Source organism: Lepisma saccharinum, chromosome 28 (assembly GCF_977018435.1).
Source record: "Lepisma saccharinum chromosome 28, izLepSacc3.1, whole genome shotgun sequence".
NCBI lineage: Eukaryota > Metazoa > Arthropoda > Insecta > Zygentoma > Lepismatidae > Lepisma > Lepisma saccharinum.
Window position 1 is genome coordinate 25,157,208 of NC_139256.1, and position 72,089 is coordinate 25,229,296.

Sequence of the window (72,089 nt, forward strand, 5' to 3'; positions counted from 1 at the left end):
TTTACAGACTTGCCACACAATACAACGACCTCCCATCAAGAATCGATATACATGTATTTTCCTCCGAGTTTGCCTTTCGGTCTTCTATTAGAAGAAATGTTTGTAATTAATATCAAATAGTGCCATCTTTTGCTTATTTTTTGTCAATCTGCTATTCTCTTTGTGTTATTTTGTTACTTTTAATTATTATTTATTAATCTTTTTGCTTATTATTATTATTATTATTATTATGTTTTCATTGTTGACAATTTGAGTGTAAAATGACCACCTGTGCTGTATCAGCAAATTTCTCAATAAATAAATAAATTGTTCTATTTTAGAAAATAGACTTAAAGCTAGCACATAGATTGGTTAAATGTAGTAAATTAAATTATGTAAAGATGCATATAAATAGTATAGTGTTTGTGAGTGGGTTTATAAAACTCACAATTTGAGTATTTAAACAAATTGTTACACAATTTAAAATAAAGATAGAAAATTCAACCTTGGCCAACAAAAAACCTCCAGCCGCATGACCGATTCAATTATTGTTTATCGAGACATAGCTAGAAATTCTTAAGCTAAAGGCAATAACATAATACGATTTTTCATTCAAGGAACTCGCCCCCACCCACGTTTTATTGGGGTAAATATATTTTATTAACTCATAATAATTACGTAGATTTTATCTTCAGTGCAAATGTAACTTGTTAAGTACAATTTTCCTGACTAGAAGTTAGAAGTGATGATTCGATATATTTTTGTTCCAAATTATGCACCTGCTTTAAATTAAGTAGCATATTAACACTAAGTCTTATATGTTAAGAAGTGATGTTATCAATGTATGTCGAGAACATCGCTTACGTCTTGTAATGCACCTGTAGTATAAAACTTCACATTTACTTCAGTAATGTGTGAAACACCCATCCACGCATCCACGCAGCCACACATCTACGCAGCACTTCATTGAAAATGTTTACATCCACTTTTTGCAGGCTTACAAGAATATTAATTTATTAAGGTGTCTATACTTTCTTAGGATCTTGCAATCTTTTTCAGCTTCTCTTTTCACACGTTCGCGGTCGAAAATGTGTGGATACCATATCGCTAAATACAGTCTCCAAAATTTAGTGTTGGAATTCTCTCTCCAATACAGAAATCCCTTGGCAGTCTAATATTTAACACTTTATCAAGAGCTTCTTATCTCCCCCTTTAAATTCAATATTCAATCCTTACAAAATTTCCATTCCAATTTTACACTTACTGTTGATATTGAAGAGTGGAAATTGTCTTCCCCAAAGAAATTAATTCTCAGTCTCCACCAGAATTTTCGCAACAGTATAAGACAATAGTAATACACAAGAATTGGATACCCCCTCAATTTAATGGCCAATCCCCCTCTAAATAAAATACCCACCATAAACTAAGACCTAGAGTCAGACCGACCTCCCTTCCGGGAACTTCTGTGCCATCCCTTACCTTTGAAGCAAATACTGTCAGTTTTTATCACATGGATTACAAAGCAGGCCCGTAGCTAGAACTGAGGACCAAAAGTGGTAAACGTTGTAAGTGCCAAAAGCGAAAGTGTTGGGAAGTCGCATCGTTCCGCACATGAGCTCGTAAGAACGTTCACACTACTGACCTCTTTACACGCCCATTGGACTACTTAGAGGGCTAACAGCCACTTTTCACGTTTACCACATTATAAAGGATGGCACATTTCACAGATTAACGTGGAAAATGGTGTTTGAATTATTGTGGCACTTACAGCGTTTAAAAATTTTAGTCTTCAACTGACCTCCAGGGGGGTTCAAGGGTTATCGGGGGAGGCTTCGTAAACCAAGTCCATTATCCAAAATTTAACAGTATTAAAGGAAGATAAATTATGTGCGTGGGGGTGAGGGTCATTAAGATATATAAAATTTAGAAATATCATAGAAATACCATTAAAACATTGCTTGAAGTGTTAATTAACTGCTACTGAAATCATCCCTTACTACTAGACGTCGGATTTTAAGTTTTTCACCTATTTTTTTCCTTTACAGGTATGTAAGAAATAATAAGTTACGTCAGCGTTTCGTTAAAAAACGCAACAACTAATGAAGTTTTATAATGCCTAAAAAAATATATATTGTTTGTTAGAACCTATATTAGGTTTATGCGCCTAAATCAAGCCTTTTTTAGGTTTTTATATATTTTTAAAGGTTTTACAGGATTTTTATGTCACACGGAGGCATTGAAACGTCGATTTCCCTTCCTCCAAGTCCATGGTGATTTTTCAAAGATCTAAACAAAGCAAAATGTATGGTGCCACTGTAACCTGTACTACAATCCAATGTGCAAACTTCTGATCTGTGTGGTGTTGCTCACTTTCGCCTCACTTCGGTGGTTTGTAGCATTCATGCCTTGCAAACTAACATTTCAGCATTGAAGTTTGCAGCACTGACTATGCTTTTGTTGAAAGATTATTTTCAACATATACGATGATCCTCACAGACAATATTGCGGAGTTTGACTGTAGATAACATGAAAGAAGATTGTTGCCTAACTATACGGCGAAGAGTGAATTTTAATAGCAAATTTCCAATGGTAAGTTCTGCCATCGCCATAGGGTTAGGCAACACACATAACGTTATGCAAGATAGTGCGTATTTCAGGACATATCTGTCTCATTTTCATTGCCGGCGAGTATACCTAATCAGCATTTTTTTCAGGAATTATGAACTTCTGGATTTTTCGAGCCTAACTTAAGATTTTTAGGACATATTTTAGGGTTTTGAGAGCCTATTTTAGGAGCCTAAAAGCACACTTTTTAGATCCTAAAAACCCGAGGTCTACTTACTACACACTATATACTACTTTTTATGATACAGATATTTATATCATACAAGAAAAAATACACAATAGTCAATCATAGTGCCTACAGTACATTCCACCTCTGGCCGAAACAATAAAACTCCCCTTCGTTCCCAAAACTGCAGATGCGGAGGGAATTTGCATGATAACGTCAAAGTCAGAGATTTCTATCTAAACGGGAGGTCGCAACAGGGGCAGCGAAGGTACAGATAAAGCAGCTGCCCTGTAAAGGAACTTTCTGAAGTCTAGAGAAGAGAATCTCTTAAATACTTGCCGTTACTTAGACTTCTTCTTATAAATAAGATGAACAAATGTATTAGCTGTTGTTCATGTTCTGTGAATTTATCCTTCACGAAAGTTGTGAGGAAAATAATATCTGCTGTCTAAATTCTCACTCTTCACTTTAAACAAATTATACAAAATAGTTTTATTTTTTTATCTAATGTCAAGGGAGCTGATTGCAGTTCCAGGGGGGCTCAGTCGTCCTGGCCCCTGCCTGGCTACGGGTCTGTTACAAAGACAGAACTCTGCAACTCAACAACGAGATCTTTCATTCTCTTAAATCTCAGAGCACACGGGGTTTGTGCTCCGACGTGGCAACAGCGCGAACTTCTGCCACCCGCCTAATTTCATGGCCGTGCGTTTGAGTATCATTCCATCTCATTGTATTGGTTAATATACTAATGAGTGAGAAAAGCGACGCAACGAAAACAAAACACAAATGAGTACCATTCTCTCTCTGCACTTAATAATGTAACTTCCTTTCTTGATTACAAAATGACATGATAGTGGGATGAAGCGTACTGAAGGTATACGCCCTCCCAAAACATTCGCTTTGTGTAAATGAGAGAAAACACTGAAATGAAAACTCACGCAAGGGGACCAGCTGAGGGATTTGAATCTGTGAACTCAGGATCAGTGGCGCCCTCATATTTTTGGGAGGGACTACAGTACAACCCTTAAAGACTTGATCCGAGTTATGATCCTTTTAACCCATGAAATAATCTGCAGGACGCGAAATACTGCAGTTCAAAGATTAATGCTTTTAGTAGCTAAACACAAACATATCTGCTGGTCATGGGTGTTCTATATGAGAGTTCCTTCATCAATTTCATGTCATAACTCATCACGTTCGCGATTAGCCAAAAGTGGCAGAAAAACGAAGTAAAATAAAACAAATCAAGCAAGCAAACAGATCTCCCCATCCAAATAAACCACAACTACCTTGAACCGATTGCAAATCATTGTTGCATTACTTGATGAGTGCTCTTGGAAAAACTTTATATGGAAGTTAAAACTGTTTTAAACGAGTGCAAAATGATGGTATCACGTCTAGACCTTTATCTGTTCATGAATTGTACATATTTTACGAGCCAGTTTGAGACTATTTGAAGACAGCCATAAGAGTTAACATTTTTTAAAAAGAAATTGGGAATATTGCTTCTTTGGTGGCAAAAACATTGAACTTTGTACCACCCTAAACGAAAAAAAAAACCGTTTCATTATGGTATGTATTGTTGTGTTGATGACATAATTAAACTCAAACAAATTAACCCTTGGGTTTGGAAATTGTCCTCAGGTTTTTCATTCAAGAGTCCGAGATGATCCAAGAATCTTTATTAAGAATGTGCAATGATTTCCATTTTTTGCTTGTATCATCACTGCTTACCATAGCTTTTAAACAATTACTAATAGCTTGTGCCACCATAATTTACAATGTTCGTGATCTGTGCAAAAAGAGGATTTGTTCACTAAATGTACTTTTAAACTGAATGGCAATCTAGTAAATGGGCTATGGTAAAGTCCACGTCACTGTTACGATGATAATATTACTGATAGCGTCAAATTGAGGCATGTGTCCTTCACCTTTCCTGACACAGCAATCACGAGCTCACAGCACCAGAAAATTACCGGAAGAGCTTGTCGCAGTCGCTGCCTCCTCAAGATAAAAAAAAAGAATGATTCTAGTAGAAGCGGGTTGCAAAGATATTGAGCAATTATTGTATAAAGCAACGCTATGTACAGTTCTTAGTTCACTCTGTCAGAAGACTCTAATGTGCTTGGAGGTTGGCTAAAAATGCATACCGGTACTGCACGTTTTGTCACGTTTTTGCTTGTCTTGTGCATGCACTTACAAGATGGCCATCTTAAGAGCAGATGTCCTGACTTACAAGAGCAAAGTGGTGTACAATGGGAGCAGGTATGTCTAAAACAAGCATGTTTTCACAATTTAAATTGCGTTGAAAATGTACCATCATTGTAGTTCTTGTTAATATGCAAAATGGTGTTTTCACTGATCAAAATTGAACTTGTATGTAATAGGACACAACTGTTTCAGCTAATATGTAAATGGAACATGTACAGTGGGATCCATGAGTATTACAGTGCAAATTGTCCATCACCATGTTCGTGCACTTTATTTCACCAAATAAGAGCTTCAAGAATTAAAAGAAAACCCAAAGCAAGCTGTTTACAACTTCTGCACCAGCATATATAAAAATCCATAGCTTAAAAACACACAGGATGTAAGAGAAAAATTAATGAAAATAGTCATGGACAATTTGTACGGTAATACTCATAGATCCCACTGTACTATGCTCTAGCATACTCAATACCGGAATATTGGTTATATCTGGCAAAAATATGTTCTTTAAGCTTTCTGTAAAGAGCTGGACAGGATGTTCATGGGCACAAGTTGTTTACCCATTTCAAAAAAAGTGTGAGTTTATATTGTTGCTGTTATATTAATGTTATATTGTTAGTGTTTAACTGAAACGTTGGGAACACAGGCGCGTATCTGATTTTGTCCCCCCCCTCCCCATGTCATTAACCCAGTCATATTTGCTCTATGAGGACGGTATTATAATACAAAACCGTACTTATAATATTTTTAAAGTTCCTGTTTAGATTATGAAATCAGACTGAAAACTCATATTGCCTGTCTGATGTTTACATAAAGAAGTATGTATTTTGCATCAAACAACTAATAAATGTACATTTAACACATGCCGAACAATTAAGAATCACGAAATAATTAACGATAGTAAATTAAGCAAAATAAAATATTATTTGGTTTAGTGTCAGCAAACTGCCTTACAATATTTTCAACGTTTAGTTTCCCTGCGGTCCTTATTCAAAACGAATATGTTTGTTAATCTTTGCTGGAAAGTTCTATTCCGCAGATAAGTCTTTATTAAGTTAAAATTCCAAAAACGTGCGTTCTGCAGAGGACACAGTCACGGGTAAAGTTAGGAAGCTCAAACAAATATTTATGACAGAAATATTCAATTTTGTGCATTTTGAATTTTATTTCTAAATTATTTTGTTGAAGGCTCCAAAAGCCGCGATTCTATCTTGGGAACTCATACCGAATGTATACGTTTAATAAAAGTCTGGTTAACTCAATAGGCGATAGCCATGACATGAATGAATGCCCTATTGTAACTTTAAGAAATTGTTCTCACATCATACACAACTGTCCAGTGGTTGAAGAACTTACATAATTTCAACAATCAACAAAACCATCCCATATTAAAAAAAAGTCATGCATATTTTTCAACAGGTGGAAGGCAGTTGGATATCACAGTACAACACAAACCCAGAAATGATTTGCTACAAACTAGAGATTAGCAGACACAATGACAGTGCGCTGGTTGTTACAGCCGTTATTCCTGGAAAGAGTGGTGAGTTGGAGAGATATGATTTCCCATGCTACATAAAGGGACCAGGAAAATGTAACACTGCAAACATAGAAGAACCAGACGAAGATTATGGTGAGTAAGTTATATACTTTAAAAAATAAAAAAATAAAATAAAAAATGAAAAGGTGCTGTAAGATTTTTCCCTTATATCACTAAATTTACAAAATTGTTGTCCTTGGACAAAGTTAATTGATTGATTTGGTGTTTTAAGTCCACTTTATGCACAGTAAGGCTAATTGGGATTGGACCTACAGTTTAAAGTGGGATTCGAACCACTGTGTGTCTCCACCAGTGATGTGCCGTAGACTATAAGTTTACGTCTACATGCGTTCTCTACACGTAATCTACGCGTAGATTACATTAGGTTGTAGTTTACATAGACTACGTAGACAATCTAAAGTGCATTAAAATTAATTTTCAAGGCTTTCATGAAAGAAAAGTGACATTTTGTACTATATTGGTTCCTAACAAACTGAAAAGAATCCTATTTACAACAGAGCCTCCCCCATGGCGCAGTGGTAGCGTCATTGCCTTGTAATCAAGGGGTCCCGGGTTCGATACCCGGTGGAGGCACAAGTGGTTCGGATCCCACTTTAAATTGTAGGTCCAGTCCCGATTAGCCTTACTGTGCACAAAGAGGACTTAAAACACCAACTCAAAACCAAAAAACCAAAACCTATTTACAACAAAATTTCTCTTCTCTTCTCTCATCAACTATGGAAGAAGATAAATAGTATGCAAAAAACAACAGATGGCAGTCGTGAGGCAAGAGTGGTCTTTTCCTTATAAAACACTAAACCTCGCGACAGGTTAACCTTGCAGCAACTTTTCGCATATATCGACCCAAAAGTGCGCGCAGAAAATAGTTCCGCTTCAATACTGAGGATTTTCTCACTGTCTGTGATATGAACAGCTTGGCGGTTAAGGAGAGACTGGCACGGGGATGCTGAGTGCAGTTTTAGAGTGGATTGATACATAAAACCTGCTGCAAACTTAACCTGTCGCGGGGTATAGAATATTTCCTATGGTGGCCGCGGTGGCTCGGTCGGTAACGCGTCTGACTACCATGCTAAAGGTCCCGGGTTCGATCCCCGGCCGGTTCAAATCCGGGAACTTTTCTAACGTTGGAAGCGGCCCCGGCACCCACCCAGCGTCGAATAACATGGGTACCTGGGGGAAACCCTGGGGGGTAAAGGCGGTCAGGGGCGTGATGCTGATCACATCACCCCCACTCACGACCGGATCAAGAAAGTGTGGGGCGTTACCCCCACACCCCCTATACGCCTTCATGGCGTGGTGCTATGCACAGGGGAGCACTTTACCTTTTTTTACCTTTAGAATATTTCCTATGTTAGGTATTTTTCCTAGGTGAGAAATTGTTCGAATTTGGAAGGGAGTATGAAAAGTTCTCCTCACACATCAGCAACTGATACGCAGTATAATATTCTTTTAATTCCACGGCGCGCCTTGCTAAGTTATCACCTTTCGCCATATTATTTACATAGATTACGTCATCTACGTGTATAAAATAGTCTACGTATAGAATGTAGACTATCGTTGTTTACGCGTAGACGCACATCACTGGTCTCCACCCAGGTATCGAAGGCGCGACCCTTTGATTACAAGGCGACGACACTACCACTGCGCCATCGGGAAGGCCCTTGACACAGTTAAGATTTTCACAATTGTTAAGGCCTTAAGGGTTCAAATTGACTAGGGGATGTTGGGAGTTACCTCCCCCAGATAAGACCTCAGTATCTCAGGTAAATCATCATACCTGGTAGCATAATCTTTTAACCCTCCAATAAATGTATAGAGGAAAGGAGCCAAATATGGCATACCATTTACATTTTGGTTCATACGTCAGTCAGATTTATTTCCAAGTGTGTGCATAAATAGTTATAGTGTTGAATGTTGTGTAATTATTGATAATAGTAGTCACATCGGACAACACAATTAGTCATGATATACAAAAAATACAAACACTGCACAATTTCAGACATGGCAAGTAGGGTTACTAATATGGCATACCTGTAACGTCTGTGAACAAAACAGTTTTAGAACCTGATAAACATAACCACATTGCGTTACAGAATATTAGAAAACAGTACGGTCTATGTCAGTGTTTTCAAGTTGTGATAGTCTCTGCCATAGACCTAATAGAACTCATTCCTAGTCTATTGACAAAAGTCACACACATAGCATTCTTCTTTGATCCAGCACACTCCACGTGGGCCCACAAACGACACAACATACACATAATCCACTGTTCACCATGAACATCATTTGAAAATTTCCCATCACAGAGCATACAGATGGCATCAGAGTCCTGTGGTTCGTGATCGCCATTACTGCTAAAATTAGAGCTAGATGAATCATCCCTAATGCTCATAACGTCATCTTCCTCCTCGGAATCTGTTGATTGCTGGTCGACGTACTTCATTTTCTTTTTCTTGTTTTTTGCTGCCGCAAGAGGAGTCTGCACAGATTTCTCTACTTCGTTAGGACTAATCATTTGCGCCAATTGAAGTTTCTTCTTTGTTGACTTAGCAGGTTCCTTATTTAGTGAAATTTCCAATGTGTTTTTGTATGGGGAAGATGTAAGAACAGCTGAGGAACCAGCCTTCCTTCCACGACTTCCAGCACTTTTCACAATTTTGGGAAAGGGAGAGATGTTCCATGGTGTTACCCTCGATGTTGAAGGTCCTGCCTCATCCGTTGCTTTCTGGGATGAAGTGTTGATGTCTGTAGTCAAATCTTCAGCAGAAGCCTCCATCTCGGCATTTACGAATTCATCGGCAAAAATGTTGGGGTTGAGAGGATAAATCCCCGTTACCTTAAATCCATTCACAGCAATTGCCCCTGTTTGAACTTTTAAGTATGCATTTCCAAAATAGTTCTGCAATATCAAAGTTGTTTAGGGGGCGTGAATTGATCTCATCCAGAGGCGGATTTCTTCACTGTGTCTTGCTTTCAGTGGACTCATAAAACTCCTATCTAAAGGTTGAAGTTTATGCGACGCATGTGGAGGAAGGCATACAATGCAAACATGATTCTCTCTTGCCAATAGCAACACCTGCCACTTGCCGTTTACCTTTACGGGCCAACACCTGGCGAACTCTCGACTGCACTATGCTTAACCCAGTTTCATCAACGTTAAATATTCTGTCTGGTCCATAGTTTTTCTTTTCCATCTCTTCTCCTGCAATATGCTATTGCTCGACTCATGTTGTCATGGTCCCACTGCTTCCTTTTGGGTGGCATTTCTGAAAGAAGAATACAGACCCTATAGAACCTCCACTAGCATGTTTAGGTAGCTGTTATCGTTCCATTATAGAGGTTAACGTTCTATTATCTTTCATATTCCTTCTTAGGCAGTGTGTGGCGGTTCCCTATTAATGTGGCTGCCTGCATCAATTAGGCCCATGGGTCATCCTCTAGTTTCACTGTAGCATTTTTCTACCTAAGACTGCGCAATACTCTCTCTACTTCTCTTGCGATTGAGCAACGGGCAAAAACGGTTCTTTCATATGCCAACGTTAACCTTCACAGTGGGACGAGTACAACTTGCTTTGTATCTGGTATGGTCTGTTACAGGAAATTATTTATTTATTTCATTTTTAAACAAAGCAAGTAGTTGATATTTATTACCTAGACTAATGGATACATTTATATATTATTATTTTATACTTATTGTCACTTTTCTTAGTGTTTGTCATGAAAATAATTAATGTATTCCTACAAATGAACATGGAATAGTAGAATACAAATATGGCGTGGTGTGGGTACAAATATGGCATACTACTATGCCATATTTGTAGCCTCGCCATCTTTGATTTCCTGATCGAAATTTTACTGAACCCTGGCAGCACACATAAAAAACAACTATGCTCATTTGTGCTTCAAACAATAGCCTTTTAAGTGCACACACGGTTATTGCCACTTTGTTGCAACCAAATAAACTGCCGATGGAAATACAACTTACCTAAAAACTTCTGAAATCTTCGAAAAACAAACAAGGTTCTCCTGTCTCACAATACACGTGCGGTGCTCAACGCGATAACACTCACAATGGAAAGACCTTCCAAGGGTTCGTTCCAGGAAACACCAACAGAGGGTAGTAGTTACCAGCAGAGATAATGCACCATGCCAAATTAGTACCCCTATGCCATATATCTCTCCTTTCCTCTAATAATCATTGTGACACTAATATTTTCCATAATATTATGAAGTATGAACTTGTTCATGAAGCAAGAATCGTTGGCACACTCGAGCGGTCTGAGGTGTCATGCTTTGGGCTCCGGCTACGAATCTCCTGGAGGAAGCGTAACAGCTTTTCTCTGAGATTTCGGCCTGCATATGGGACCGTTGGCTACCCACCATCGTGAGGAGATGGGCCTGGTCAAAACAAACTATTGTAAGTGGTAGCACCCCTGCTGTGTCCCCACGCTTTTGAAGGGCAATTGCTCTCCCATTTAAATACATGGGGAATTTGATGCTGAAGGTGCTGCTATTTCATTAAAAGTTTAATTTCATCTTACCCTCAGAAATTGTGCCTGAACATGATAGTTGAATAATCAGTGCTGTAAAAATAAGATTTTTTGAAAAGATGATCGTCAACAACAGAAAAGATATCTGAACTCAAAAAAGCCTTAAAATTTGCACAGCACTTGTTTACATCACTTGAAATATTCGCAATTTAAGTGCTTTATTGTTGTGAATCCGCTACGGAATAATACATAATAATTCCGCGCGACTACTTTTATTTTTATAGTTTCTTTTAATAACAGACTCATTTTTAGGTGATATCATACTTCTCCGCATGACTAGTAAATATGGTCCTCTGGTTTATATATACACATTTATCGAGAATAATAATTAATACAAAAAAATTGATGTGTTTACCTACATGCGGAAAACATAATATAAGAATGTCTTATCCTGCATGTATAAGCGCCTATGCAGAAAAAATATTAACGATAGGTGGAGATGGAATGCTCATCGTAGTCATCTCCGCATCTGATATTACGTGTACAAGTCGCTAGATGGCACTGGATTTTATACACGTAAAACCGAAAATAACAGAAGGTGTATCTTACTTGGTAGATTGTTTAAATGTCAAAATTAAATTCAGGCTTAATTAAGCTTCATTGTTACCTATTACGATCTTAAATTAAACATTAAATTCCTTAACTTTTATGCATTAAGTTTCGTATAGGAGTACGCAACGGGACATTTCCGATAAAAATTGATTTAATCAGGTCCCGCAATCTGCACATGAATAATGGTGCACAATTGTATACAACATATTACACTTTTATGTTTTTACAAAATATAGTTGTTAAGGGATTCTAGGGTTCAAGGTATACAATGAGATCCTTGACACACTCACAAATGTCAATTTTTAAGTAAGTTCATTCGGTGGTCTGCCAGATAGGCAGCGGACTATTGTGGAGTACAAAGGAGTGAAAGAATCAACGCGGTTCCCGGAAGAAAGATGGATGAGAAACGGAATGTGAGAAGAATGCACGGAGGGAGAAAAGCATTGGTTTCGACGGTTGTGTGAACTATGATGGTCCATAGTGGATTGTCCTACAAATGGGAAGCTATCGTGAATAGTTTAACGGAAGCGTCAGACTTGATTCGCCAGCTGGTTGACCGGTAATACGTTGCACAAGGTATGAAAGTGACAGTACCTAAACTACCCATGTCGACATGGAGGTAAGCTGCATTTTCTCCTCAAGTGTCGCATGAGCTCATGTCCATACACTCGTTCGAAAAAAATAAGTACGTTAAGCATGCTCGCGTGTGCAAGGCGTGTTGCGCGGGATACCGGGAAACGCTCGATTTGATCAATGCGGCTTAGACGAAATGGCGGGCGACGGCATTGCAGAGAAAATCTGATTTGGTATATAAGAAGGATTTGAAATCAATCTAAAATTCTTTGTAGGTTTGACAGATAAGGTATATGTTAATGAACATTGCTCATTTACCAGGTTTAATACGTGGAATAGTGCATTTCGGTGTTCATTCTTAAGTCAAGGTCACGTGCCATATATGGTATGTTCGTACCTGGTAGGGACAATACGTGCTGACGTGTTTCTCTGGTATCGCAGTTACGCTCAAAATAAACTGACTTTTGCTGATTTGATCGAGTTTCAAAACCATCTCGACATATTACAAGCTTATTGGGTTTGTGCAACCTGTCTAATGTTATATTATGGTGGTAATATATGATCAATGTGGTTAACGTTTCCTATTGTTTTGGAAACAAGGACTATAGCATAGGTTGAAACAGGGTGTTGGTACCGAATATTCCTACTGGTGTAAATAAGCATGTTGGTACTTTTAAAGCTCAAAACCAGCTGTTCCTTGTATGGACAGATAGATGTTGTTTATTTTTTTTAGTATTGCCAATGAGTCTACATTGCATAATGATGGCCGAATTGTACCTTGTTTATTAAAATAAATGTAATCCATAATATTTCAGAGTACCATTTGTCCTATGAATATACTCCAAGGCTGCACGTTATATTGTTGCATGCATCTATGTATTAATTACTGTACATTCCTTTCAGGAGGGGAATTTGTGTGTGCTCTGGTCATGCAACCTAACAAGGTATTGTTTTGAAACAAGGTTGTCAGGCAACTTGAGGATACAGGGAAATCGTGAAACATCCTTAATCCCCTTTTGCTCGTTCATTAAGTCAGTACTTGAAACATAATTATGTCCAGATCTGAACTATACACATCATTATGTTTGGATTTGCCAATAAATGTGCATACATGCAGGGCATGTTTCAAATTTAGAATAAGTTGCAAATCAGAAATATTGTGACATATCTAAATATATACGAGGTCGGTTCAGTGTGCAACAGTACCACAGAAGTCATAGCACAAGTCATTAGGGTGGTCATTTACATACTAATAGGGAGATAAATGGGTAATTAGCTCATATAACTGCACTCTTTAAAAGTGAATTGAATTTATTCTCATTTTTTTATTATTTTCATTCCTCTCAGTACATATCATAACATAGTTGCTAATGCTCATCTTAGTAAATTCCTCTTCTGTAACCCTCCAATCAGTGCTTTCATCGCTACGAGGGGATCACTAGAAAGGCCTTTGGGGAAAGTAAAATTTTTTAGTAAGGTGATATTTTGGAAAGTTGGGTGTAAATGCTGGGGCTTTCGTTACGTCATTGTGTAGGGCTCTTCCTCACCTCTGAAGTACCGTGATAATATATATCTCCGATTCCAACTCCCGCCGTTGAATTACACATACACGCAACCAGAAAAAAAAACATATTGCGTAGTGTAAAAAATTTAATTTTTGTATTATCGACCCATGGCAGTTACGGACGACCCAAATAACGTCTAGTTTAGTGCTCGTTGTGCATAAACATTCTATATTATGCCCGTTTGAGCTACCCTGCCTTTGCACTTTCATGTATTAATTCTTAGTTTAAGGAGAATGTAGTTTTCGGAAACTTATGACTTGCTACATAATCTTAAAACTTTACTAAACCCATTTTAATTATCGATTTACACTAGAAAATATTTACCTTCGTTGACAATTTAACCATTCGTCTGAATTCAAACTAAGTATCAGCACAATAGGTAGCTATGGTGCTATATTGAAAAGGAAATTTCAATTTGCATATGCTGATGAATAGTGTTTATGTTCAAACAATAATAAATACCTTTATAATTATTATATTGATAAAAAAACTAGATATAACAAAAGTTACAAGAGCATCAATTATGCATTTGTTTAAAATAACATTTATAACATATAAATGTTATTTATATGAAGAAAACATTTCTATATTATCTCCTTGTGAGGTAGAGTAAGTATTTTTCTTAATATTTTTACATGCATCAGTTCTACATCTGAGTATACTCAATATGTCAATTTCTTCAACCAGATTTACAAGATGGCTTCAATTCGTCAATTTTTAAAACTCCACATATGGTTAATTCACATCCAAAATGCAGAAGATATTTCTCTCACTTTTGTCTTATTTCTCAAAACATTCATTTCAGGTAATGCATTATTCATCTACTAGCTTGATAATGGAGATGCAAGCAGATAATAATTTCCTGCTTCCAATTTCTAAACTTGGCACTTTTCACAAGTTCCAAACCTTTTTTAAAGATTATGCCATTATAGAAGCATTTTCAAGCTTCTGTTATGAACAAAATGTCTCTATATAGTTTAAACAAACTATTAAAGATTAACTTGCAAAGTATAATCTTTCAAAATATCAAGATTTATACAAATATCAATCCTTCACCAATAACTAACTCTCTAGCCTTCTTAAACCCGAAGGTTCATGGCTGCAGCAACACAGGCCTTCCATCTGTCCCTATCTTGAGCAAGATCTATATACTCTTTTCCATCCCTACCGATTTCCTTTAGGTCCATCTCAACGTTGTCCCTGCATCTTCGTCTTGGCCTTCCTACAGGTCTCTTACCATCTGGTTTCCCAACAAGAATCCTGTAAACTCCTCTTTCCTCTCCCATTCGTGCCACATGGCCTGCCCACCTAAGTCTTCTTGATTTAATCATTCTAATAATATCTGGACATGAATACAAATTATGTAGTTCTAAATTATGTAACCTTCTCCACTCACCTGTCTCCTCATCCCTTTTAGGTCCAAAGATTTTCCTAAGGATCTTATTTTCAAATACTCTCAATTTATGTTCCTCTTTCAATGTAAGGGACCAAGTTTCACATCCATATAATACTACAGGCAAAATTACTGTTTTGTATATTTTAACTTTTAGTTTCTTAGATATTAAACGAGAAGACAAAAGTTTATGAAGAGAGAAGTAACATGCATTTCCTGAATTAAGCCTACTTTTTATTTCCTCTTTAATATAATTTTCATTTGTTAATATTACTCCTAAGTATTTGAATTTGGAAACTGGTTCAAACGAGTTGTTATCAATAATTAGATTTTGATTATTACCTAACACTTGGTTTCGGCCTGTAAGCATATATTTAGTTTTCTCTTTGTTAACTTCCAAACCTATCTCTTTAGCAGTTTTGAAAAATATTTTAGCATTATTCTTAATCGTATTTATATCATCCCCCAGTAAGTCTACATCATCTGCATATGCTAACAACTGAGTCACACCATTTAATTTTAGTCCATCTTTAGTTTCTTTTACCTTCCTTACAGCATATTCTAAGGCAAAATTAAAGAGCAATGGAGATAATGCATCTCCTTGTTTTAACCCATCGTGAATTATAAATTTGTCAGACATATTATTACCCACACGAATTTTACTTTCTGTTTCACTGGTGCATATTTTTATCATACTAACAAGCTTCTTAGGTATTCCAAACTCTACTAATATATTATATAATTTATCTCTTTAGACCGAATCATATGCTTTTTTGAAATCAATGAATACCTGATGGACATTTTGATTATATTCCCACTTTTTTTCAAGTGTCTGTCTGATGTGAAAAATTTGATCTGTAGTTGATCTGTTACGTTTAAATCCACATTGATAATCACCTATAATTTCATTAGCATATGGGGTTAGTCTTGTTAAAAGAATGTTAGACAATATTTTGTATGTTGTTGAGAGTAGAGAAATTCCACGGTAATTATTGCAGTTCATTTTATCACCTTTTTTAAACACAGGAACAATTATGGATTCTTTCCACTGTTGAGGGATTTCTTCTTTATTCCATATTAAACAAATTAATTTATGAATTTGACATATTAATGAATTTCCTCCATATTTAATTAACTCAGCTGGTATTAAATCAATGCCAGGTGCTTTGTTATTCTTAAGCCTTTTAATAGCATCTTTAACTTCAGTCAAGTTAGGTTCTGGAACTAAAGGTTCTGCTGTGTGTACTTCATTTACTTCTGATTTATCTCCTACATGGACATTTAAAAGGTCATTAAAGTAGTTCTTCCATCTATTTAGAATATCGCTTGGGTCAGCTAGAAAATCACCGTCTTTATCTTTTATCAAGTTTACTTTAGGTTGCCACCCCTTTCTAAATTCATTTACACCTTTATATAAATCTCTGATATTTTTATTTTTGCTGTTTGTTTCAATTTCGTCAATTTTGCTTTTCAAGTAATCTCTTTTTTTACTTCTAAACGTGCGGTTAACTTCTCGCTTTATTGTATTATAATTGCTTAGATTTGTATCATCCGAGTTATTTAACCCCTAAGTCTAGCCTGATTTCTTATTTCTATTAGATTATGACATTCATTATGAAACCATGGCTTACTTTTTCTCGGTTTATGGTATCCTATAGTTTCTTTAGCTGCTGATTCTATTGCATTACGTATGTGCTCCCAATTCTTATTTACGTCTGTTTCATTTATATTTTCATCATCATTTAAATCCTGCAAAACCTCAAATCTATTTGACAGTTTAATTTGGTAATCTTTCTTAATTCTTTCATCAGCAAACTTTCCTGTATCAAATTTTATAACTTTTAGATTTTGTTGCTTATGATTTATCACTGAGAGTCTTTCTCTTAATTTAGCAATTACTAAATAATGGTCACTGGCACAGTCAGCACTTCTATGTGTACGAACGTCAATTATACTAGTATGCCTTCTCTTATCAATGAGAATATGATCTATCTGATTATGAGTTTTACCATCTGGAGAAGACCAGGTATATTTATGGATATCTTTATGTTTAAAAGTGGTACTTTTCACAATTAAATTCTTTGAGGTTGCAAAAGTAATCAATCTTATACCATTATCATTACTTAATTCATGAAGACTTTCTTTACCAATCGTGGGTTTAAATGTATCTTCTTTGCCAATTTGTGCATTACAGTCACCTAACAGAATTTTCATATCATACTGAGAAAATTTATCAAAGACCTGTTCTAACTCTGTATAAAAATCATCTTTAGTATTATCATCTTTATCTTCCCTTGGTGCATGTATGTTTATTAAAATAATTTTACACCACCTACCCTGTAAAACTGCATATGATATCCTATCATTAATAAATTCTACTGTTTTAAGAGCCGAGATAATTCTATTATTTATGAAAAAGCCTGTTCCAAAATTATGATTTTCAGTACCACCATAGAAAAAAGTATAATTTTTAGTTTTACAATTTCCTTCTCTTGGCCACCTAACTTCCTGGACAGCTACTACATCTAATTTATACTTCACTATCTCATTAACTGTACACTGAAATGCCCCAGGCCGGTAAAGGCTCAGAACATTCCAGGTGTCTAATTTAATATCCTTATTCCTAACGTAGATCTTATCCTTAGTCCAGGGACCTCCCAAAGTAGTCCCCACCCGGAGATCCGAACGGGGGACTATTTTACCTCCGGAATATTTTACCTTGGGAACATCCATGGCCTTATATTTCTGTTTCTTGACATGTCTTTTTACAGTGCAGAGTTGTCAGCTCTACGCCTAACCCCCGATATGAATGGAGGAACTACTACACAAGACAAACACAAACATATTAGACAGCACAATTACTACACCAGACGAACACAAACACATTAGACAGCATAACTACTACACAAGACACACACAAACACATCACAACTACTACACAAGACACACACAAACACATCACAACTATAACACAATATAAACACACACACACGACAACTACTACACAATATAAAAAACAAACAAACAAACAAACAAAACACACACACACACACACACACACACACACACACACACACACACACACACACACACACACACACACACACACACACACACACACACAGCCCCCGTTTGTGAGATGTAGATCCCTTTGGACTGGGTAACCAAACCTGTTTTGAGCTAGCCTAGACAACATTGAATCTCCAATGGCTTGATGAGCCTTAAATGTTAAAGGAATGTTCCAGATAAACAACTTCCCAATAATCTTGTGTCTGAAGGGGAGTGATTTTTGTGTATATATCTTCCTGTTTTGTACCTTATTTCATTTGTACTTGGTACAGAGTCTGAAGAAGACCTTGCTAGAAGGTTGAAACTTAATGTTTAGTTTATGTTTTAAAATAAAATAAATTTCCGCCTTGTTCAGCATATTGAGTCTTTGGTCAATATACAAGTTTGAAACTAATTACTTACCTGTCCAAAAAAAGTTTGAAACTAATTACATACCTGTCCAAAAAATGTTTAATTGACTGGAATTTCTGACACAGCCTAATGGCCATAGCAATATTTACTCCAGGCAAGGACGCTTTTTTGAAGTCAATGAATAGTTGATGGACACTTTGATTATATTCCCACTTATTTTCAAGTGTCTGTCTGATGTGAAAAATTTGATCTGTAGTTGATCTGTTACGTTTAAATCCACATTGATAATCACCTATAATTTCATTAGCATATCGGGTTAGTCTTGTTAAAAGAATGTTAGATAATATTTTATATGTTGTTGAGAGTAGAGAAATTCCACGGTAATTATTGCAGTTCATTTTATCACCTTTTTTAAACACAGGAACAATTATGGATTCTTTCCACTGTTGAGGGATTTCTTCTTTATTTCATATTAAACAAATTAATTTATGAAATTGACATATTAACAAATTTCCACCATATTTAATTAACTCAGCTTGCATTAAATCAATGCCAGGTGCTTTGTTATTCTTTAGCCTTTTCATAGCATCTTTAACTTCAGTAAAGTTAGGTTCTGGAAGTAAAGGTTCTGCTGTGTGAACTTCATTTACTTCTGATTTATCTCCTACATGAACATTTAAGAGGTCATTAAAGTAGTTCTTCCATCTATTTAAAATATCACTTGGATCAGCCAAAAAATCACAGTCTTTATCTTTTATCAAGTTTACTTTACGTTGCCACCCCTTTCTAAATACATTTACACCTTTATATAAATCTATGATATTTTTGTTTTTGCTGTTTGTTTCAATTTCACTAATTTTGCTTTTCAATTAATCTCTTTTTTTACTTCGAAACGTGTGGTTAACTTCTCGCTTTATTCTATAATAATTGCTTAGATTTGTATCATCACAGTTATTTAACCACCTAAAATAACTGTGATGATACAAATCTAAGCAATTATTATAGAATAAAGCGAGAAGTTAACCACACGTTAATCCTTCACCAATAGCCACATTTTTACTTCTTCTCCATCCATCATGAGATTCCTCAAAAGTCACAGACAACTAGTATTAGAGCAACTAGTTCAAGCTAGATTTTTTAGTATGTGTTATCTTCAATTGTTTTTGTTTTATATTTTTGTCCATAAGTGCTTAACAGCTTGAATGTTTGTGTAGTAAATGTACATATTTGCTCTGTTACAGTTATTTTACTATGTATATCACAATATACTTATCTAATGATTACAATTACCATTTTTGGAATGTTGATACAAAATACCAAGTATGACATCATATTATACATTGAACATTTTTAAAGAGTTGACCTTTGTACATAAACCTTGATGCCAATGCAAATGTACACAATTTCAATAAATTTAATTATAAATTTGAATGTATCATATCTTTCTTGTCTGAAAGAACACATATGATTGAAGATATTTGTTTTTCATATTGCCAGTCAAAAATAACTGTTATGAATATGAATTCAAAATATTGCACAATTTGATAATTTTGTCATGATATACAAATTGGCTTTTTTAAACATCATATTTAATAAAATTAGTTTAAATAGCAATTTCAGACACTTAATTGCATTATATGAATAACATTTTGAGCAATCATATGGCTAAATTATTATAAATATTGCACAAATGTGGAACTTTGAACTTAGCCTAACCATTTTCAAATGTTGTTATGACAATGTATTATTTTTATTGTCATAACAATAACGTTTGAATAGACATCCCATCGCGCTCCAATGAAAAGCTTATGGCAACCAAATGACGAACGAAATTATTTAGGGACACAACAGGGGTGGCGCCGCCACCGAAAACGTTTGGCAGACCCATTCGAGAGCTACGAATGAGTAGCGTAACCCGGTCATGGAAAAAATATAACCACAATTGGAGGTTCGTCGTGCAGGCCACACTTTTCCCGGTAACTGGTTGTATGACCGCCCACCTACGGAATGAGGCCGGCAGTCGGTAAGTAGGTCCTCGCACTTAAGAGCAGCTGCACCTTGGGTCATTATCACATGCTTACATTACATAAGCACATCCGTGAAAGTATGTGTTACAAATGCATGTAATAAAAAATAACATGTAATGTTTAGGCGTATAAGGGGTGACCCTTTTCGACGACACCCTAATGTCAACATGGCTTTCACGTAGTACACTCTGCACTGCATTTTGCAGACTAACGAGGCTCTGGCGTCTGGATCCATGGCCAGTATAATCCTCTATGGAACTTTGTTGCGTGCTGTCCATGTGTGTTTGTGATTATCCATCATCTACAGGTATTTCACTTATCATCATTCATCTTCATCTTCGCAATTAGCCAAAGGTATCAGAAACGCGAAGTAAAATAAATCAAATCTTTAATTCATCTTATGTTTAATAAGTATGGTAATAGCAGATACGAATCCACGAAGAGGTTCAGATTACACATTTCCATAGCTATGTTCGTATCCTCTTCATCATACAACATTGTGGCAATGTTAGTATATCATTATTTATTCTTGTATAAGTTTTCTTAGTGCCCTTGAGTTCTTTTATAAAGGGCGCGGCAATTAATTGTATTTGAAGTGTATGTAAATGCTTTGAAAAAAAACAAACGGGAAATGTGTCCGCGTTTGACTTATCTGAGTCGGTGCTTCTTCTAAACCACCTTTCACATTTCTCGATGGATTTCGATCGTAATTCAAAATGATGGCAATTAGCCACCAACTACTAGCCTACTGTCTGGCTGCCTTAGCTGAGACCATGGACGGAAGTGCGCATGCGCCAACTGGACGTGTTCATTGGCAAAATAGGGGTGACTGCACTTTGGTCACGAAGCGGGTTCTGTGAAAATGATCTGCTGTGGAAACAACAATGAAGTTTCAAACGTAGGAACATCACCGCCAAAATACGTAGAGATGTTTACGAATTATGTAAGGGTACAGAATGAAAAAAAATAGCCATCCATATACAATATACGCAAACAGAAAAGTATTTATTACTTCACATTAGTAGATAAACTTACAATTTGTAAACCAGTAACTTTATTTTGGACCATTCAATTAAAATGATCTCCTTAGTAAATCTTATAATTAGCACAAATGTACACAGCAGTAATCAGGATAGTATTCACTAATAATAGTTTTATTATACATAGGATTATAAATATAATAAAGAAAATGTAGTAACTGCATGGTTTGTGGCATTGTATATTATATCGAGGGCGTTTTGTAGAATGTGCAACAGGGACCAAAAGTCACACTTTTCTTTGTTCCACTTTGAAACGGTTTGTTACGAATTATTGTAAGAGACATCACAAACACAATACAGCAAGCAGTAATAAACACAACAAGCGAACACATACAAGCAAAATTCCACAGGGCGGTTAGGTGATGTTCTACCTGCTTCCCCTCTCGCGTTTGGAATCGCACTTTCCAGCTAGTTTCGTTTCCCTTGGCCGGACTGTATATGCTTGGATAAGGGGGAAAGGTATGGATAGAATCAGAAACGCTTGTAAAAGGATGACCTGTTGAAGTGACAGGAACCGAATGGTCTTGGTTAAATCTAGTTAAGTCCATTAGCACAACTTTGCCACCTAGGCAGCAGCCGATACCGGTCAATGCTACAATAAGTACTAGAATCACTAACAATAACAATGGCGAAGTGGTTAACATATCCCTCTACTACGCCAGTGGTCTCGGGTTCGGATTTCGGTCTGGGCATGGGTGTTTGTTGTGTCTGGCCATTGGTAAAGTAGTCGACGTCTCATTCGCTTAGCGGGAGATGGAAAAATTAACACGTCAGAGATCACGCTACTTTCATTGCATTGACAGCAAATAACTTTTTCTCTTCTATTTACACATTTTAATAGATAATTGCATATAAATACACATTTTTTTCTGTTTTCCAGAGCATGTGTGGAGAGTCGTCAAATTGGTTCCACAAAAGTACATTATTGGCACTTTATGCGACGTTTATCCAAATGCAACTGAGTTTCATTTCTTCAGCGAGGCGTTAAGCATGGAAGGTGTATCGCTAACTGACGAAGAAGAAAAGGACATTGAAGAAACACTGAAGAATGGAGGAATTGAAGATTTGCAAAAATTTACCGAGGAGCAATGCTCAGTTTATAAAAACTAAGCTAATCTTTCATAGCACGATACTTAAATTTGCACACAACTATATCATGTGTGCACATGGACATGAAATATAACACTTTTATGTCGTCAGGTGAATTCTAGATATTCACACATGTAATGCAATTATGTACTTAATAATAAATTCATTCAGTCAGATGTGAATGAGATTTCTTTATTTGGTGCATAAGTTGGTAACCACAAATTTGGGTTTTGGATATTTTACTACAATGATAACGTAGGGATTAAAGTTATTTCATTGTGACCCCGGATCCTTGGTTAGAAATCTGGTATATCAGCTTGTTTTGTATGTGTGTTTCCGTCTTTATATACGCGAGTAATCTATTAAAGTAGGGAAAAAACTAAAAGTAATTATAATGCGTTGAATACAAACAATAGGACTTAGAAGAAAATGAGATTTAGTGAGAACCTTTTATTTTTAATGAGAATGCTGCATCTTTTAATGAATGTTTTAAATTCTTACTCCGTTTTCCTCCTTCATTTATTTCTTGTTCTTTACCTTACCGATAGTGCATCACTTACACTTGCTGACTACCTATGAATCTCTTCTCCTTCTAATGTAAAAGTAGGCAGCAAACATGATTTACTCGGAATTTTGTAACACAAATTCGACTTCACAAAACGTTTGGATATGACAGTCGCAGTTTTCACGTGTGTATAAGTATATGACACAAATGCTTGTTACATCCTGTAGGATACGTTTATATTTCACCAATGAATTTATTCTTGGAAATAGCCTACAATGTTACCTTCATTCAGTTTACAATTTGGGACATGAACACTGGTGAATAAAACCATGAAAATTTGCACATAAAATCACAAAAAAGACAAAAAAAAAAAAAAAAATCTGGATTTTAAAAATTAAACGTGCATTTTCCTTAGACAGGACTAATGGCGGCGATTGGGTTCCAAAACTGGTGGAAGGGGCAAAGTACCAAAACTAGGGGGGCAAGGACAGTTTACTTAATCTTAGTAGATAACGTTAAGCATAGCTAGGGGGAAAAGCGGCAAGAAGTGGGGGGACTACCCACTAATAGCCGCCACTGGACAGGACTGTTCCCATTTCGAGCCATATCGCTTGGTGATCGCATCATAATAGTGTACTCGTTCTTAAAAGTTATTTTACAATAAGAATTATTTGTTTTTTAAGGAAACAAAAAAAATTTATGATTCAAGATAATGATAAATATACCCTAATATATATATATATGTGTGTGTGTGTGTGTATATATATATATATACAGGGTGGCTTGTAATTAGATGTATTCACTGAAAGGGGTTAAAGTAAAGACAATTTACAATAAATTTGACCATATGATACCCCGTCCGAAAATTAGTAGTTTTCGAGATAATCGAATTTCTATTGTTTTTCTAAAAAATGACAATTTTCCACATAAAGATGAATTGAGAAAAAACTGCTCATTGTATGGAACTTATTTCAGCGTTTTCTGATAGCTAACAAATAAGTGGTTCGTTGAAAGAATTTTTTTTTCCCAAATAACAATCACATGTAAGTAACGGGTGGGTCTAAATTTACAAGTGATGATAAAAAAATGCACTCTTAGTTTACTTGGCAACGTATTAATAACAAAAATGGTATGACACGAAACGTACTTCAATTACTTGATTGTGTCATTTGCTATCCAACAAGGTACAAATGTTGCTAACATTGACATTTGTGTACAAGAAATAATACTTCATTCAACTTCATGTGAATGAAATCAATGAACAATACAATTAAAGAACATTACACATCTTGCTCAAAGTGGACACCTCCGTTACGAATGCAGGCACGGAGGTTTTTACGGACATTTGTTCTCTTAACTCGTGATGTGATGGTGTCCTTGATGTGTTGACTAGCTGTTAAGATCATCTCCCTGATCTTTTCTTGCGAGTTTACCGGTGCCTTGTCATGTGGCTCCAAATGTAGAAGTCGCAAGGCGTCAAATCGATCGGGGGATCGAGCTGGGCAGTCATCATGTTGATAAATCATGTCACGTCTTGTAGCTAGAGGCACATCGTCCAACAACATTGCCATCCCGTTCCTCAAAAAATGTTCAAAACTGATGACATTTAAGATTTTGGGCAGGAAATATGGCTCGATCAAATGATTGTTGATGACGCCCATCTATACTTCTACCTGGGCGTGCGACAGTGGCTGGATGAAAATTACCCAAAGAAATGGATTGGCCGAGGCGGCCCGATTCCCTGGCCGGCTCGATCCCCCGATTTGACGCCTTGCGACTTCTACATTCGGAGCCACATGAAAGGATTAGTTTACAAGACACCGGTAAACTTGCAAGAAGAGCTCAGGGAGAGGATCTTAACAGTTGGTCAACACATCAAGGACACCATCACATCACGAGTTAAGAGAACAAATGTCCGTAAAAACCTCCGTGCCTGCATTCGTAACGGAGGTGTCCACTTTGAGCAAGATGTGTAATGTTCTTTAATTCTATTGTACATTGATTCCATTCACATGAAGATGAATGAAGTATTATTTCTTGTATTTGTACCTTGTTGGATAGCAGATGACACAAGGAAGTAATTTAAGTAATTTGTACGTTTCGTGTCATACCATTTTTGTAATTAATACGTTGCGAAGTAAAGTAAGAGTGAATTTTTTATCATCACTTGTAAATTTAGACCCACCCGTTACTTACATGTGATTGTTATTTGGGAAAACTTTTCTTTTTCAACGAACCACTTATTTGTTAGCTATCAGAAAACGCTGAAATAAGTTCCATATAATGAGCATTTTTTTTTCAATTCATATTTTTATGTGGAAAATTGTCATTTTATAAAAAAAACAATAGAAATTCGATTATCTCGAAAACTACTAGTTTTCGGACGGGGTATCATATGGTCAAATTTATTGCAAATTGTCTCTACTTTAACCCCTTTCAGGGAATACATTTAATTACAAGTCACCCTGTATATATATATATATATATATATATATATATATATATATATATACTGGGTGTTTCGTAAGTTCGTTTACAACGCTTGGGAGGTGATTGTACGAGTGAAAATAAGGTGGAAAGTTCATGTAACAAAATTCCGGAAACGGCTTTGTTGCCGAGTTATTGACGTTTGAAAACGTGGGAAAATGATTTTCCGAATTGAATAATGGCAAAACGGGTGGAGAGAAGTCGTCGGTGTTGGGCGGTCCACTAAGAAATTGGGTACGCTCTTGTCAAAAAAGCACGCGGCAATGTTGTGCAATGTCGGCGCAAGGGATTCCCCAAAGGACGCGAACGAAGATGTTCAAGGGAGTGGGGTGGGTGTGCGTTCTGTGCGAGCTGGTATCGACGAAAATTGGCATGTGTTGAATGGCACCAAAAAAAAAAGAAAATTTCCTGAGCGAAGGGCACCATGACGTAAAAACGAAAAAAATGAACTGTCATAGGTTGCATACCCTAACAATCTGGTTATGGCATGAATGTTAAGGAAAATAATGCCAAGGAAAATGCTTTCGTCTGAAGCGGGCCTAACCAATCAGAAGCGACCTTTCGGTCAGGTGTGCAGATATAATGGCTGCCGCGTGAGATGTAAACGATGCATCACTTCAAATTTTTAAAAGCCGATAACTATTCAACCGAGAGGAATAACGTTTCCTATAAAAAGGTGGTAGGTATAAAGCAAAGGCACATTCTCAACCTCGGACCTGTTGAGACAGGATGTCTTGCTCGTCTCACTCTTCGACGCCCGAGACCGAGCCAAGGGTGAAACACAGAGAATCACAGTCTTGGAGGGAAGCTCCGCGAGTACGATGTTCGTCAACCCTATATGGTTACCAACGGAAGGAATTCGTTCCGTTCTGCACCGATAAATATATTCGGCCAAATTTTTGTCAACACTAATCAACACGCTGCTATTGCAGAGGTGTTGAAAAAGGAAACAAGCTCACCGCCCACGTTCGTCTGTTCGAGACAACAACTTAAGGTACAGTGCAAGACTGTCTCCGTCTTCAAGAGCGTTTGGCTACGTTTGCAATCTTGGGAAGAGGAAGGACGCCCTGCCGCTATGGCAGTTGGATCAGCAGCAAAGTGCTACCGTAAGGTAGTAATTCGTCACGTTACTCTGGACTACACAGAGGACAAATCTTTCATGCCTTACACGCACTCGGCTTTTTTGTAGACACAGTTCGACGTCTCCCTGAGAGACCAACTTCCAATTTGTCGTCCCCGACTGCTCAGAGTTTTGTGACGGTTTCATTACCACTGGTTGTCGTCACTATACGACGCGCGAGAAGGCATGACCCTCATCGGACATTTACAATCTCGGATTGCACGCCCAGGTGGAAAAATTACGGCCGCAACGACTACTACAATGCCATCGCTGCCAAAATTTTGGCCATGGACAGAGATTTTGCAATTTCACATCTAGGTGTGTCAAATGTGCAAGAGGGCACAGGATTGCTGACTGCCCAAATAAATCACTTGATATCCCGGCCAAAAGTATCAACTGTGCCGGGCCTCATACTGCAAATTACGAACAAGCGTTGTCCCGTGTATTTAAGATTTTTACTGCCTTCTCGTGCTTCAGGCTCCAAGCAGTTCACCAGGGCCCCCAACAAATTTGAGAAGAAGAAACAGCCCACACCTCCAACTTCAACTGCTCCTATTGAACCACCTGCGACTTTGTCGTTAAACGCCATTAAACCACCTTCGAATCTCAGTCGAGCACCATTCAAATACACAAGCCAGTTAGTTACCAGCGAGACACTGGCTGCTCCTTCTCCCCGCCAATCACAGGCCTCATCTCCGAGATCGTCATTGCATAGAGCCGACAACCTAGAGGTCTTACGTCGGCAGTTACATACGTTGCTGGTCCCTGCACTTCTCCAGCCACTACAGCTACTGGTCGAAGGATTACAGGCTCTTCGCCTAACACAGAATGCGGATGCCAGACTGAAGATTCTTCGGGAGCTGTTCTCTGCATCTGCCTGCTCATGTTTTTCATTTGTGTTCGTAGGTGTTTGTCTTGTATTGTACTCAATGTTTGTAATTGTCAACTTTTCTTTATGTACGGGAACAATGTCGATTTCACCTTCCGCGACAGTTGCGGAAGGTCACTGTAATATTTGATGTAAAGAAAATATTTGTACAATGTACCTAAGTAGCGACGCCAGTCAATGTTATTAAATAAACAAGATGCTGGTACGGTAAAGTGCCGACTTAAAAAAATGGCACTGCTTAAATACATACTCGTACTTTACAACGTATACAGTATACGTATAAAAGAATAAATTAGTTCTTTCAATAAACGCATGGCACTGGCTCATCTGTTATGCCTTTCGTGCTGTAGAGGAAAGTGACCGAAGTAGGACCCCCCTTTTGTTTTTGATCCCTGGTGTCATTATGGCATATTATTTCTATTAGAAATTTAATAAAATGTGTTCTTTGATATGTTTGCTAACGTTTTGAGTAACTTAATCCACCTTAAATAGCTTGATGCCAGTAAGCATTTCTGTAAAAAGGGACGAAAAGTAACAACGGAGAAAAAGTGGCCAAAGTCGGACCCCTCCTTCCAAAAATTAGAAAATACGCAAGGAAATGTAAATATATGATATGTAGTAAATGAATTATATTTATTGAGCTTGCATAGAGAATATAGATGTACAAATGTAATATAATATAGACTACCAATATCCTAACTGCGTCAATCGCCCTTTCCATTTGTTGGACATCCCACCTTCTCCCACCTGCATTGCCTTTTCCCTTGAACATCTGAAACAATATGTAAAAGGACTTTACTAACGAGTAACGACCCTTTGCTTCAATTACAATTGTAATGTTAGGCATTCATTGAGGGATTCTACTTAGGGCATTTTACTCGTGGAGTCTTATTGTTTATATAATAAAATCACACGTATCTTCAAACAAACCATTACCATAATTTCAAAGTACAATACTTACTAGTGTCTAAATTGTAACAAGATTGCTACTTATCTCTCTCTTAATTAGCAAAATTCCCACTGTTGTGCACCGATGTACAAACTTTCATTCACACAAAAACAAGTCATGGCGGGCTACAGCACCTGATACTTGCACGTTACTGCTGATACCTTTCCTACACAATCTTTTCGTTATTCTTGACGTGTTTCGCCCATTGTCACCACGCGGCAGCACCTACTTACGGAAACAGGAAGGTGTTCCGGCTTAGGGAGTGGGATCCGGGTTTGGTTATTTTCCTCTATATACAGTAAAACCTGTCTATCCCGGAACATGATGGTTCCGAGCAAAATTTTCCGTCTTAACAGTTTCCCTTCTTATACAGGGTTGACTTTAAATACAGTATAGAGCGCTGCAGGAAATAATGGAAAGACAGATTTACATTTCGCATTACTTATAATGTAGAGTACTAATGCAGGTACGTACATGAATAAAAATGCGATACATTCATTAATTTCATCATATCATCACTCATCCCCATCTTCGCAAATTAGCCATAAGTGGCACAAAAAACGAAGTAAAATGGACACAAACATCTATGCCCATGCCAGGATTCGAACCCGGGACCCCTGTCGTCGTAGCGCAATGTGCATAGAGGGAAAGAGAAAGATTGAAAGATGGAATAAGAGAGGTGAAGAAAGATTGAGATAAATGTGAAGAAAAAAGAAAGAAACAAAGAGAGATAAGAAGAAAAATAGAAAGATGACGAAAGAACAGAGGAGAAATAGACAAAGAAAGGTGGAGAAAGAGGGTAAGAGATGAAAGAAAGAAACGGAATCGTAACAGCTATGAGTATTGTAGCGCATTCTGTGATATCGACAATGTTACCGATAAGCGAGTGGCAACAGAGGCGTGTTCCACTTACAGTATTGCATTGTCTTGTTGCGAGCGAAAAAAATAAAGGAAGAAATTTCCGTCTTACTGAGAATAAAAAACATCTCGTTGGTCTTTAAATGGTGTTCCGTTTCCGCGTTAAGGAGGTTTCCGCCTTAAGCAGATCATTTTCAGGTATAAAATCGGTCCGTTCTGGGGACTTTTTTCCCCCGTATTTACAGGTTTCCTTCTTATAGAGGTTCCGGGATATGCAGTTTTTACTGTATTATCTAATGTTCTCTACATGTCTTGCATCGAAATCACAAATGGTAACCGGAATGTTACAGGACATGCTTCCGTGTAAAGTATTGTCTGCTAAAAAAGAATGCTGTAACATATTTGGAAGCATTTATGCTACCAAAAATGATAAGGGAAATGCCTTCCGTGTAAAGCGTGCTTTTCTCATTTTCAAAAGTAACTCATTTACAGTAACTGGTACTTTAAAAGTCACTGTTAATTACTTTTACAGTTACTTTCTGTTGGAAATTTCTTGAAAAAAAATTACACGCAATTAATGATCATTAATTGTAATACATAAATTAAATGGTTGAAGACTTACATGTGTTTTACCCATGTTTCTGCTACATAATATGTCTTTGTGTTTCATGATCGATTACCGGGTGTGTTATTACAGGTAGGAACTTTTCAGCAATGTACCTGCATCGGCTCTAGGGTTCAACCAGACACAAATGATAAATGAGTACCTTCAAACAACCCTCAGGGTAAGGGTGGCCGAGGCGTGGTGCTAATCACATCACCTCCACAAATGTGTGGGGCTGTACCTCCACATTGTCCTATTTATGATGTGTTGCAATGTTACCAGAGGGTTAAACGCAAAAACAGTTTACATATAAATACTGACTATATGTACAGTCAACGGCAATAAAGTAGGTCATCTAGATCCTGAAGTGGTAGTTTCCGTGCAAGGCGTTATGTGTGTTGCATAATTCTAAGATGATAGGCCAAGCTAACGCTTTGCATTTTATTGCCGGTGAGTGTACATTAAATTAAGTATATTATAATATTCTTTCTACATCTGTTATTTAAATCTTAAGTTCTCTCTCGTTTTATTTTTTGCATTTTACACATTAAAAACAGTCACTGTTTGTAGGCGATTTTTGAAAATGCATGTGATTAATTTGCTATTTTCTAAATGCGATTCACATATGCAGTGGCGGCAATTAAGGGGGGCGAGGGGGGCAGTTGACCCCTCCACTTTTCGCCGCTTTTGCCCCCGCACTATGCTAAATCTTATCTACAGAGGGAAATATACTGTCTTTGCCCCCCCCAGTTATGGCACCTTGCCCCCCGGTTTTGGAACACAATCGCCGCCACTGCACATATGAGAATTTCCACACATGTTCTGTTATCCCGTAGAACAGGAAGCTGCATGTATCTTGTTGAGCACACATGCAAATTAACAAGGCCTTGAAAATGCATACTTGTTCATCATCATTACTTTGATAGCAATTGCTTTTTTACCCATTGCAACTGACATAATTTGCGTAGTAGCCAATCAACTCTACATTGCTTATCGGTAAAGGTATATCTCTGTTTCATCTGTCAGACAATATAAGTGGAGGTTATGCTTAACAGCGATGAGTGTTGCTTAATTCAGGGAGAATGAAAGGTGTTGTAATTGTTGCGGTTCTGGCCACATTCTTACTCTCACTAGCTGACAGTAAGCGTACTCGTCATGCTAAGAGAGATGATGATGATGATGATGCTGATTTGTTCTTTACGGAGTGTCCTAACTTCGGGACAACAAGCAATGTGGACTTCACTCAGGTTTGTATCCAGTAGTACCTTGCTTAAGGGGAAACTAAAGGCAATTTTGAAGTAAATTTTTGATAACAGATGGCAGCTCCATTTGTCATGGCAAGCGAGTGCCATATTGCCAGATCTACTCGTGAATCAAGGGTAGGTATAGAGCGACCACAAACAAAATAACCTTCGGCTAAAATCGTACGCGCACCTTCCCCTCGATGCGTTCAACTCAGGCCATAAGGAGGCATGGTTCACCCTGCCCCTCCCCGCCTCGCGTGAGTACGGTGCACAGGAGTTGCGGGTCTGTGCAGGTCTTTTTACGTTTGGTTCCACTATACTAGAACTATAGGTCTTAAAATTAGGTATTTATCATTTATGTGAGCTTCAATATATTTCCAGAATGTCACTTACGGATGAGAAACATACGCAAGAAATTATCGAATTGTCATAATTAGACGTCTGATCACTGATGCAATGTAAATCTGTAATTTTGACCAATATGGTTCATATGTACATTTGAAGGATTTGGAATTGGCGATTATATATGTTAGGTGAAAAAGTTCCATTTTAGAGGCATATATCCTTAGCTGGCAACACTAGCAGGTCGAAAGTTTGTCAACGGACGCACTAAAACAATAAGAAACACAAAAAAGATTTCCGTGTCTGCTTTAAAACATTGCGTTTTATTGGTAATAAACAATAGTTTAATTATAAAAGATTAACTGGGGCGGACAGCATCTTGCATATTTCTATACCTACCAAAGTTATTTCTTCCCTTCCATTTACAGAAAAGTTTGCATTGTATTCAAATTATATTCAAAGATTGATTTACATTATTTTACTTCGCTTTTTGTGCTACTTTTGGTTAATTTGCGAAGATGGAGATGAGTGATGATATCATGAAATTGATCAATGGACACTCACAAACATCCATGCCCAGGCCTAAATTCGAACCCGGTACCCCCTGGCTTCGAAACGCAATGTGCTAACCACTGCACCACGGGGGCAGCCCATGTAATATATTTCTAACTAACATGTTCGTACATTACTATGTAAGAGACAAATACGATTTATAGCCTATATGAGAGCATGAAATATCTACATGTAGACCGTAACTTAAAATGGAACCATCAAATATACATGCTTAACAATTCAAAATATCTAATCGCATTGCAACAAATACCTGTAGGGGAGAAGGTGGTAATATGGGAGAGGGTTGTAATACGGGAATCGCTGTAACTACTGACATGCCAACGCCATCTACCCGCAGCTCCGCCACACTATATCTATCAACGCCCCCTAGTCTCCCGCAATAACCTCAATTATTGTGAGCTGCGTGTACGTAAGACACAAGAGGACAAGGTTTATTTTGTGAAAATTTTTGTAAGGTAAGATTTGAGCTTCATTTTCGTTTCCAAGGGGGTGAAGTAGCATTATTCAATCGATGGTTTCAAATAATAGAAGCCTAATTCTTTCGAATGATCTGCTCACGTTCTCTAAACTCGCATTGGTACGTCTGTATATTGTAGTTAGAAAGATAAATTGCGACAGGTGGTAATATGGGAATTACGAAATGTCATATTCCCATATTACAACCCCGTTTCTATCCACAGGTGCCTGAGCCTAGCTTTTTAAAGAAAACCGTATTCTGTTCCCATATTACCACCTCGTTTTCGCAGGAATCAATATTGCACTACTTTTGATTTTCTAGTAGTATTTCAGTACCTGTTTATGTTTCCCATTTGTTACTTTCCTCACACAAAGACAAAAGTTTACATTAACAAGTTCTGTCACTACCCGGTGTGTTGGCATTATTGGGTTTGATTTTAAGGGAGCCAAAGAATACCTTCCCATATTACCACATTCTTCTCTACATCATTGTTAACTTTGGAAAAGGATAATCGTATTATGTGAACTAATAAGATACATCTACAATACCTTCGGACACTCGGACACCATTCTAAGGTGGCAATTATCGTAGAAACATGATATATAATGTCCACTACTATCGGATTAAAAATAACAGATACTCGACTTTGAACTCAAATTAAAAATTAACTAGCTATCAACAAATTTAGCTTACTCAATTCTGCATTAATCTATGGTTGTTAATTTTTCTTCGAGCGTGCTTTCTATTTTTCATCGTCGTGAGAACAAGAACAGTGCCCCTTTTTCAAGTTTTGCAAACGGTCGCTCTCTTTGATATTATATAATTAAAAAACTAGTGGTCAGATCGTGATCAAATTTTAATATGATGCAGGCAGGAAGATTTTAAATACAATTCATAACTTTCAAATTCTCGAAATTGGTCAAAAAACAGTTCCTATCAACATTTTCTTAGTATTGGGAATATAATATTGGTATTGTTTTGAAGCGCTTTGCATATGTTTTTCAAATAAATTATCATTATTAATTGACAGTGCGAAACCGATTTTATTTAGAATTTTATTCAACGGAGTAAGGATGTACGTAGAACGTGGCGACACCGCACACAGCGATAACCGTTCAACCGTGGGGACTGCGGGTAGTTATTGCCAGTCAGTGCGTGCGGTGTCGCTACGTTCAACACACATATCAACAGCAAAATGATTAATTGTAAACTGTTTACACTGTGTACAGGTAGCAGGCAACTGGGTTACCCTGAATTCGACACTACCATTCATTGAGTGTTACATGCTTACGCTCTCGGCCAATGGCGAAGACTCTGTTGAAGTGGTTCAGGGAGTTATGGATGAAGGCAAACCATTGGTGGAGAGGACAACTTGCCCCATAAGGGAATCTAGTGTGTGTGCTGTGGAGGACTATAAGGATGCGGATCATAGTAAGTGTGATATGTTGTATGCTGAATGGTTAGAGGTTCGACTCATAAATAATCACATATTCATTAAAAATTGTACCAGTATTTAACATTTGCTTTAGTAAATATTAATCTTAACGCCCACTGTCACGCGGAGAAACGCGGCAGCAGAACTTCTGTTGTCTGCTTCTATTGAAATCAAGCGGTGTAACAGAACATCGCGGAATTTCAGCACCAGAAGTCTGCAGGTTATCTTAAATTGGTTGATTGATTGAGTTGGTGATTTTAGTCCACTTTATGCACAGAAAGGCTAATTGGGACTTGACTTTCAGTTTAAAGTAGGATCCGAACCACTATATGCCTCCACCGGATATCGAACCCGGGTCCCCTTGAAGTTTCTCCACGTCATAGTGGGCGATTACCTTTAAGACAACGTGCAGACTTCTGGCACGGAAATTCCGCGGTTCGGTTCCGCGCGTTTCCCTGTAGTTGGTGTTACACTATCTGATTACAATAGAAGCAGACAACAGAAATTCTGTTGCCCCGTCTCAGAGGGTGTTAAGCTTTAGTGCTGCTGCGAGAGCATTTCGTTCGAGCGCCTAATAGTTCGCACGGACGACGCAAGATAGTGTGTGGAATTGTGAGCTCTTCGCTCCACATGACGTCACGATCGAATAACGTTCGACCAGACAAAACGAGCGACATACACTTGAAGCTAAGTAGTACACGTATTACCGTCATTTGTCTGTGGTAGTTGACTCTCAAATACCGAGAGTGAGGTGATAGACAAAGTGAAATTGAAACTTAAGTGAACACAGTCATCATCTCCATGCTAAAATGTAGTTTAGTCTATCTTACCATTGAACAATGGTATATGTAAATGAAATAGATGATTGTGGGCTGAAACTTCCAGTGCGAATATTTTACATATATGTATGTGTCTACTATTATGGTCATATTAAAATGATATTAGATTGTATAAGTTCGAGGGTGCAAGACTCAAACTCGGGACTGGACCTACAGTTTGAAGTGGGACCAGGACAACTATGTGCCTCCACCGGGTATCGAACACGGGACCCCTTGATCACAAGGTGAGGAAGCTACCACTTAGCCATCTGAGAGGTCTTTAGTGGACATAGAGTAGATGAAATGAAGTAATCAAACAACAATGTGTGTAACAACGTCTGAAGGCTATTCGTTAAGAATTGTTATGAGAATGTATTATTATCATGTGGTGGCGGCGAGAGGGTTCCAAAACTGGGGGTGACAAAGTGCCAAAATGGGGGGGAAGGGAGTTTACTTTCCTTTCTTATATATGGTTTAGCATAGTGCTGAGGCAAAAATTAAAAAGTGGGGTGGGGCAGTTCCCCCTCCCCTCGGCCCCCCTAACTGCCGACAGTGATATATATTATTATCTCAGATTGTTAATCAACATAAAATTAGGTCAAGATATTAAATGGGGTAATATAGAATTTTTTTATATTTTCCAGCCAATACGGTCACAATAAATGCTGCTGATCCCGACAGATACTTGATAGCAACGTTCTGCACTGAGTACCCTAGCGGCAAAATAGGACACAACTGGACAGATGTGTACATTCGGGAAGGAGTGGATTTAACTTCTTCAGAAGAAGAAAGGATTCGAGAAATTCTAGAAAGTGGAGGATTCGATCCTGATAATATGAACTGGGTTCACCTGAACTCATGCGATTACGATTGGAGCATTATGTAACTGCAGAGATCGACATTTTTGTTAAAGACAACATGTAAAGAGAAATTGACATAAATAGTAACCTGCACTTCAATTGTTTTAATGATTCTCGTAGTTTTTAAACCTTGAACCAGGCAGCTGTTGATACAGTCACGGACACATCCAATACCAATTAGTTTTCAAATGAATCATCAAGTGTCCGTGACTGTACAATAGGGGCGATCCGATGAAACTTACAGGACTTAATCAGTGTAAGCAGAAATAGGTTTAGACATATCAGAAAGCTGTCCCAAGAGGACGGCCATTCAATATATCAACCGACAATGAATTATTTATATTCATGTTATTCGATTTTAATGATCATTTTTGAAATGATAGATCAAACATTGAAACTTTCGATTCTCTTAAAGTTTTGTACAAATGTAATAAATAGTTTTCGAGAAGTTTTGCATTGAGTGAATATTTGGTCATAATGAATTTATTACTATTGGGATTTACTAAAGGAAGTCTTCCTGTAGTGACAAATATTATCATACAAAAGGGGAAAGATTATGATTTTGAGCTTTAATTTAAACTAAGAAAAAATAAAATCCGAAACCACGAACAACGGCCTATGACATGTAAAATCTTCAATTTGTCGGTCAAATTTAGAAAAAAATAATTGTATTGTAATTTTTGTAAAAGCAAAGTTAAACCTTTTAATGAAAAACTCGTGCCACTTCATCACATTCACGTCGGAGAGAATTGCCAAAAATATGTGCTTTTTGCGATTCACAATGTTGGTTAGTTTTACAAAGAGTAATAACAATTTTTCTGGTTTCAATTTTTGTGGGCATGTAACGTGCCGTTTTCTATATTATCAAGTTTGCTGGATTTGATGGAGCCAGTTAAAAGGTTATAACTTCAAAATTTAATATTTCAGTTTGATTTTGAAATCCACTTTATCCACAGGAAGGCTAATCGGGACTGGACACGTAGTTTAAAGTGAGATAGCTTAAATTAACAATATCGAAAGGATGGAAGGAGCTCAAAATGTTAATTAAATACATAAACGGAAAGCATTAAATTAAAAGGAATGCCAAAAACAAACGGGAAACCGATGTAGAAGAAGATTTACGGATAATGAAAGTTAAAAATTTGAGACGACAAGTAGATGAAATAAAGCAGTAACGAATTATCGTTGAGCTGCCCAGAACTCACAAAGAGTTGTAGTAGCTTATAACTTGAGTTTATTTATAAATTCACCTTTTGCACAGAGAAGCTAATCAAGCCACTATGTGCCTCCAGTGGATATCGAACCTGGGACTCATTGATTACAAGGCGACGACTTACCACAATGCCACCGGCGAGGCCCGTAACGCTGTATAAAGAAGAAAGGAAGAAGAAGAACGAAAGTTTTATTTTTATAGTAAAAAGTATTTAATATTTACTAAAGTACAAAAAAATAGACATATTTAGTCAGTGGCGGCATTAGGAAGCATGTTTTGCCCCGCACTACGAAGGGAAAGGAACACAGTAAATTGTCCTACCGTCTCGACCAGTTTTGGCACCCAATCCCTGTTATTGTATTCAGTATCAAATCCAATGCATTTGAGAATCCTCTAATCAATGTACAGTGGTGGAAAAAAGTTCTTCCCCATAAGACTTTAATGGCAGTAAATAATGCCGGAAAGGTAGGCAACACACATTGCACCTTTAGGTGATCGGGTGATTCTGTCTGTCTCAAGGAGCAACTCGTCTTTCATGCAATAGCCAACAGTCACAGGAAATGAAGGAAAGTCACGTGACATCAGGTGGAATGTTGTTCGTCATAAAATCGACTTTTCTCAAGCCAGGTCGCAGAACCGACAAGAGTTATAGCCGATGTCCGAAAATGATTCCCCTAAAACCGTTTAACGAAACGCTAAAATAATTCTTGCCTTAATTACAAAGGCTACTATACTATTTGTGCCGCGGTGGCTCGGACGTTAGGGAGTTTGATTACCATGCGAGAGATCTGAGTTCGATCTCCGACTGGGGAGAATTGGAATTTTGTCCACCTGTTCAAGTTGCTCCGGCGCCCACCCAGCGTCGTATAAAGTGGGTACCTCCAGGAAACTTGGGGAGGGGGGAGTAAAGGCGGCCAGGGGCGTGGTGCTGATCACATTATCCCCACCTTCGGCCGTAACAAGAAAGTGTGGGACCCTAACTCCGCACCCCCTACACGCCTTCATGGCTTGCTGTAAAGCACAAGGTAGCACTTTGCTTTTTCATTTTTTATACGTCCCGATTTTGTCGGAACAGAAATTTCCAATTTCTACGTGGACTTTCTTCCAAGTTCCGTAGGGATGTGAATAGGCTCCAGTTTTTCTTGACACAATTCATCCATGTTATATTTCGTTATAAAAACCACGGCCGATATCCTGTGTGTGTGGGGTGGGGGGGCTATAATTCAAACATGTGAGGTGATACTTTTCTCACTACACCATTCTCCGATTCTTCGTATCAGAAATAAATCTTAATTCCACACACTGAAAATGTTGCACTTCCTACATCTTATCATGCAAATATCTAGCAGCAAAGTAATGTGTAGGCACATAGTGGTTCGGATACCATTTTAAACTGTAGGTGCATTCCCGATTAGTCTTACTGTGCATAAAGTGGATTTAAGACACCAAATCAACCAACCAACACAATCCCGTTATCGTCCAGATTATCGAAACCAGCAGAAGCTTCGTCGCGAATAACATAAGCAGGAAGACAATGTGAAATTACCGAACAGAAACAGAACCTAGAACGGCTAGATTAGATTAAATCGACGATACAGCACGCGTTCTGTAATGAAGAAGAATACGAAAGTTGAAGGACCTCGATACACACACACACACTTTTCCTCCCCTCAATGGTAAGATATCTTTCTTGCAGAGAAGCCTTTACGTAGGCCTTCAAGGACACGACGAGAAAGTGTTTTACATGCAATGGCGGGACCAAAACACAGGTTAGTTTGATATGAAAGCTGTGTTCCTCCTAATTTCGTACGTCATTGATAACAGGAACACGGGCCTCGTCTGCTAACCCTAGTTTCGTAGAGCAGACGCCTGTTTGCCACCCTTTGGTTCAGTGACCTTCGCTCGTAGTTAGCAAGAGTGAATGACTCACCAGATACCTCTTGCCTGTGAGCTTATACAAGAATAGATATTTCGTTAGCGTCTGTAAGTATTGTTTCATCTGCAGTTATATCAGTTAACGTTCGAATTGTTTCCTAATGGTTACGTTATTTATAAATTAGTTCTCGAGAGTGAGCTTTCTATCTATTTGTATGGGGGGAGGGGTATACAGCCTGCATGTATTATTTTTTTCCTGAAACAAGAAGAAATTCCAAGACAAAATAGGAGTCGTAGAAGAGTACTTAACAAAAAAAAAGAAGAAAACGAAAATGTAAATGTTTAAATAAATTATTGTATAGATCGAGTGAATAATATTTTCTCACGGGGCCTCCTCGATGGCGTAATGATAACGTCGTCACCTTATAATCTAGGGATCTCGGGTTCGATACACGGTGGATGCACGTAGTAGTTTGTATGTTATTTTAAACTGAAGGTCCAGTCCAGATTAGCTTATCTGTGCAGAAAAACTAAAAAAGAAATTGTCACAGTGTAAGAAAATTTCATGTTCAACCACATACAAAAGGGAATAATTTATTCCATGTTGGAGTTCACATTTATAGCATCTAACCAACACAATTATGGATCGCAACGTATTTTCTCAGATCCATTTTAATTATACGTGCATGATAAAATAACAGAAGTTGAGGAAAGAGAAAGCCAAGCGAAACACAGATGCCTTCTCCAGAATTTCAAATCTCGTTACGTAAGGTTCTGGGTTGAAGTCCCGGGCAGGCATGACTTTCTTGTTCTTGCCCTTTTATCTGCTCTATTTCATCATAAATCGTCGTTATGGTTTACCTACAGGGGAAGAATAATGACAATAATTGCCAATACAAAGCCAATAACGAACAGAACAACAACTCAATTAGGAAGATGTCAAGAAAGAAACAAGACTTTACAGTGTCTCCGTCTCTCGGTTTCTCGAATTGAAAATTGCTCTCCCGTTCTCGGTCTCGGCTAGTTAAATATAGATATCGAAAAAGTATGTGAAGATACATATATTTCATATATCCCGGTTTTATAGAAGATTTCGTGAGAGATACTCTTCGATCATGTTTATTTTTATTAGTTTTGTTACGTAACATCACTTTTCTTCCTACTCGCGGACGAGTAACCATTACATGAAATTACTGACGAAATTCTCAAACACCTGTGACAAGGACGATACTCAAATCCGGGAACTTTGGTGACGAGATGGAAGGTTGACCACTTAATGAGCTTGCCCACCGAGTCGGCTTAATGTTGCTTGTGTCAGGTAATTCGTAATAACTGTCAATATCCCACATTCATTATCATTTGTTTCATAATTTATCTTATTGATGTTATTAACCTGAAGTCGAAGAAATAGGTGAAAGCAATAATGAAAGATTGAATGTCTATGATGTTACTTCGTGCCGAATAATATGACGTGATATTATTATATGAATATATTAATAATATACTATGCCTAGTCATTCCATTGATTGATCCCAATTGCGTACACAAAATATGGTATAATGTCCACTCCTAACCAACCTCCGTGGCGGAGTGATTAGCACAGCGCGCTACGACAGCATGGGCCCCTGGTTCGAATCTCGGCTTGGCCATGGGTGTTCTTGGTGAGTGTCCGTTAATCAATGTCATCATATCATCACTCATTAGTCATCTTCATCGTCGCTATTTGCCAAAAGTGAAAGAATAGCGACACTAAATAACAATAATCCAATCAAATGGAACATCTTCACCGATTTAATTCTATATCGTACCAAATTCCCAGTTTATTACTGCTTCTTGCTTCATTTTCCTGCATCTCAATTGTTTTCCGATTCGAAAAAAATTGGAATGTTGAGCAGTTGATTGTGCATTGTTTCGTTGTTTGGATTGTTTAATTAACGTCGCATTAATTAGTTTTAGACCAATCGTGACAGAGGGAATCGAGAGCACAAAGGAAGGGGAAAAGACAAGTTAGAGACCACGGCTCTCTTTAAAGGTAGGATTCCTTGAACACGACTGAAGTGACTGCAGAATATTATGGATAAAATTTGTTTCGCTTCTTCCTTTTATTTCTGTTTCAGTTATTTTACTTCGCTTATCTTCTACCACTCGTGTTAATCGTGTCGGTGAGGAAGAATTATAAACTCGTGAAATGGACGATGGGACAAAAAATATATATGCCTCTCCTACGGTTCGAAACTGTGACCACAAAATATTGTGTTATTTTTAAAATTTACGTCAAATATGGTTTCACTCGTCTCTTTCTCAAGGCCTTCCATTGCCTATCCGATGGCGTAGTGGTAACGTCTTCGACATGTAATCAAAGGCTTCCAAATTCAATACCAGATAGAGGAACATTTGGTTCGGATCCCACTTTAATCTGTAGGTCCAGTGCATAAACTGGACTTAAACCATTAGCGTGTGGCATGTGGCCTGTGATGAGAACCATCATTTCAGTGAACCTTCTTGACAATGACCAGTATCACTCGAAAAATATTTTCTTACGAGTAGATCTTGTTAAGAAACCAGTTGCTCAAATGTTCTTCTTGAGGCCACGTAGCACCCAGCTGTTGTTTGTTGTTGCTGGGGCATGAGTCGTGTGATTCATGCTATCAATGCTCAATCCTTCCCGAGAACTCAGATCCACCAGACAAACTTAAGCGAATAATTTGTTATTTGGGTTGCATAAACAACAGGCTTTAAGACGTTACAAAATGCTAGGTCCCGTGGCCCAGGTAATTCTTTCTCCGACTGTACCTCTGCCAGTGGCGGTGCCAAGATTATCCATATAGGGGTGCTGAGGGAGTGCAGAATGAATTTTACTAAATTATTATTAGGCCTTATTCTACAAAAAGAATTAAAGATAATATACACATAATTGCAAATTCTCATTATAGTTCTTGCGTAAAAAGAACTGTCTATTTACTATCACAAAAGTTGAAAACGTTCTTTTTGCAGTATATATTATTTAGTTATTTAAGGAAATGATACTACATATAAGGCTTTCTTAAATGTGTGCTGATGTTCATCATTGAAACACCAAAACAACTATTTTTACTAATGTTTGTTTGATTTGTCGTTTTAAGTCCACTTTATGCACAGTAAGGCTAATCGGGACTGGAGCTACATTTTAAAGTGGGATCCAAACCACTTGTGCCTCCACCGGGTATCAAGGCGACGACGCTACCACTGCGCCATCAAGGAGGCCCTATTTTTACTAATGTATTGTGACATCTTATTTTGCAGATTTGAATTAACACGTTCTCTGATAAGGCCAGATTGTGTGAATGACATCGTGGGGCCAAGCAAAAACAATTTGTGAAAATGGATCAAGTTGGTGTCATTAGATATCTGAAGTATAAGACATTTCAAAACAAGCCGAAAAACCGTCGAAAATTAAATTTAAATTTGAGACCCAGTTTTTGGTATCGTGGCCTGGAGAAGAGAATTTTGTTCAGAGGGCCATGAGACCCATTTCTGTGTTTCACATTTTTATTAAAAAGTATAATTTCTGTTTCTTCAAATAACGAACTTCTGTCACTTGAACTATCAAGCTCGTTCAGTATTGCAAGCACATTTTCTGTTTCTTGTTCATACATCGTCAACAGAACAAGAAAACAAACAACAACAGAAGTGCATCTTCTATAAAATATTGCACGAAATGCAATCTGCACGTTCAATCACACAAAATATAGTCTTAAACCCTTCTTCCTTTATTTTTCCCCTTCTTGTTTTAAAAAAATGATTTAACAAGGTTTTGCTATTTTTTTGCTAAGACTGCAGCCATCGAATCCGCTATAGTAATAAATATTTAAATGTAACGCCAACTGGAAATCTATGTCTTCTTCATTTTATACATATTCCTCAATTTCTTCATAGTTATGCTAGCAAATGCATATATAAATTCATGAAACAAGAGGAAACGATCAAACAGAAACCACAAGAATAATAAAAATGAAATAAAAATAACAAAAACTACGAAAAAATTGCCCAAAAAGGGCAGGAAAATGGAAAAAAATGTAGAATGAAAAAGAAATGTTTAGCACTAACTTCAAAGATCCCGTCGCCCAAAAAATATGACTTTCATATACTTCCGACCCCTTACATTTCCGCGAACCTCATATGAAGGATTTTGGACATCCTAAATGTAGCAAATCCATATAATGACAGTTAATTAGCTGCTTCCAGCAAGGTGAATCGTACTTATCCGAGTTAGGGCACCCAGCCAGTTCTTTTCCTTTCGCCAGAAGGTCATCAAGAGACAGACAATCACACCCAGCAGCCACAATCAGGACAAACAGGCAACTCGAAAGCAAGCTGGAAGGGTTCTTGCTTGCTGGCTTGTGGACGATCCAAGACGCAACTGAAGCAACGTCAAGTGGTATCCATAAACAGAGAATGGTATACTTTATTGCAGCCGTGGGATTTCAGTTCATAGCGTATCATTCTAAAGAATGATGGGATCTGAACCAGTCATTGTGCAATTAATTGCTGGGTGATGTAAGATACTCATCATTCATCCTCTGATGAGAGCACTCGTCATTGGCATGACGAGTTAACGCTTGGCAATGCGAAAGGTACAAAATAAATTAGGGAACTAAACTGCAGAAAAGACAATGGTCACTCGTTGGGTTTTGTGAACCTTTGAACCTGAATCATGGCTGGGTGTTAGGATAATTACCTGTCTATCTGATGAATTAAGATGAATAGAATATACGAAGTCCTCTGTTGGCTTCTCAATTTGTCGACCAGAGTGTCGTCCCACTTCTGCCCTACTCCTCTCCTAACCACTTCTCCCTTCTCAACTCCAATCCAAAAGTCAGCCCCCTCTCAGCTTGTCTCACCTCTATATCACTAGGCCATCGAGCTCTTCCTCCATGCCGAATCGTGTTTTTAATTGCCACTATGCAAACCGCCGACTCCATAGGCAGAAGAAACTACCTGTTTCCTGGATAGCTCAGGAGGTTTGCATAGCACAACACTGTGCATTGTTTACATGCCTCAGAGGCTGAGACAACTGAGAAAAACAAGTGAATGCCCTGGTCAACGTGAAGCATTCAGAGAGACTTAATAAAATAAACATATAATCTTAGGGATTGATACGATAGTTAGCTCGTTCCTCTGACCTCAACATTTTGCAGTTACATCTGGCACGTGAACGTGCGTCATACAACGCACATCTTGACTACGATATGAAATACTTTTCAAATCCATTCATTTTACGGAAAATGAAACAAAAATTAGATATGCAAAATATATCGGCAATATTTGTTAGGGTTCTTGAGAAATGCGCTTTCAAACTGCTGAAATTAATGCACTCCCATTGGCATGACGTCACTGGTCATGAGAGCGTGTAATATGAGCCGTGAAAGCGCCAGAAAGAAAAAAGGGAACTACTGTGAGAAACACAAGTGCCTAATCACCTGCACTGCAAGAAAATAAACAGAAAAACGTGTGAGCCATTTTTGTAAATGCATTACGTCCTAGCAGCTAAAATATTTGCTATAATATAACCACTGGGCAGATCGCATGGGCAACTCGTATAATTTGTGGAAGCGCACTCTCATATGCACACGTGAAACTCGTGCAAGCAAGGTTACAGTAGGGTTGTAAGAGCGGCGGAAAGGAGGGAGCAGGGTTTTCAGCGACTTACGCACGAAATCACACGGAAGTTACATCGAATTACTCACGCACTCAAACTGAAAATACACCCACATTGAGCACGTTGAAGGGCACTATAGTTCATTTGTCCAGCCAGACACGAGGTTTTGAAAAGATCCTATATCGCCCCTCCGCCACCGATCTTTCTGGAGCTGGAGAAAGAGAGGCCTGTTTGCTGGATGGTCGTAGGAGAGGAAGAAAACTTAGCATTATGCTTATGGAAGTACTATTTTTCTTCTTCTCTTTGGAATATCAAACACTCGATGGTGTAGAAAAGCACATGAACGGATGGAGGACACGTTGAAGATTTTATTTGTCGCATCCTTATATTTTCATATTTCTTATTTTATGCCACTTTTTGTCACATGTGGCTAATCGCGGCGAGGGAAATACATGCTGAGTAGATGCCTATTCCAGGACTCGAACCTGGAACCACTCAGTGCCCTTGTCAAGAGGCTCCAAGGGTGCATCAGGGTAATGAAAATCTTGTGAAAAACATTTACATCGATCTAAAAGTGCAACAGAGCAGAAGTACTGGCACTGGCTGCGTTCAACACACTAAACACTGCAATTAGGTGGACGGCAAAAGTCTACCCATGTGTGTTAACTTCTTGTCAGCCGTAGAACATGGACTCAGAATTATCTCAGGGCTTGCTGAGTGTAAAGAAAGGTTATACCACCTTTATATATATTTATTATAATCTTAATAAAAGAATGTCTATTAGCACACGTGTCTTTACTTGTAACACCTACGTGCATTTACTTGTACCACATACGGGCTTTTACCTGTACCACGCACGTGCTTTCACCTGTAGGGGGGGTTTAGAGAACATCCCATTTATTCCTCGCTGTGAGGCGCCAGGGGGAGTATGGGGACCTAATTTTATTTAGGGACTTGGTCGCCGCTGACGTCACGGGTTCCCCTGTAATAGAGAGTAGGTTGTGCATAGTACCCCAACCACAGCCGGGAATTGGCCGAAACCAATCGGTACTCCCGAATAACGGGCGCAGGGTAAAAGGATTAAAGGATGCCGCGACACCCCCGGCGTTAGCTGGGAATTGGCAAGCCAACTGGTGTCTCCTATGAAGGGACGGCAGGTTAGAAAGAAAGGTCCGGGTGCTCCCAGACAAGCCGGGCAGGTAGAACCTGGGCACCTATCAGCCGAAGCGAGCGAACCAGCTAGGTAGGTTGCTGCTAGGCTCTTCTTTTTCTTTCTTCTTCCTTCCTTCCTTCAGGCTGGGAGGCCAGTTAACCCTGGATGTTTGCCTGTTGACATCAGGGAGCCAACTGAGCTTCGGGCCTCGCTGCGCTGGCTTTACACTCGCGGTGGCGCATGGGTGGTGTAATTCTCTGTAATTCTAAACAAATATTTGAACAGTGTAAATGACAATAATTGATAACATTTACTGAATACAGCAACCACGCAGGGTCTAATAATAAGCGAAGCTAATAAACGTAGAGGTGGATCCGTTAGCGTTTACAGAATACAGAAAAGGGTCAAATAATACGTATAGGTGGATCCGTTAACACATTTAAACTAAAAGCGTACGCCTCGCAGGGACATTTAGCATGCATTGTTCTTAACAAAATATAATATCGCGACCACGCAGGGTCGTTAAATGTGGCGACCACGCAGGGTCGTTACGAAAGAATATTGCTCAAAAAGTATTGTATCCTATAGTATTTTCAAACAATCCACAACAAACACACGGCATATGCTACCCCGTCTAATACCTCTTCAACCAGGAGTTGGTCCAGAATCAAAATCCACAAAATTGGCCCCAAGAGCGAGCCCTGGGGACATCCCTTGCTAACATCCTTGATTAGCGTCAATTGCCCTCCTAATCACGGACGTTCGCAGATTTTTTCCAGGAAGGGAGAGGCAAGATACGCGTATTTTTCCATGGTGCATATTACCACGATAATAGTGTTGCCCCCTCAAAAGACACCACTTGAATTTGAAATTAATGTAAATTACTATAACTGAAATCAAATTATTCGTGTGATATATATACTTCTAGGTTGACATTCGTTTTCGAAGAGGAAGGTGAAGTTATCCTTGCCCCCACCCCTTCTAGACATTCCATTCCCCTACATTATTATAATTTCACCTAGAAGTTTAGTGTAGAGGTATCTTATTTCTGTTATTAAACGATATTGTTGGAGAAAATGAAGTATTTTCAAGCCGATGAAAAGTCAAAGCAACTACGGAGGAAGGGATGTACAGTGGCGCAACCACAAGGGGCAGAGGAGCATTGCCTTATCCCAACCTTGGACGAAAATCAATTCTAGGGGGGCAAACATTGAAGTAAGAGAAAGTAAGACTAGCAAAGATCAAGAGTAGCAGGACAATAGGATACTCAAGATGGAATTAATTTCCACGTCTTTCTTCCAGACGACCAGGAGAACTTGCAGGGGGGCAATTGCCCCCTCGACTTCAAATTTTATGCAAACAAAAATACATTTCTTATGTATGTGTGTTGCCTAACTGTACGGTGATAAGGGGATTTTAACAATAAATTTTTAATTGGCAATTTTTACGAACGGCGTATAGTTAGGCAACACGCCTAACACATTGCATTTTTATTGCAGGTGATTGTACATTAAATTAAGTATAATATAATATTTTCTATAAATCTATTATTTAAATATTAAGCTCTCTCTCTCTTTTTATTTGAATACGTGTTTTAAGTCAACTTTATGCACAGTAAGGCTAACGGGGACTGGACCTACTGTTTAGAGCAGGGTTGTTAAATGTTCAGGAACACATAAATTCTAATGTCTTCTATTGGGTTCCTCTGAAGGGCCGGAACCTTCTTTCTCGCACAATTTAAATTCGGTCCAAGTTGCAGATTGTTTCATTGAAGAAAGGTTCCTGGACCGTATTTAAATTGATGCGGGGAATAAAGGTTCCTGGACCGAATTGAAATTCTTCCGGGAAAGGTTTCCTGGACCGAATTGAAATTCTTTCGGAAAAGGTTTCCTGGACCGAATTGAAATTCTTCCGGGAAAGGTTTCCTGGACCGAACTGAAATTCTTCCGGAAAAGGTTTCCTGGACCGAAGTGAAATTCTTCCGGGAAAGGTTTCCTGGACCGAATTGAAATTCTTCCGGGAAAGGTTTCCTGGACCGAATTGAAATTCTTCCGGGAAAGGTTTCCTGGACCGAATTGAAATTCTTCCGGGAAAGGTTTCCTGGACCGAATTGAAATTCTTCCGGGAAAGGTTTCCTGGACCGAACTGAAATTCTTCCGGAAAAGGTTTCCTGGACCGAAGTGAAATTCTTCCGGAAAAGGTTTCCTGGACCGAATTGAAATTCTTCCGGGAAAGGTTTCCTGGACCGAATTGAAATTCTTCCGGAAAAGGTTTCCTGGACCGAATTGAAATTCTTCCGGAAAAGGTTTCCTGGACCGAATTGAAATTCTTCCGGGAAAGGTTTCCTGGACCGAATTGAAATTCTTCCGGGAAAGGTTTCGTGGACCGAATTGAAATTCTTCCGCGAAAGGTTTCGTGGACCGAATTGAAATTCTTCCGGGAAAGGTTTCCTGGACCGAATTGAAATTCTTCCGGAAAAGGTTTCCTGGACCGAATTGAAATTCTTCCGGAAAAGGTTTCCTGGACCGAATTGAAATTCTTCCGCGAAAGGTTTCCTGGACCGAATTGAAATTCTTCCGGGAAAGGTTTCCTGGACAGAATTGAAATTCTTCCGGAAAAGGTTTCCTGGACCGAATTGAAATTCTTCCGGAAAAGGTTTCCTGGACCGAACTGAAATTCGTTCTGGAAAAAAGGTTCCGGGACCGAATTTAAATTCATTCAGAAAAAAGATTCCTGGACCGAATTTAAATTCATTCAGAAAAAGTTCCTGGACCGTATTTAAATTGATCTGGGAAAAAAGGTTCCTGGACCGAATTGAAATACTTTACAGATAAAAAGGTTCTTTACGGTCCAGAACCCATTTACGCTTGCTGATTTTTTCCTTCTGGACCGGAATTTAATTTATTTAAAATTCCTGGACCTTTAAGAACCCTAGTTTAAAGTGGGATCCGAACCACTATGTGCCTCCACCGCTTATCGAACCCGGAACCCCTAGATTACAAGGCGACAACGCTACCACTGCGCCATCGGGGAGGCCGTGTTTTACACATTAAAACCTGTCACTGTTTGTAGGCGATTTTTGAAAATGCAGGTGGTTAATTTGCTATTTTCTAAAACCGATTCACATATGAGAATTTCCACACATGTTCTGTTACCCCGTAGAACAGGAAGCTGCACGTATCTTTGTTGAGCACACATGCAAATTAATAAGGTCTTTAAAATTCATACGGGCGCATCATCATTATTTTGATAGCAATTGCTTTTTTACCCATAGTATCTGCGGAGTAGCCAATTAACTTTACATCGCTTATCGTTAAACTTAGATGTATGTTTCATCTGTCAGACAATATAAGTGGAGGTTCAGCTTAACAGCGATGAGTGCTGCTTAATTCAGGAACAATGAAGTGTGTTGTAATTGTTGCGTTTCTGGCCACATTCTTACTGTCACTAGCTGACGGCAAGCGTGTTCGTCATGCTAAGAGAGATGATGATGATTTGATCTTTACGGAGTGTCCTAACTTCGGGACACCAAGCAATGTGAACTTCACTCAGGTCTGTATGCGGTAGTACCTTGCTTAAAGAAAACTGAGGCAACTTCTTCATAAGACTATAGGTGTTAAAAGTACATATTTATGATTTGTGTGAGCGTCAATATTTTTCCAGAATGTCACTTACGGATGAGAAACATATGCAAAACAAATTATCGAGGTGTCATAATTAGACGTCTGATCACTGATACAATATAAATCTGTCATTTGTGACCAATATGGTTCACATGTACGTAGCGTTTGGAATTGGCGATTATATATGTTAGATGAAAAAGTCCCATTTCAGGGGCATATCTCCTTAGCTGGTAACACGAGTAGGTCGAAAGTTTGTCAACAAACATACTAAAACAATAAAAACACAAAAACATTCCGTGGCTGCTTTAAAACATTGCGTTTGATTGGTAATTAACAATAGTTTAATTATGTAAGATTAACTGGGACGGACAGCATATTGCATAATTCCATACCTGCCAAAGTTATTTATTCCCTTCCATTTACAGAAATGCTTGCAATATATTCAAATTATATTCAAAGATTGATTGATTTGCTTTATTTTATATCGCTCTCTGTGTCACTTTTGGCTAATTTGTGAAGATGGGGATGGGTGATGATATGATGAAATTGATGAACGGACACTCCCAATCATATATGCCCATGCCGGGATTAGAACCCGGGACCCTCCTGGCGTCGAAGCGCGACGTGGTAACCACTCCACCACGGGGACCGGCCATGATATTTTATTTCTAAATAACATGTCCGTACATTACTATGTAAGACTCAAATACGATTTATAGCCTATATGAGAGCATGAAATATCTATGTAGACCGAAACGTAAAATGGAACATTCTTAACAATTCAAAATATCTAATCGCGGTGCAACAAATACCTACATCATTGTTGACTTCCGGAATAGGATAATCGTATTATGTGAACTAATAAGATGTATCTACAATACCTTCGGACACCATTCTAAGGTGACAATTATCGTAGAAACATGATGTAAAGTGTCCACCACTATCGGTTGTTAATTTTTCTTCGAGCGTGCTCTCTATTTTTCATAGTCGTGAGAACAAAGAAAAATGCCCCTTTTTCCAGTTTTGCAAACGGTCGCTCTCTTTGAAATTATATAATTAAAAAAACTAGTGGTCAGATCGTGATCAACTTTTAATACGATGCAGGCAGGAAGGTTTTAAATACAATTCATAACTTTCAAATTGTCAAAATTGGTCAAAAAACAGTTCTTTTCAACTTTGTGAAACAACATTTTCTTAGTATTGGGTAGTCCTAAAAATATAATATTGGTATTGTTTTGAAGCGCTTTGCATATTTTTGTCAAATCCATTATCATTATCAATTCACAGTGCGAAACCGACTTTATACAGAATTTTATTCAACGCAGTAAAGATGTACGTAGAACGTGGCGACACCGCACACAGCGATGACCATTGAACCGTAGAAACTGCGGGTAGTTATTGCCAGTCGGTGCGTGCGGTGTCGCTACGTTCAACACATATATCAACAGCAAAATGATTAATTGTAGACTGTTTACACTGCGCACAGGTAGCAGGCAACTGGGTTACCCTGAATTCAACCCTGCCATTCACTACGTGTTACATGCTTACGCTCTCGGCCAATGGCGAAGACTCTGTTGAAGCGGTTGAGGGCGTTATGGATGAAGGCAAACCAGTGGTGGAGAGAACAACATGCTCCATAAGGGAATCTAGTGTGTGTGCTGTGGTGGACGCTCAGGATACTAATCATAGTAAGTGTGATATGTTGCATGCTGAAGGGTTAGAGGTTCGACTCATAAATGTAATCACATATTCATTAAAAATTGTACCAGTATTTAACATTTGCTTTAGTAAATATTAATCTTAACGCCCACTGTCACGCGGAGAAACGCGGCAGCAGAACTTCTGTTGTCTGCTTCTATTGAAATCAAGCGGTGTAACAGAACATCGCGGAATTTCAGCACCAGAAGTCTGCAGGTTATCTTAAATTGGTTGATTGATTGAGTTGGTGATTTAAGTCCACTTTATGCACAGAAAGGCTAATTGGGACTTGACTTTCAGTTTAAAGTAGGATCCGAACCACTATGTGCCTCCACCGGATATCGAACCCGGGTCCCCTTGAAGTTTCTCCACGTCATAGTGGGCGATTACCTTTAAGACAACGTGCAGACTTCTGGCACGGAAATTCCGCGCTTCGGTTCCGCGCGTTTCCCTGTAGTTGGTGTTACACTATCTGATTACAATAGAAGCAGACAACAGAAATTCTGTTGCCCCGTCTCAGAGGGTGTTAAGCGTTAGTGCTGCTGCGAGAGCATTTCGTTCGAGCGCCTAATAGTTCGCACGGACGACGCAAGATAGTGTGTGGAATTGTGAGCTCTTCGCTCCACATGACGTCACGATCGAATAACGTTCGACCAGACAAAACGAGCGACATACACTTGAAGCCCAGTAGTACACGTATTAGCGTCATTTGTCTGTGGTAGTTGGCTCTCAAATACGGAGAGTGAGGTGATAGACACAGTGAAATTGAAACTTAAGTGAACATAGTCATCATCTCCATGCTAAAATGTAGTTCAGTCTATCTTACCAATGAACAATGGTATATGTAAATGTAATAGATGATTGTGGGCTGAAACTTCCAGGACGAATGTTTTACATATATGTGTATACGATTATGGTTATATTAAAATGATATTAGATTGTATAAGTTCGAGGGTGGGAGACTATGTGCCTGCACCTGGTATCGAACACGGAACCCCTTGATCACAAGGCGACGAATCTACCACTGCGCCATCTGAGAGGCCCTTAGTGGACATAGAGTAGATGAAATGAAGTAATCAAACAACAATGTGTGTAACAACGTCTGAAGGCTATTCGTTAAGAATTGAGCAAGGGCCAAATTGTGATGAGAATGTATTAGTATCATGTGGTGGCAGCGATAGGGTTCCAACACTGCGGGTGGAAAGTGCCAAAAATGGGGGGGGGGACAAGGGAAGTTTACTTTCCTTTCTTATATGTGGTTTAGAATAGTGCTGAGGCAAAAGTGTAAAAGTGGGGTGGGGCAGTTCCCCCTTCCCTTGGCCCCCTTATTGCCGTCAGTTATATTATAAATTATTATCTCAGATTGTGAATCGACATAAAATTAGATCAAGATATTTAATGGCGTACTATAGAATTGTTAATTTTTTCCAGCCAATACGTTCACAATAATTGCTGCCGATCCCAATTACTTCATAGCAACGGTCTGCACTGAGTACCCTAGCGGCAAAATAGGACACACCTGGACAGATGTGTACATTCGGGAAGGAGTGGAATTAACTTCTTCAGAAGAAGAAAGAATTCGAGAAATTCTAGAAAGTGGAGGATTCGATCCTGATAATATGAACTGGGTTTACCTGAACTCATGCGTTTACGATTGGAGCATTATGTAATTGCAGAGATCAACATTTCTTGTTATAGACGACATGTAAAGACAAATAGAAATAAATAGTAACCTGCAGTTCTAAAGTTTTAATAATTCTCGTGTTTTGTTAAACCTTGAACCAAGCAGCTGTTGATACAGTCACGGAAACATCCACTACCAATTGGTTTTCAATGGGATCATTACAACTCAGAAGTGTCCGTGACTGTACAATAGGATGAAACTTACAGTACTTAATCAGTGTAAGCAGAAATAGGTTTAGACATAAGTAGTGGTATTGATACTACGGACAGTGCCGGAAAGTATGAACCCCCCCCTCAAGCAGATTTGCTATATTTAAAACTTGCTCAACATGCCCATATGAGCTTGTTGCTCTAGTGTGAAACCCGTATAATTCAAGATTTTTGTAAAAATGCCCTCATGGATTCCATGAGAAAGTATGACCCCTTCAGATTGATTTGGCTATACTTACAAAAGGCACTTCTGTGAGATTGTTGGCCATAAATTTGTTAAAAATATTGGCTACACACCCACAAATACACATACACCCATACATACACATACCCATACATATTTATTTCTGGTTTAAGTTCAATTGGGTACCAGGCTCAATTTGTTTATCTAATATTAAAACAATGCAATTCTTCTAACAATGTAATATATATATTTGATAAGCAACAACAACAGAGTCATCTATGTGCAAATGTCTGAACTCGGTGAATACTTGGGAACAAGTCAATTTTTTTCAATATATATATTTGATAAGCAACAACAACAGAGTCATCTATGTGCAAATGTTTGAACTCGGTGAATACTTGGGAACAAGTCTATTTTTTTCATTATGTCAATATTTTTAACTTCTTTTGCCAGTAATAGGGAATGGTAGTAAGTGTTAGACAAAGTACTTTGGAGCTGAATATGCCTTTCTTAAGACGTCGTATATTGCTAAAATATCTTTAATTTACATATTTCTCATACCGCCGTATCTTGTTCTATTAGGCCTCTTCAAGAAAATTGCCAATTAGTGAAAATTAATTGAGCACAACAGCAAAAGAGGCTAATAGGCAAGCATACAATGATATGGGGATATGTGAATTGTTGGTTTCTTCAATTCAGATAAATGGATTGAATAGAAACTGGGATATTTTGCATTTTGTTATACAAAATCTGATATTTGTTACATCCAGCTTGTTTGTTGTAATCTATTCTTATTTAGGGTCATGGTTATATCTGTCTCAGCCTGTTATACAAATATCAATACATAACAAGGTTAGTGCCTTCTGGGACATGCATGTCCGTGCAGGTATTTGCGGAGGGTCAGTGCCTCTGAAGGCCGCTGAAAAAAAAGCCTGCACGGATCAATACTTGAACAATATGTGCGCATGACGGCCCCAAAGCGGTGGGATCGATACTTGGCACGGGAGTTCTATTGCCTGTTATTTCTCCCTATGAAATGATCGCCGCGGCGAAGTTCTCCCTATTGACATCGATTAGTTCCAGATGCACACACCGCCGCGCTGGGAGGCAATGGCGCTGCGGTATGGATTGCATGTACGCTCAGCAGAAAAATGGGATGTGCGCTCAGAAGAAAGTACTTCGGCAAAAATGTTAGAGAATAGCTCATGTTTCTGAATATACCCCCAACCCAACCCCATACCTACCCACCCATATCCATATATATTTACTTCCCGGTCCACTTCTATTGCATCATGTTGTGCATCAAGTGGGGGGTTCCGCCAAAGTATAGGAGACTTGAAGCATATAATTTGGCGGAATAATCCAAGTAAAGGTCACATATACACACATACAAAGCACAGTGCTGAACCCAACTGATCCAGCATAGAGATTAGATTTGAACCCCAAGAAATTGTATATAAATACCAAAGCCAAAAATATTAATACACATACACACATATACACACATACAAAGCACAGTGCTGAACCCAACTGATCCAGCATAGAGATTAGATTTGAACCCCAAGAAATTGTATATAAATACCAAAGCCAAAAATATTAAGTGTATACACACATATATACATACACACACACAAAGTACAGTGCTGAACCCAACTGATATTTTTATTCAGTATAAAGTTTTGAATTGAATCCCAGGAAATTGTATATAATAAACAACAACAAAAATGCCGAATCAAAAACATTGTAATCAATGCAATAAAAATATATCCAGCCCCAATTGGGCCAAGCACCAAAAGATTTGTAACCCAGACAAATACAGAACTCCCACAAAAATATGCCCTAAATGCCATAGAAAATACAGCATGCAATACTTCACATATACACATAAAGATACTTGCTCTGTACAGTCATCAACATTGCCCCCACAACCATCTACATCTGGTCTGAAAAGAAGGCACGAAGCACCTGTTAATGCCAGAGCAGCAAAACAGCTACGCCATGAACCTAACCGTAGCAGTTTTAACGGCCAATTAAGAGATCACCGGTTTGTATCAGAGCCAAGATGCGGCATTGAGAATTTCTTGAACAGTATAAATTCTGATCTGCAGGCAATTCTAAATGCACAAAATGGCTCTTATAAGCTATCCCTCAAATTGTTTGTACAATATAAGAAACCAAACGGCACAAAATTTACACAGCCCCACATAACAGAAACTGTACCTGTATATTCAAATGCAAATTCAGACACAATAATAAGCAGCTTGATAAATCAATTGAATATTAAACACTCTGAATTTGCAGCAAAAGAGTCAGGATGGAGCCTATGCGGCTCATCACACAAGTTATATATTAATATTTCTGAATTCAACCCATTACAAGGATCTACATATCTGCAATTACCTGATAATATTAAAAACAGAAGAGCCGTGGTTAATATAAAAAATGCCGACCAGAAATGCTTTTTGTGGTGTATTTTAGCTGCTTTGTATCCAGCTTCAAGAAATCCTGAGAGAATAACTTATTACAAACAACATGAACATCTTTTTGACGATGCAATGGAGGGTTTGGAATATCCAATGTCTGTTCAGAATATTGATAAATTTGAAAAAAAGGCCAAGCACATCAATGGCAAACAATTATCTATTAATGTTTTTATTTGTTCTACTGGACGTGGCAATTCTTTGATAGAACCTCTCAGAATCAGTACACTTGATGATGAATCTGCAATTCCGATTGATCTGCTCTTAATTGAAGGGGATGATACACACCATTATACTCTGATACATAATCTTCAAGCTTTAGTGAGAACACAACTAGACAAAACTCATACAATATTCAAGTTGTGCAGAAGATGTTTAACTGTATTTGATGGTCAAAAAATGGTGAAAGGGGTTCGTGAAAAAAATGCAGAAATTGCCAAAAACAAGTTAATTGAGCATCTGAAATACTGTGGCAACCATAAACCTGTTCATATGGTGATGCCTAATCCAAGTGAAAATTGCAAATTCAAAAAGTTTGAAGCCTTGTTGGAACACCCAGCATATATTGTCTATGATTTCGAATCGAATCTCAAATCTCTTGCATTCTGCAATCCAGATCCTGAAGAATCCTCAATTACACCATACCAGTTACATGAACCTTCCAGCTTTTGTTATGTGGTTGTATGGGATGGTGTTGTTATTAAAGAATATTCATACAAGGGACCAAATGCCATCAAAATATTTGCACATAGAATAGAAAATGTGTGCCGTGACATAGCATCTAACATCTTATTAAAATCAAAGCCTATGTTGCCTTTAACAGAGGAACAGATTGAGGATTTCAACAATGCAGAAAAATGCCCGGTATGTGATTGTGAATTTTCAGATACAAATATCAAGGTACATCACCATTCTCATACAGATGGTCGATATAAACAGGCCCTGTGTAATAGTTGTAATATTAAGATCAAGAGACCAAGATTTATCCCCATATTTTGCCATGGAGCATCCAATTATGATTTCCATCATCTGATCAGGTACGAGGGGTTTGACAAACAGAATTTAAATATTTTAGCTGAAAATGATGAAAAATATATATCTATTAGCAAGATAATTAAAGTTGATGGTGTTTCTATTCAATTAAGATTTCTTGATTCTTACAGATTTTTACCTGCTGGCCTGGCTACACTGGCCTCTCAATTATCTGATGATGAATTCAAAATCACACGTGCCATGTTTCCAAATCAGGACCTGAAATTAATTAGGCGGAAGGGTGTATATCCATACGACTATGTTACAGATTTATCTAAATTTGATGAGTGTTCCCTGCCACCACAAGAAGCATTTTATAGCAAAATCAGAGGATCTGGAATTACTGATGAAGATTATCACCATGCCAAATTGATGTGGAAAAGTTTAAAATGCAAGACATTTGGTGATTATCACATGGCTTATTTGAAACTTGATGTCGCTCTCTCAGTTGATATATTGCAAGCATTCAGAAAATCTTCCATGCAAAATTATGGACTGGACCCAGTGTATTTTTACAGTGCCCCTGGTCTAGCATGGGCTGCAACGTTTTTGAATACCAAAATGCAATTGGATCTGATCCATGATCAAGATAAGTATCTGTTTATGGAGAAATGTATAAGAGGAGGGATGGTGCAATGTTCCCAGAGATATGCCAGAGCAAATAACAAGCATATGCCTGATTATGATCCAGCACGGCCATCAAATTATATACTTTATGTGGATGCAAACAACCTCTATGGTCACGCCATGATGCAAAAACTGCCATATGCAGAGCTTGAGTGGGTTGAAGATTTCAAAATTGAAGATCTTCAGAATTTTGATGACCGTGAACATGGCCTCTTCTTAGAGGCTGGTCTGATAATTCCAGATCATTTGCACAACAAATTTTCTGATCTGCCCCCAATTCCCGAGGTTAGGTGCCCACCTGGCTCTAAACAGAAGAAGCTCATGATGACCCTGGAGCCGAAACAGGGTTATGTCATATATTACAAAAACCTCCAGTTCCTGATGAAACATGGTGTTCAAGTGACCAAAGTTGGCAAAGTTTTGAGGTTCAGGCACTCAAGATGGTTGAAACCATATATTGACACAAACACAGAGCTTCGAACATCTGCAAAGAGCCAATTTGATAAGAGCTTGTTTAAATTGATGGTGAATTCAGTGTATGGCAAAACAATTGAAAATGTCAGAAAACATACCGATGTTAAAATAATTACTGACCCCAGCCGGAGCAAAAAATTGGTTGCAAAGCCTAATTTCAATTACAGAAGAATTTATGATGAGTACATGGCACTCTTCAACATGATGAAAACAAAAATCAAGTTTGATAAACCTATTTATGAAGGGGCTGCGATATTGGAATCGTCCAAATTACATATGTTAATATTGTATTATGATGTGCTGAAACCTTTTTATGGTGATCGTGTAAAATTATTGTACATGGACACGGATAGTTTTATTCTTGAAATTCAAACAGAAGATGTTTATCAAGATATGTCACAGCCTGAATTGTTTCAATATTTTGATACCAGTGAACATACAAAGATTCAACAACACCACAACAAAAAGGTGCCTGGCAAGTTAAAAGATGAGACACTTGGTGATGTTATTGTGGAATTTGCTGGGTTAAGTGCCAAGGTGTACAGTTTTAAAACATGTAGTGCTGTTGTCAAAAAGGCCAAGGGCATTGGCAGAGTTACTGTGGAAAAAGAGCTTGTATTTGAAGATTATAAAAATTGCATCAAATCACAGAATTCAATTAGAACATCAGAAAATAGAATTCAGAGTGAGAATCACTTGCTGACTAGCAATATTGTAAGAAAAGTGGCCCTGGACCCACATGATGATAAGAGATGCATCTTGTCATGTGGCATGCATACTCTACCTTGGGGGCATTGTGATTTGAAAAGTGGAAATCAATGCCCAATTACAGAGCATGATTTGAAATAAATAAACATGCCTATGAACTTATTTGGGTTCAAAAAACAGGCTATTATGGACCTGCCCACACCACAACCCTCTCCTGATTTACAATCTGTAATGTCTAAACTGAGTGGCTTGTTAATTATTCATCTGAACAGCATACTTACAGATGTTGATGATGAAACAGGCAAAATATTGTACATATTTAACAATAATTTAAATCATTACCAATTACCTGTAGGTGGGCAATTGCAATTTATTACAACCCCTGAGGGTGATGTCAAGATTTCAGTAGGGAGAACTATTTATAGAATTAAGCACTCAAACATGATTTCTGGCACTGTATATACTGTTTCTGCTGGTGACTGCTTATATATTGAGGTCCCTGGATCCTATGACAAGCTTATACCCCTTTTTATAGAATTAAGAATCAGATACTCTATAATAAATAACCAGTAAAAGAAAATGCCTAATGATATATTTGGCCACACAAGACATGAAGATCACAGTGATGAGATTCTGATGCTTGATGTCAGAGTCAAGAAATTAAGAAGTGATTTACAAGCTTTACAAACCACACTGAATGCCAGTCTTCAACTAGAAATTACAAATTTGCAATCACAATGCATGGACCCTCTTCTTAAAATTGATTCTGAACTCAAATTGCTGCTTCAAAAATATACTGATCTGGCAACATTAGATAATTTTCAAAGTTTAGAAGAAGCTGTAGCAGCTCTTCAAGCCAAATTTAAGACCCAGGCTAACAACTCCGAGCAATTGAAACAACAATTGGAAGAGCAGATAAATAATGTCCAGACACAGCTCCAAACAATTGTCAAAAGCATAAAATCACAAGAAGATTTTGATCTAGTGATTTCCACTCTGAAAGAACAGATTCAGTCACTCCAGATACCTAATCTGGATCCTCTGCACAATGCCATAGCCGAGGTTAAAGAAAAAATTGAGACACTTGAAAATTTTATGAACAATTTGCCATCTTCTGATGCTTTGAATGCAATAACTCGGAGTGTAGCAAACATTAAGCTGCAACTTGAAACATATGAAGATTTTGGAAAAATTCAAAGTACCATAACCCATCTTGAAGGTACAATAGCAGCAGTGCAAAGTGATTTGGCAAATGTACTAGAATCCCGATTGCCTGGGATTGTAGATACACTTGTCAGTGTCCAGCAGCAGATCACAAAGCTTGAAAACCTCAACACTGAATCTGAACTGTCTCATTTTCATCACTTGATAGATGATATCCAAACAAAACTTGAAATTTTACAACAATCCACACCCTCTCAGGCAGATATAGCCCTGCTCCAAAATGCTATGCAAAATGTGGCTGATGCTTCTGAATTAAACAATGTGAAATTGGCACTTGAATTTTTGCAAAATACAGTATCAAATCTTCCCACATCACAGGAACTTAAAAATATTAAGAGAGCAGTGAATAGGATATTGAAATCAGAAGATATCAAGAATATCCAAGCAGAGATCAAACATCTTACTCAGACAGTGGCAACTCTACCAACCAATCAACATATTAATGAACTGCATGCCCTGTTTGAGGATATCAGAAGACAGGTCCATGATCTTACTGCTCAAAATTCAAAATTGGCAGTTGTTGAAAATTTGCAACAAATTGTAGCTAATATCAAGCAACAGCTAGGGACCATGGAATCCAATCAAGCAAATGCTCTGTCTGTTTTTGCCACCCAGCTTCAAGAGATTGTGCAACAATACAAGAAACTTGTTGTGGACATAAAAATTAAGCCAGGCCACGATGATGTTGTTAGGACCATCAATGAGCACCTTGAATCTGTAACAAGCAGATTGCTCACAGCAGAAAAGGAAATAACAGGCATAATCGAGAATCCAAAACATACAGTAATTCTTGAATTGTACAGCATCCCCAACAAAGAATATGATTCTCCATTTACACCAGGTGGCAAAATATATATGCTGTCCCCTGCTCAATTTTATTACCAGTTTTTTGTTGGGGGCACATTGAGACCAATCAAGATCAAATATTGGCATCAACCACAGGCACACCACTACCCTACCTTATCAATAACAAATGCTGAGAACAAAGTGAAAATCACCAGTGTAGAGTTAGAGGATTTTACAGATCCCAATACATTAGAAACAGCCTATATTGAAGATGATGGATCTTTGGAATTTAAAATACATATTGGAGACAAATTATATTTAGAAAATCCTGCAGTCTCAGCTGCTGAACACCCCATAGTTGCAATATTCTTGTTTACATATTATGTCTAGAGAAATTATAGTTGATGAACTACACAGACAAGCCCGACATAATTTTAAGAGACTCCCAGTAGTCACAAAGGGCATAGATGATTTATGGCAGAGCGACTTGATTGAGTTGTCAAGTGGGCAGTTGAAAAACTTAGACAAAATCAACAAGGGCTACAAGTATCTACTCACTGTAATAGATACATTTTCAAAATTTGCCTGGGCTGTGCCACTCAAATCCAAGACTGGAACATGCGTTACAGAAGCCTTCAGGACAATCATCAATCATTCAGGAAGATCACCACGCTATTTGCAAACAGATAATGGCAAAGAATTTTATAATTCAGTGTTTCAACAATTTATTAAAAGCCAGGCAATAAAACATTACTCGAGTTACAGTGACCTCAAAGCCTCAATTGTAGAGAGATTCAACAGAACCTTAAAAAATCTTATGTATAAACAATTTACACTCCAAGGTAATTATAAATGGCTTAATATTCTTCCAGAACTTCTACATAAATATAACAACTCGGTCCATTCCACAATCAACATGAAACCCTCTGAAGTAACTTCATCTGATGAGCAAAAATTGATCAGGACTGTTTATTATCCTAGATACCAGCCAACAACAAGAAAGGCCAAATACAGGGTGGGTGATCAAGTAAGAATCAGCAAATATAAGCACTTATTCAAAAGAGGCTTTACAAGAAACTGGAGCACAGAATTATTTACAGTGGTTCAAGTTAAACCCGGGACCCTTAACACTTATATAATAAAAGATCATCGAGGGGAAATTCTCAAAGGCAGATTCTATGAACAAGAGCTCAGCAAAACTAAACAGCCTGACACATATCTCATAGAAAAAATCATCCGCAGAAAAGGCAACAAGTTACTTGTCAAATGGCTAGGTCATCCGGAAAACAGCTGGATCGATGCAGACAAAGTGATAATATGAGCACCTGGGATGTTATAAAAAGGCTGCCAGAACCTGAACAGCAGAATAAGAGAAATGGCAACTTGCTGCCTGATAATATTAGGTGTCTTATTGTTGGGCCATCTGCTTGTGGTAAAACTACACTAATGGTTGATAATTTTTTATTGGCACCCAACTGGTTAGACTGGAAAAACAGGCACTTGTATGTTTTCTCTAAGAGCTTGGAACAATTAAAATATCAGCAGTTGATAAAGCTATATGATGGATTGGATATAGCCACTTTTGAACTAGATGTTAAGCCACTTCATGAATGTCTCGATAATTCTGTTGTTGTGTTTGATGACATTATACTGGATAATCAAAACAAGGTTAGAAATTTCTTTACACAGGGCCGGCACAAAAACATTGATTGCTTCTACCTGGCACAGACTTTTTCAAAAATACCCAAGCAACTGATCCGGGACAACAGCAATTTTATATGTGTGTTTCATCAAGATCATACAAACCTCAAACACATACATGATGAATATGTAGGTGGGGACTTGAGCTACAATGACTTTTCTAAATTTTGCAGCAAGTGCTGGAACCAGGACAGTTATGGGTTTGTCACAATTGATATGACAAGAACACCTAATACTGGCAAATACAGAAATAAAATCAACGATTTTCTAGACGTTGAGACATAAATAAACAACCATGAAACGACCAGTCATTGATGATCTTAAGTTAAGAGATTATCTTGTAAAAAGATTTAAGGGATGGAAATCAGAGAACCGTGGAATTTATGAAAAACACAAACAAACAGAACAGCCTGTCATTGATGCTATTAATAATTTAGGTAAGAATATCAAAACTGTTACAGAGCAGAATCAAGATTTGATCACTGAGCTTGTACCTGTAGCTGCTAGGAACATTTTAGATTATCCATTCACCCCACTTTCCAGTATTCATACACCTAGTCCTCTTGCTCCTAGAAGAATTGAAGCTACTCAGGATCCTATTGAATTGGGTCTTCTTGCTCAAAAATATTTAACCACACCTAAAGACAACAAAGATGAGGTGTTTGGCTTATATGCTGACACAGAGCTTGACGGCAGCATCATACATAGAATTGGCAATTTTAGAGTAACATTTATGGGAGATGATATAATTGTATATTCAGAATCTCGTCTCGGAGAAAAAGGTGGTTTTGTTAAATATCCCGGCACACCTGGGTTGTGGGAACTGATGACTAGGAAAAGGCCTGGCAGCTATACAGATCAAGATTATGAACATTACAAAGAAATATTAATAAAATCAGATGCTCTATACCAGAACAATGATCCCACACAAAAAAGAGTCAAGTCTAGCAGTGGGGCAAAATACAATAATTTAATCAAGCCCATATGGTCACAAATCAAGACAGGCAGTGGAATCAAACAATACAACACCCTGCCTAAAGAATTTGTCTGGGTTGATGATGTCAGGAAACTTGTAGATAGGTTGCTGGTGATAGCTGGGGAAGAAAATGCTGGCAACCACAATTTTTACAATGAAAAGGTTGGAATTATGGACATGATAAGCACAAAATTGTCTAATTTTATAGTGAATGACCCTAAGGGGATTGGATATCTCATAAAAATTATTAATACTCTACCACCTAAATTTTGGAATATTTCTGAGGGTCGGGGCTTGGTTAATGACATTATAAACAAGCTGCCATTTGAACTTCATATTCCAGGCTATCAGTATTGTGGTCCAGGCACAAAATTGGATCATAGATTAAACAGAGGTGATCCTGGTGTAAATCCCCTAGATGCTGCTTGTAGAGACCATGACATAGCATACAACACACATTCTGATCTTGACAAGAGACATGTTGCAGACAAGAAATTAGAAGAGGCTGCATTTGGTAGATTTGTAAGCAAAGATGCTTCTTTAAGTGAGAGAATATCAGCATTGGGAACCACCATAGCTATGAGCACCAAACAAAAACTGGGGTGGGGGTTGTGAATATGTATATAATAAACCTACAATGAAGGCCAAGGGTGTTATGTATCAAATACCTTATGCAGGTCTCAAATCTCTTAAAACTATTGACAGTCTTTTGACCAAAAAGCAGCGCAAGAAAAAAAATTCTTGTATTGCAAAGGGACATGGTATGAAATTGTTGCTTAGTACCCCCCAATTAAAAAAATTACAGCAATCAAGAAAAAAATCACATGTGGGGGGATTTATATTTACCATCCCGGCAATCTTAGCTGCTCTCGGGGCTGTTGGGAGCTTGGCTGGGGGATCAGCTGCCATAGCAAAAACAGTAATAGATGCCAAGAAAAATAGGGCAGAATTAGATGAGCAGAGGCGCCATAACCTGGCCATGGAGAAAAAAGGCAAAGGTGTTAAGAGAGCCATGAATAAGTTTAAAAAAAACAAGAGCCGCTTACAAACCAAGATATTGAAGCTTTAATCAAGCCACTGGGCATCAAAAATTTTAGAGGTGTGTACATGTCTGATTCTTTACCGGAACAACCACTCAACAAAGAGTGTGGCATTGTTAATTTGGATAAGTACAAAAATCAGGGCACTCACTGGATCTGTTATCTTCAATATTTAAACGATGAGGCATTTGTGTTTGATTCATTTGGAGGTGTTCCACCTGAAAATTTAGTAAAATATCTAAAATCAGCTAATCTTTATTACAATAATGCCCGTGTTCAAAACTTCAAAGATGTTAATTGCGGACATTTGTGTTTATCTGTTCTCAGATATATGTCTCAAATAAATAAACCATCAATTGAAAATTTTCAAAAGGCCTTGTGGTATTTGAAACTTCATGGGGGTATTCCATCTCACCAGCCAAAATTCAATATTGAAACTCAAATTGCATGATGACATTGTGTATCCCAAAACAATAGCTCTCAGAGCATTTTACGGCATGTACTTGATCCCTAATATTACACACCACAACAATACAATTGCAGTAGGGGATCAAAAAATTGTCATCACTCCAGGGCAATATAATCTGTCCACTCTAAATGCTCAATTACCCAGAGGTATAGTGTTAAGTCAAAATTCTGTCACTCACAGAGTAGAGATTGTATCTGCTACAGAAACAGTGGATCTGGGTACTATAGGAGAGCTGTTAGGCTTTGAGAACAATACAAAACTTGAACCGGCCATCAAACACACTGCTATGAATATACCTAAATTCTTAGCCATAGAGACTCTGAATATTCACTGTAATGTGGCTGAGGGTATGATCACCAAATCAAATGGCATAGGCACTCACAAACAAACTGGCATCATTGCAACATTCAAACCTAATTCCGAATTTATGGAGCCAATCATCTACAATCCATCCCCAACATTATATTTTCCTGTGTGCCACAATAGAATAGATTACATTGAATTGATGGTCACTAATGAAAAAGAAGAATTAGTTGATTTTGCTGGAGCCACAACAACTGCTATCATAGAGATTAACATTTAAATAAAAATACATACAATGGAAAATATTGAGAGTTATGAGCTACAATCATTCCCCCCAAACAGGAGGACATTTGCAAATTTAAATCAACCCAACACAGAAATTGAGGTTGATCTTGATGTAGGGGATGGATTTATACACCCTCACAGAGCAGATCTATACATCAAATTTGATGTTGTAAAGCTCGATGGAACAGATTATCCGGCAAATTCAAACATAAGATTGGTAGACAATTTTGTGCCGCATCTGTTCTCTGAAATTGAGATCAGAAAGCATGGCGTTGTTATAAACAGAATAGATTATCCCGGTATTACCTCCACGGCTTTGGCCACACTAAAATTATCCAAAACCGAGGCTTCATACTACCAAATAGGTGGATTTGAGGCTGGTGAGAAAATATTATCTAAAAACCACACAGTGCTGTTTCCCATGCGCCTGTTGCCAGGATTCTTCTCGGATTACAAAGATATTATGTGGAAGGGTGGTTTAAGAATTACATTTAGAAGAGCTGCAAATGATAATAATGCTTTGATGAGGTACAGCACATTAAACTCTACAGGAGAAGCTCTGCCTAATACCCTACCAGATGCAGGCAAATGCATTATTCAGACTATGGAGCTAAGAATCCCTGTTGTTGAATATGAGGCCAGTTATGCTCTTAAATACAAAGCTGATATAGTAAAAAATCCACAGATTCCTCTGCAATTTTACACATATCAATGTGTACAGAAGCCCGCATCTGGCACATATTATGAATTTGATGCTACAAATTCATTCTCCAGTATTCAATTTGACATGCCCGATTTCGTGGTGGTACTGTTTCAGACCGGAAGACACAATAATCAGGAAAAAAATTCAAGTAGATTTGATAACTGCAACATCAAGAACATATATCTTAAAAATGGCAGAAATGAAGTCTTTCCTAGAGAAAATTATAATTTAGACATTTCCAAGGATGATTTTCTTAAATTATATGAAGCTTTTTCTTCCTTCAAGCGCGTCACTACTGGCAATACTGACCTGTACTACACACCAGATGAATTCAAGACACAGAGACCCATGTTTGTCATCAACACTTCAAAAAGAAAACAAGTTGTGGTTAATGACAGGACAAATATTAAAATTATCTGTGAATTCCATGAGGCTTTACCTGAAGACACCATATGCAGTGTTATTCTCATAGGTGAAAAATCTTATGTTTATGATGTAAGAAATGAGAGAGTCACGGAGCAATTCTAGAAGAATTGCATTGTTTTAATATTAGATAAACAAATTGAGCCTGGTACCCAATTGAACTTAAACCAGAAATAAATATGTATGGGTATGTGTATGTATGGGTGTATGTGTATTTGTGGGTGTGTAGCCAATATTTTTAACAAATTTATGGCCAACAATCTCACAGAAGTGCCTTTTGTAAGTATAGCCAAATCAATCTGAAGGGGTCATACTTTCTCATGGAATCCATGAGGGCATTTTTACAAAAATCTTGAATTATACGGGTTTCACACTAGAGCAACAAGCTCATATGGGCATGTTGAGCAAGTTTTAAATATAGCAAATCTGCTTGAGGGGGGGGGTTCATACTTTCCGGCACTGTCCGTAGTATCAATACCACTACTGACATATCAGAAAGCTGTCCCAAGAGGACGGCCATTCAAAATAGAAACCGACACTGAATTATTTATGTTCATGTTATTCGATTTTAATGATCATTTTTTGAAAGGATAGCTCAAACATGAAACTTTCGATTCTCACAATTTTTTGTACAAATGTAATTCTATACAAAATAAAGATTATTTTATAAAACCTGTTGGGTTTTACTGAAAAAAGTATTTCTGTAGTGACAAATATTATCATACAAAAGGGAAAGATTATGATATGAGCTTTAATTTAAACTAAAGATCAATAAGATGCGACACCATAAACCATGGTTATAATTAGAACTTGGATTTTTAGATTCTAAAAAGTGTCCTTTTAGGTTTCTAAAATAGGCTCTTAAAATCCTAAAATAGGTTCTAATAATCTTGAATTAGGTTCGGAACATCCTGAAGTAAGTTCCATGAAACTTAAAATGGTTCAAAATTCCTTAAAATTACTGCTTAGATACAATCGTTAGAAACAAAATGTCAATAGAACCATGAGAAATTTTTACAATTACATACAACTACCAAATATTAATTTTCTAATCAAATTTTAATTTGTACACATGATTTTTAAAATGATCCTCAAATTAATTTTTCTGTTAGTAAAAGTTACGTGTTGATATGAAGGATGAATTACGTATGTATACTTTGCTGCACAATACCAGGTGACTACTCACCGGGAATTCATTGAATTCCGTGACACGTTACTTCGCAAGGTGTGAATGCCACAAAGCACCGAACTGACGCAAAAGTGAGGAAGACCACGCGGATCAGAAGCCTGCACTTTGGACCATGGTGGGTAACAGTGGCGCCAGACCGTTTTGCTTTGTTTAGAGCTTTGAAAAAACATTCCCTTAGAGGGAGGGAAATAGACACGAGAGTATGTTTTAAGCACATTAGTCATTGAACATTTTCGTCACCAAACAAAGAAAATACCTCTGTGTGATATAAAAATCCTCTAAAACCTTAAGAAATATATAAAACCTAAAAAAAAAGTTTGATTTAGGCGCACAAACGTAAAATAGATTCTAACAAGTAAAATAAGTTATTTTATGCACTATAAAACTTCAGCAGTTGTTGCATTTTTTAATGAAACGATGACATAACTTATTTCTTATTTACATGCAAGGGAAAAAAAAATAGGTTTAAAACATAAAATCCGACGTCTAGATAACATCCTAAACCTTTAATTTATCGGTCGAATTTAGAAAAAAAATTGTTCAAAAGTTCTTTCCATCATGTATGGGGCAGGTTTAGTACAAAATCTACTTTTTATGGTGTTAATACGAAGTATACCGATAAGAACAGAAAGAACCCGCCTTACTCAAAGTTAAGCAAAGTACAAACCAAAATAGCCTTCCAAAACACAAAAAACAATCACGAACGGATGCTAAAATAATAGAATGACATAATATTCGAGGAATTACAGGTCATAAAGGCAAGTGGTTTTTAGAGATAAATTATACGTATATATCTGCAGCACATAATCTCCACACTATATATGTATGCAACCCCTAACCAAATTTCGCATATATCTAGCTTACTGGGAACTAGTGCCTATGTCAACAAGGGAAATAAGTTAGATAAGCTTTTAATGGTGGTAGACAACGGGTACAAGGGTGAATCAAAGAAAGTGAACAAAGATTACTCTTCTTCCGAGTTATTATTATTATCATGTAGTAATCGCCGCTTAAAAACTGTTATCCTATAGAACCGGAAGCTTCCAGTATCTCGTTGAGCACATTTGCAAATTAACAAGGTCTTCCAAAATGGATACTGGTTATCAATTCTTCGATATCATTGCTATTCAATTTTATATCTGACATTTCCGGAAAAAGCAATTAACATTTCACCACTTGTCATACCTTGGAGCAAGGTTTCGTCTATCAGACAATATAAATGAAGCTGATTTTTAACAGCGATCAGGGGTGCCGACTTGTCAAAATTATTGGGGGGAGGGTTGGCTCTGATCACTCAAATAAATTAATGAATGACTCACTCACTCCCTTTCTTAAGTTTTGGCCTCAGTGTTCGGAATCTCGTAAAAGCCCATGAATTCCTCAAAAATATAAAAATTTTCATTTACAGTTCGAATGCAAACTGTCAATTGTTCACGATGTATATGTCACAAGTTTCGTCAATATCTTCTACCACTGAGCGCAAAACAGATCTCCCTAATATATTAATGGCGCCCACCCAGCGTCGAATAACATGGGCACCTGGGGGAAACCCTGGGGGGTAAAGGCGGTCAGGGGCGTGATGCTGATCACATCACCCTCACTCACGACCGGATCAAGAAAGTGTGGGGCGTTACCCCCACACCCCCTATACGCCTTCATGGCGTGGTGCTAAGCACAGGGGAGTACTTTACCTTTTTTTTACCTTCTTCTCGTTCTGAATGTCATGTGAGAGCCATTTGTAGCCCGAACGTCCCATCCACTTTCCTAGTTCATGCACATCTTCTTTTGAAACTCTTTTTAATAAAAATGTTAATAATACTCATAATTATATAATTAGTATATAGTAATAAGTCATGTATTTTTCTATCTCTGGTCATAGCCCCCCCAAAGTTGATGGTTTAACTGTCTCAGCCCCCCAAAGTTGATGGTCTAGAACATTTCAAATGTGTATTTAAAGTTAAGTTCATGTGGCACAATTCAGAGTAAAGTTTACAAGAGAAGCAAAATAATACATTAGATTCTCTTAAGCAAAATTATTTTGGAGATCTTGCCCCCACATCGATAACATTGGGGGGGCTCAAGTCCCCCCAAGCCCCATGGAGTCGGCGCCTATGACAGCGATGGTTGTTGTTTAATTCAGGGACGATGAAGGGTGTTGTAATTGTTGCTTTTCTGACCATATTGTTGTTGTCACTAGCTGGCGGCAAGCGTGCTCGTCATGCTAAGAGAGACGATGATGATATCAGCTTGGAAGAGTTGTTATTTTCAGTGTCCTACCTTCAGACGCACAAGTGATGATGCTTGCTTCACTCAGGTCAGTATTCTCTTCTCTAATGACATTCATTGTCTTAGTAGTCCCGATTAGCCTATCTTGCCACAAATTGGACTTGAACAAACAATTAAACTCATTGTGTTAGTAGACATACAGTTCTTAAACGTGTAGATTTGTTTTGTTTGTTTGAATTCTTTAAGTCGATTTTGTGCACAGATTGGCTAATCGGGACTGGATCCAGAGGCTTCAACTTCACACAAATATTGTGTGTACGTGCGGGGGGCAAGATTGTAACGAAAAGATAACGAGGTTAACGATTGTGTGAAGAAATGTTACAAGATTTTGTATTTGTTACAAAGATTCCAAGAAAATTCACTATTTGTCATAGAGTTAACGGATTTAAATATTATTAAATATGTTTCCCAGAGGTAATATTGTAAAAGTATTTATATCGCTTTCGGTAATATCAATAGTCCCTTTGGAAAAATGGATATTAATGTTTAGAGCTTAGGTACAAATGATAAGAATATAAATTAGTTCATTTTATGTGTACGGTTTCTGAATATTATGTATATTGTATGTCAATATATAAAGCATTTAATATCTTTAGAATTTTTACTCAATTATTAAAGATTTCTGTTTTCTTTCCCATAACAGATTTTGCTTGACGATCCAATGGTTGAAGCTATGGATCTACATTCTCTGTGACATAATGGTGTCATCTATCTTCTTATTGTTAAGCAGCTGGTCTTTCGACAGGAAGTGAGATAAAGGCTTGTGTGTAGAGAGAGATAATTCGGGGTTCATAGTTGACGAAAGGACCATTTGGTCATTTGAGATCTTTAACCTTCTGACTTCGACAATGCGCTTTCTACGGCATGTTCTTTTCTCTGTGGCGTTTTTCACGGCCATCATACAGGATTCGAACTCATCAACTATATTCAAGAGGAAGATCCTCCATGATCAGGAAGATTGTCGGGATGATCATCAGCAGGATATTGATTTGGACGAGGTAGGGTAAAACAATAATCAGTAACATTGCACGCAATAGCTGTAGAAATTTGTGAAATCCGATTACTTTAATCTATTAGGGCAAGAGCGCCCGCAGGGAGGGGCCAGGGGGGCACTTGCCCCCATGAGATTTCTGGAAAGAGTTTAAAATAAAATTCGAATGGTGAAATTGTAGCGAAGTAAGTTACAGCAACTATTATTATTATTATTATTACTATTAGGCTTACATTTAAGCTTACAGACTAGTTTACACTTATTATATAACTATAAAAAATAGCTTTTGGATTAAAATGTTTAATAGCCAGTTATGCAAATTCTATATAAATGCAGAGTGTCTGGATATTACATATGTATGTATTTTTTTAAAAAAAACATAAGCAGCAGTAGTAGTGGTAATAATAATAACCACAAAAATAATAGCAAAACTAATAATAATAAAAGTTTCTATAACTGCTTCCCCTGAGAAAAAATCCTGACGTCGCTCTTGTATTAGGGCATCAGTTTTGGCAACCAAATGTTTCTGCGCTTGTAAATATGATTTAAAATGGTCTTTCTGGTGCAAAAATATCACCTATTCATTACTGGAAATTAGTAATTGGAAATACTTTTACATTTTTCATATACCATAAACCAAGTTTCTCATTGGATTGATTGCTATTGTATTAACTATGGCGCCTTAAGAAAGACATCCAGTTTTGAACCCTGTATGGACAATTTGATTACTCGAGATTCTCTTTGTATCATATTGCACTTTAATAAGAATAACTCTATTCTACGCCAACAAATTTCAAGTAACAGCCTCTGGGCTCTATTCACCGTTGATAGGCATTTCAGATGTAGGTCCAGCCTATCTGTGCAAAAAATGTTGGGCTTTCAAATTTGTCAGATTTGTCCAGAATCATGATTCTGGGACTTGCCGAAGGAGGCGTTTTGTATGGAGCTAAATAATGATGTCTAGAAATTTTGTAAGAGGGGATTCAACTGCAAGGAGCTTTTCGTTTCTTTTTTTAGCATTAAGTTTTATATTTTACCTTTTCTTGCATTTGATGTTCATCTTTTTTTTTTACGAAAATTGCTTTAAAAAAGAGTTACAGCCTCTACAATCCTCTTACCTCTAGATTTGGACCCGTGACCTGCGGAATGTGTTTTTTATTGTTATTATGTTAACATTATTTAAAAAATATATATTGCCAGTTTCCAAAAATTACACATAACTAAACATT

At 37.8% G+C, this 72,089-nt stretch overlaps 5 protein-coding genes across 5 annotated transcripts in view; all 5 read left to right on the forward strand.

Annotated features, from left to right (window-relative positions):
* Positions 1-324, forward strand: part of LOC145980652 (uncharacterized) — an 11,374-nt gene extending 11,050 nt beyond the window's left edge. The window contains exon 3 of the mRNA XM_083113702.1: positions 1-324. This exon is cut by the window's left edge and continues 1,075 nt beyond it. The gene's annotated coding sequence lies outside the window, so the exon portion shown is untranslated.
* A 4,483-nt stretch (positions 325-4,807) lies between these two features.
* On the forward strand, positions 4,808-22,927 carry LOC145980645 (uncharacterized). Its single transcript, XM_083113680.1, has 3 exons — positions 4,808-5,035; positions 6,398-6,608; positions 22,537-22,927. The coding sequence occupies exons 1-3, from the start codon at positions 4,913-4,915 to the stop codon at positions 22,764-22,766; spliced, it is 564 nt and encodes a 187-aa protein (XP_082969806.1). The 5' UTR covers positions 4,808-4,912; the 3' UTR covers positions 22,767-22,927.
* Positions 22,928-31,229: 8,302 nt separating this feature from the next.
* On the forward strand, positions 31,230-36,325 carry LOC145980725 (uncharacterized). The gene is made up of 3 exons (XM_083113787.1): positions 31,230-31,404; positions 34,003-34,204; positions 35,671-36,325. The coding sequence occupies exons 1-3, from the start codon at positions 31,240-31,242 to the stop codon at positions 35,910-35,912; spliced, it is 609 nt and encodes a 202-aa protein (XP_082969913.1). The 5' UTR covers positions 31,230-31,239; the 3' UTR covers positions 35,913-36,325.
* Positions 36,326-49,125: 12,800 nt separating this feature from the next.
* On the forward strand, positions 49,126-52,968 carry LOC145980631 (uncharacterized). The gene is made up of 3 exons (XM_083113668.1): positions 49,126-49,317; positions 50,875-51,076; positions 52,518-52,968. Exons 1-3 carry the CDS (start codon positions 49,165-49,167, stop codon positions 52,754-52,756), a joined length of 594 nt encoding a protein of 197 aa, XP_082969794.1. The 5' UTR covers positions 49,126-49,164; the 3' UTR covers positions 52,757-52,968.
* Positions 52,969-70,642: 17,674 nt separating this feature from the next.
* Positions 70,643-72,089, forward strand: part of LOC145980738 (uncharacterized) — a 4,026-nt gene continuing 2,579 nt past the window's right edge. The window contains exon 1 of the mRNA XM_083113800.1: positions 70,643-70,867. Coding sequence (XP_082969926.1) covers positions 70,718-70,867 — 150 coding nt within the window. The 5' untranslated portion in view covers positions 70,643-70,717. The remainder of the gene's footprint in view (positions 70,868-72,089) is intronic.

Excerpts from the sequence above, each read along its gene's own strand:
- LOC145980645 (XM_083113680.1), top strand. The coding sequence starts at position 4,913 with ATGCATACCGGTACTGCACGTTTTGTCACGTTTTTGCTTGTCTTGTGC. Across the intron at positions 5,036-6,397 it reads GTGGTGTACAATGGGAGCAG|GTGGAAGGCAGTTGGATATC; the intron begins GTATGTCTAAAA and ends ATTTTTCAACAG. Across the intron at positions 6,609-22,536 it reads AGAACCAGACGAAGATTATG|AGCATGTGTGGAGAGTCGTC; the intron begins GTGAGTAAGTTA and ends TCTGTTTTCCAG.
- LOC145980725 (XM_083113787.1), top strand. The coding sequence starts at position 31,240 with ATGAAAGGTGTTGTAATTGTTGCGGTTCTGGCCACATTCTTACTCTCA. Across the intron at positions 31,405-34,002 it reads GCAATGTGGACTTCACTCAG|GTAGCAGGCAACTGGGTTAC; the intron begins GTTTGTATCCAG and ends CACTGTGTACAG. Across the intron at positions 34,205-35,670 it reads CTATAAGGATGCGGATCATA|CCAATACGGTCACAATAAAT; the intron begins GTAAGTGTGATA and ends TATATTTTCCAG.
- LOC145980631 (XM_083113668.1), top strand. The coding sequence starts at position 49,165 with ATGAAGTGTGTTGTAATTGTTGCGTTTCTGGCCACATTCTTACTGTCA. Across the intron at positions 49,318-50,874 it reads GCAATGTGAACTTCACTCAG|GTAGCAGGCAACTGGGTTAC; the intron begins GTCTGTATGCGG and ends CACTGCGCACAG. Across the intron at positions 51,077-52,517 it reads CGCTCAGGATACTAATCATA|CCAATACGTTCACAATAATT; the intron begins GTAAGTGTGATA and ends AATTTTTTCCAG.